The sequence below is a fragment of the Protomyctophum bolini genome, assembly GCF_963924005.1.
Source record: "Protomyctophum bolini genome assembly, chromosome: 18".
Taxonomy (NCBI): Eukaryota; Metazoa; Chordata; class Actinopteri; order Myctophiformes; family Myctophidae; genus Protomyctophum; species Protomyctophum bolini.
Genome location: NC_137879.1, coordinates 1122501 through 1187500, shown reverse-complemented (window position 1 = coordinate 1187500; position 65000 = coordinate 1122501). Strand labels below are relative to the sequence as shown.

General features: G+C 45.3%; 3 protein-coding genes across 6 annotated transcripts in view; 2 read left to right on the top strand and 1 right to left on the bottom strand.

Moving 5' to 3' along the window:
- LOC308333047 (D(5)-like dopamine receptor) overlaps positions 1-7132 on the bottom strand; it is a gene marked incomplete at its 3' end in the record, with an annotated part of 40108 nt that extends 32976 nt beyond the window's left edge. Inside the window, exons 1-9 of the mRNA XM_080789244.1 lie at positions 7013-7132; positions 6476-6559; positions 5689-5938; positions 5068-5273; positions 4727-4762; positions 3450-3733; positions 2213-2337; positions 1624-1874; positions 1346-1448 (exon numbers count right to left, since the gene is read on the bottom strand). Of these exons, the coding sequence (XP_080645370.1) occupies positions 1346-1448; positions 1624-1874; positions 2213-2337; positions 3450-3733; positions 4727-4762; positions 5068-5273; positions 5689-5938; positions 6476-6499 (1279 nt within the window). The 5' untranslated portion in view covers positions 6500-6559; positions 7013-7132. The remainder of the gene's footprint in view (positions 1-1345; positions 1449-1623; positions 1875-2212; positions 2338-3449; positions 3734-4726; positions 4763-5067; positions 5274-5688; positions 5939-6475; positions 6560-7012) is intronic.
- A 17697-nt stretch (positions 7133-24829) lies between these two features.
- On the top strand, positions 24830-48836 carry LOC308332588 (uncharacterized protein; the record flags this gene model as incomplete). The annotated part of the gene is made up of 16 exons (XM_080788554.1): positions 24830-24835; positions 24904-25643; positions 30825-31197; positions 32755-32887; positions 35073-35129; positions 35653-35690; positions 37921-38029; positions 39880-40199; positions 41822-42140; positions 42909-43063; positions 43877-44162; positions 45303-45403; positions 45621-45789; positions 46879-47077; positions 47790-47933; positions 48189-48836. The coding sequence occupies 16 exons, from the start codon at positions 24830-24832 to the stop codon at positions 48253-48255; spliced, it is 3216 nt and encodes a 1071-aa protein (XP_080644680.1). The 3' UTR covers positions 48256-48836.
- A 3153-nt stretch (positions 48837-51989) lies between these two features.
- The window catches only part of LOC308332580 (uncharacterized protein), a 16267-nt gene continuing 3256 nt past the window's right edge, over positions 51990-65000 (top strand). Inside the window, exons 1-9 of one of the 4 annotated variants that reach the window (XM_080788541.1) lie at positions 51990-52260; positions 52293-52390; positions 55411-55614; positions 56169-56331; positions 56801-56868; positions 58082-58187; positions 60254-60399; positions 64041-64265; positions 64611-64923. In XM_080788541.1, the coding sequence (XP_080644667.1) occupies positions 55411-55614; positions 56169-56331; positions 56801-56868; positions 58082-58187; positions 60254-60399; positions 64041-64265; positions 64611-64923 (1225 nt within the window). In that variant the 5' untranslated portion in view covers positions 51990-52260; positions 52293-52390. Of the gene's footprint in view, positions 52391-55410; positions 55615-56168; positions 56332-56800; positions 56869-58081; positions 58188-60253; positions 60400-64040; positions 64266-64610; positions 64924-65000 lie in introns of all 4 variants that reach the window. The other 3 variants (XM_080788542.1, XM_080788543.1, XM_080788540.1) reach the window with 3 other exon arrangements.

The window sequence follows — 65000 nt, the reverse complement described above, 5'->3', positions numbered from 1 at the left end:
CACTTGAGCTGCATTCGGGTAAAGTGGTGATAATATAATGACACATGCAGGTATCTGATAAATATACAAAGTCACAATACCAACTTTGATCAAAAATACAAGGTTCTCTTCAATTTCTGAAAAAAATGTTACATTTGTTTTTCCATGAAAAATGAAGATTTTGGAGTTAAGAGGTTTCCTCCTGACAGCAAATATATATATATATTTATATAAATATATATATATATATATATATATATATATATATATATATATATATAGTCCCATGCACCCATAGTGCAGTTGTCCCCAGCTAAATGATAGTTTAGAACTAGTTACAAAAGGTTACAAAAAATAAGTGACATTTGAATGAAGTGAAATCACTGAATATACCTTTAATAATAGTAATACACCATTTTGTCCAACAGGGGGAGGTCAGTGTGTTAATATTAGGGGTGTAACGATAAAGTAACTGCATCGAAAAAAAACAGATTTTAATTTCAAGAATCAAAGTATATCGAGATGAAAACGGCAACATTGAATATGTACAGTATGTATGTATCGTTTTGCAATGCAAATAATCTTAGAGTCGCAGAGATGGAAATGCCATTAACCCATTCTGACCTGGGATCAGATTGTAATAAATCTGATCTGTTTCTATGTCAGTCGTCAGCTGATGAGCTTGTAGATCTGCTATTTTTCAATAGCTAAAGAAAAATGCATTAAACGGGGTCTCTGGATCTCTTGTCGTCAAACTAGTCCTAACATTTCAGTCTAGTTTTTATTTGTCGACGAAATTGTCAGTGTATTTAGAGCCTATAGTTTTAGTCACAATAGCTTAAAGTTCTTCATTCAGTTTCCATTTCGTTTTCCTCAGTGAAAAAAAGGTAGTCTTGGTTTTAGTCGACGAAAACGACACTGTGTCCTAGTGCCCACCTCCCTGTTCCTACCCCCCCCCCCCCCCCCCCCACGTGGGAGATGAAAGCTGTGTGGACTGTCTGGTGACCCCGTGACCCCGCGCTGACCCCGGACTGACCCCCCCTGATGTTCCACCTGCCTCCGCAGAGCACAACAATGGCTTCAAACAGCTCTCTCTCTCTCTGTGTGTGTGCGTGTGCGTGTGCGTGCGTGTGCGTGCGTGCGTGCGTGCGTGCGTGCGTGCGTGCGTGCGTGCGTGCGTGCGTGTGTGTGTGTGTGTGTGTGGGTTTGTAAACATGATTGACAGGTTGTAATTCAGTATACAGTGTTTACAGTATACACTAAATCTTTTCTGTTTTAAATCTATTTTCAATCAATCAATCAATCAATCAATCTCTCTCCGTCCGTCCGTCCGTCTGGTGGAAAAAGTACAATTGTTTTCCTTAACGACGGTCAGACTGTGAGCTGCTCCCGCGGCGTGCGGTTAGCTTAGGGTTGTTGGGTGAAAGGTCGTCGGTTCTAATGACCAATAGCACGTCGGAACCCAAAGCCTGTAAGCACACGGATGACACGACGTCAAAAAGATCGCCCACTAGCCCCGGCCGGCATGGCGGCATTCATGATGTCACAGGTCGCCCACTTGCCCCGGCATAGCGGCATTCATGATGTCACAGGTCGCCCACTTGCCCCGGCATAGCGGCATTCATGATGTCACAGGTCGCCCACTTGCCCCGGGATGGCGGGGTATGCGTGGCGCGCGGCCGAGGCGGCGGCGCCAGACGAGTTGAAGGGCATCATGTCCAGGGAGATCTCGGCCTCGCACTCGAAGCGCAGCAGCTGTGCCATCCCGAGCCCCTCCTCCTCCTCCTCCTCCTCCTCCTCCTCCTGCTCTCCCCCCGCGGCGGTCGCGGTGGCGTGTTGGCCGCGAGGCCCGAGGCAGGCCCCTGCCCCTCCTCCTCCTCCTCCTCCTGGTGTCACTATAGAGGGACGGGACGGTATGGACATTTACACGTTACGATAATTAACGCCATTAACAAAGGTCTGTGAAACACATCATTAACCATTTATTGCAAAGCTATTGCATGTTGGTGTAGCTCTGCTCATGTGTATCACATTTGATATCTCAGATTATCTGTGGACCGAGACACAGCTGTGATATCAACAACGAACCCCCAGAGCAGAACATAACATAACATAACCCCCTGTGGGTTGACCTACCTCCTGCCCCCCCCCCCCACCCCGCGGCCCCTCCCCCTGTGGGTTGACCTACCTCCTGCCCCCACCCCGCGGCCCCTCCCCCTGTGGGTGTACCTACCTCCTGCCCCCCCCGCGGCCCCTCCCCCCGCGGTGCCGGCGGGCACGGTGGTCTCCTTCTGCATCGTGGTGTCGTGTTGGTATGACACCAGCTCGTTGCTGAAGTCCACGGCCTCCACGGCAGAGCTGCGTGAGAGAGCACATTATTATCATTATTATTATTATTATTATTAACCTGGAGTCTGAATGCTAAGCTAACATGCTAACCTGGAGCAGACCACGTGGTGGAGAATGCTAAGCTAACGTGCTAACCTGGAGCACAACTTGTCGCATCCCAGGATGGTGGAGAATGCTAAGCTAACGTGCTAACCTGGAGCACAGCTTGTTGCATCCCAGGATGGTGGAGAATGCTAAGCTAACGTGCTAACCTGGAGCACAGCTTGTCGCATCCCAGGATGGTGGAGAATGCTAAGCTAACGGGCTAACCTGGAGCACAGCTTGTCGCATCCCAGGATGGTGGAGAATGCTAAGCTAACGGGCTAACCTGGAGCACAGCTTGTCGCATCCCAGGATGTTGGAGAATGCTAAGCTAACGTGCTAACCTTGAGCACAGCTTGTCGCATGCCAGGATGTTGGAGAATGCTAAGCTAACGTGCTAACCTTGAGCACAGCTTGTCGCATCCCAGGATGGTGGAGAATGCTAAGCTAACGTGCTAACCTTGAGCACAGCTTGTTGCATCCCAGGATGTTGGAGAATGCTAAGCTAACGTGCTAACCTTGAGCACAGCTTGTCGCATCCCAGGATGGTGGAGAATGCTAAGCTAACGTGCTAACCTTGAGCACAGCTTGTTGCATCCCAGGATGGTGGAGAATGCTAAGCTAACGTGCTAACCTGGAGCACAGCTTGTTGCATCCCAGGATGGTGGAGAATGCTAAGCTAACGGGCTAACCTGGAGCACAGCTTGTTGCATCCCAGGATGTTGGAGAATGCTAAGCTAACGTGCTAACCTGGAGCACAGCTTGTTGCATCCCAGGATGGTGGAGAATGCTAAGCTAACGTGCTAACCTTGAGCACAGCTTGTTGCATCCCAGGATGGTGGAGAATGCTAAGCTAACGTGCTAACCTTGAGCACAGCTTGTCGCATCCCAGGATGTTGGAGAATGCTAAGCTAACGTGCTAACCTTGAGCACAGCTTGTTGCATCCCAGGATGTTGGAGAATGCTAAGCTAACGTGCTAACCTTGAGCACAGCTTGTTGCATCCCAGGATGTTGGAGAATGCTAAGCTAACGTGCTAACCTGGAGCACAGCTTGTTGCATCCCAGGATGGTGGAGAAAGCCCTCCTGAAGTCTGCGTTGAAGGCGTAGATGACGGGGTTGAGGGAGGAGTTGGCCCAGCCGAACCACACGAAGATGCTGAAGGTGGTGTCGCTGACGCAGGGCGGCCCGGCGCCACCCGGCCCGGCGCCGTCCGGCCCGGCGCCGTCCGGACCGCCACAGAACGGAACCACGCAGTTCAGCACGAAGAACGGCAGCCAGCAGAACACGAACACGCCCATGATGATGGACAGGGTCTTCAGCACCTGCACACAACCAACCAACCAACCAACCAACCAACCAACCAACCAACCAACCAATCAATGAGGGCTTTACTAACGAGGACAGTCTTGGTTCCATTGGGTTACCCTCTCAGAGTCACAGTACCATAAGGGTCCATTGTGTTACCCTCTCAGAGTCACAGTAGCATAAGGGTCCATTGGGTTACCCTCTGAGAGTCTCAGTACCATAAGGGTCCATTGGGTTACCCTCTCAGAGTCACAGTAGCATAAGGGTCCATTGGGTTACCCTCTCAGAGTCACAGTAGCATAAGGGTCCATTGGGTTACCCTCTCAGAGTCACAGTACCATAAGGGTCCATTGGGTTACCCTCTCAGAGTCACAGTAGCATAAGGGTCCATAGGGTTACCCTCTCAGAGTCACAGTAGCATAAGGGTCCATTGTGTTACCCTCTCAGAGTCACAGTAGCATAAGGGTCCATTGGGTTACCCTCTCAGAGTCTCAGTACCATAAGGGTCCATAGGGTTACCCTCTCAGAGTCACAGTAGCATAAGGGTCCATTGTGTTACCCTCTCAGAGTCTCAGTACCATAAGGGTCCATTGGGTTACCCTCTCAGAGTCTCAGTACCATAAGGGTCCATTGGGTTACCCTCTCAGAGTCTCAGTACCATAAGGGTCCATTGGGTTACCCTCTCAGAGTCACAGTAGCATAAGGGTCCATTGGGTTACCCTCTCAGAGTCACAGTAGCATAAGGGTCCATTGTGTTACCCTCTCAGAGTCACAGTAGCATAAGGGTCCATTGTGTTACCCTCTGAGAGTCACAGTACCATAAGGGTCCATTGGGTTACCCTCTGAGAGTCTCAGTACCATAAGGGTCCATTGGGTTACCCTCTCAGAGTCACAGTAGCATAAGGGTCCATTGGGTTACCCTCTCAGAGTCACAGTAGCATAAGGGTCCATAGGGTTACCCTCTCAGAGTCACAGTACCATAAGGGTCCATTTATAACCGTAAGGGTCACCTTGGTCTCCTTCTTGAAGGAGGTCTTCAGAGCGCTCTCCTCGTGGTGGTGGTTGGCGGTGGAGTTGGACGCTCCGCGGTGGGTGTGGCTCTGGTGGGGGGCGTGGCCATGGTGAGGGGCGTGGCCCTGGCTCTGGTGGGTGTGGTTCTGGGGTGGGGGGGGGGGAGGACACGTACAGAGAATGTTTATTGTTTAGCCTGGGTAAGCATTCCTTTCCTATTCATATACTCTAAGGTGTGCGCGCATTCACGTGCCTGCTGGTGCCTGTGGCTCCGGTGGTGTTGGAGGTGCTGGAGGGCGTGGTTCTGGTTCAAGGCCCGCTGCTGCTGCCCCACCCCCACCCCCACCGCGGCGGCGGCCCGCTGCCGCGCGGCCCGCTCCAGCGAGGAGATCCGTCGGATCTGCGTCTGGGCGATGCGGAAGATGCGAGTGTACGTCCCCACCATGATGACCACGGGGATGTAGAAGGAGATCAGGGAGGAGGAGATGGCGTAGGTCCGGTTCAGGCTGGGGTTGCAGTCCTGGTCGTCGTGCAGCGTCTCATTGGCTAGGAGGCCTGTGTGGGGGGGGAAGGGGGGGGGGGGGGGGGAACCTTGTCGATCAGGCTTATCATTATTGCGAACACAGTGAGCACTTACTATGAGACCTAGCAGATCATGTCTGTCTGTCTGTGTGTCTGTCTGTGTGTCTGTGTGTCTGTCTGTGTGTCTGTGTCTGTCTGTCCCGCTTTTGTGCCCATATATGGAGCTGAGTGATTTGTGTCACCATGACTCAGCCATAACCATATAAGGAGTCCCCAAAGCAGCTATACGTCCAAAACCCAAATATGTACGAGCTGCGTTCGCTTCCCGCGTTTGCGCGTCTTACTGGTGTTATCGATAAGCCCAAAGCTTATTGATACCAGGTACTCAAGCTCCAGCCCTGGTCTGTCTGTCTGTCTGTCTGTCTGTCTGTCTGTTTACCTGTCTGTCTGTGCCAGTTGAGTCTAACGGGTATGAATGAGATCATGACGCTGAGCGTCCAGGCCAGCCCTATCATGGTGGTGGCGACGCGGCGCGTCATCTTCCTCTCGTATCTGAAGGGGGCGCTGATGGCCCAGTAGCGGTCCACGCTGATCACACACAGGTTGAGGATGGAGGCCGTGGAGCACATGATGTCACACGCCACCCAGGTGTCACAGAACGCTGCGCCGAACAGCCAGCGCCCCGCTACCTGGGGAGGGGAGAGAGAGACAGGTAGAGAGACAGACAGGCACATGATGTCACAGGGAGAGAGAGAGAGACAGGTAGAGAGACAGACAGGCACATGATGTCACAGGGAGAGAGAGAGAGAGAGGTAGAGAGACAGACAGGCACATAATGTCACCTGGGGAGAGATAGACAGGTAGAGAGACAGACAGATAGGCACATGATGTCACAGGGAGAGAGAGAGAGACAGGTAGAGAGACAGACAGGCACATGATGTCACCTGGGGAGAGAGAGAGAGAGAGAGAGAGAGAGAGAGAGAGAGAGAGAGAGAGAGAGAGAGAGAGAGAGACAGACAGACAGGCACATGATGTCACAGGGAGAGAGAGAGACAGGTAGAGAGACAGACAGGCACATGATGTCACCTGGGGAGAGAGAGAGAGAGAGAGAGAGAGAGAGAGAGAGAGAGACAGACAGACAGACAGACAGACAGACAGACAGGCAGGCAGGCAGGCAGGCAGGCAGGCAGACAGACAGACAGACAGACAGACAGACAGACAGGTACCTGGGAGGCGGCCCTCCAGGGCATCACCAACACCGCTACGAACAGGTCACTGACGGCCAGGGATATGACGAAGGAGTTGGTGACCTTATATGGAGAGACAACGCTCACATCGTCACAGTTTGATGACCTTATATGGAGAGACAACGCTCACATCGTCACAGTTTGATGACCTTATATGGAGAGACAACGCTCACATCGTCACAGTTTGATGACCTTATATGGAGAGACAACGCTCAGTCGAGGGAAACATTTCTCGTCACAGTTTTAGTCGACGAAATCATTTCTCTACACAGTTTTAGTCGACAAAATCACAGTTTTAGTCGAGGAAATAATTTCTCTACACAGTTTTAGTCGACAAAATCACAGTTTTAGTCGAGGAAATCATTTCTCTACACAGTTTTAGTCGAGGAAATCATTTCTCGTCAGAGTTTTAGTCGACAAAATCACAGTTTTAGTCGAGGAAAAAAAAAATCGTCACAGTTTTAGTCGAGGAAAACATTTCTCGCCGTAGTTTTAGTCTATAGGTAAATCACTGACCTTTGACCTCAGGTGTCTGAACTTCACCACGGCGGCGCACACCAGAGTGTTGCCCAGCAACGTGGAGACGATGAGCACGCTCAGCACGCAGCCGGTGAGCGCTCGCACCCCGTCCCCCCCAGCACCGGGAGGCTCCGCCGTGGCCCCTCCCCCTCCTGCTGCTGCTACCGCCGTCCTATAGGGGAGGGGGGGGGGGGGGGGGGGGGGGAATTAACCCATTCTGACCTGAGATCAGATTCTTATAAATGTTCTTCTACATCCTGACAGTTTTCTGAAAAAGCCTATGTTTCTATGTCAGTCGTTCTTCGATTTTTCAAAAATAGCAGACCTACAAGCTCGTAGCGCGCCACTCGGTGGCGCGCTACGAGCTTGTAGATCTGCTATTTTTCAATAGCTAAAGCATAACGTGATGCTATAACACCAAAAGGGGTTCCCGCTCAGAATGGGTTAATATCGTCTCGAGACGATACAAATTGTCTCCAGGGATAATTATGAAATATGCCTTTTCAGAGAAATATCCTATAGATTATTACGTTGCTCGGTTAAAATATGCTGGATTCTGATTGGTCAATCGCTCAATTCAGCGGTGAGTTATTTCCGGATAACAGACCGCTGCCTAATCAAACCCTCTGAGTCGATTCAGTCGCCCAGATTTAGTCGACTGAATCAACCACTCCAGTTTTGGCATCACTGCACTGGCTTCCGGTTGTTTTTAGGATTGATTTTAAAATTATTTTACTTGTCTATAAAGCTCTCAATGGTCTCGCACCTTCCTACCTACATGACTGCCTGCCTAAATATGTCCCAAACCGCCCCCTAAGGTCTTCCACTGCTGGCCTGCTCGCTTTTCCTAAAAAAAAAGGCAACTAAAAAATACGGGGAAGCAGCTTTTTGCTTCTACGGGCCGTCGGCATGGAACAAACTCCCACTGTACCTTCGTCAGGCAGCCTCTGTAGACATTTTTAAAGCTCAGCTCAAGACCCACTTCTACAACATTGCTTTTAATTGATCTTTTATTTTTTTGTTATTCATGTCCTCATCACTGTATTGCATTACTGCTTGTTTTTTTAATGTCGTTGCCTTGCTTTTCTTTTTTATTCTCCATTGCTCTGTAAAGCACTCTGAGCTGCATTTCATGTCATGAAAGGTGCTATACTAATAAAGTTTTATTATTGTTATGACTACCTGTCTCCCACAGAGCTGTAGAGTCCTGCGGCGCTGCCTTGCTCACCGGCCTCGGACTCGAACCCTCGGCCTCCCGGTGGGGGCGTGGCTGTGACAGCGCGCTGCAGCAACACCGCCCCCTGGTGGAACATCTCCGCTCCTACGCGGAGCGTTGATTATTAGTATTCGCGTGGTCTAGAGGCAGTGGTGGAAAGTACTTTTTACTTAAGCACAAAGTTGAGGTATTTGTACTTTACTTGGGTATTTCCAATTTCCAGTACTTTGACTTCTACTCCACTACATCTCAGAGAAAATAATTGTACTTTTACTTCACTACAATTATTTGAAAACTTTAGTTACTTAGTTACTTTTTAATTTTGATTAGAAAACATGCATTAACCACTTCAACCCTAAACATTTCGTCCATTTGAAAGACGGCCTGTAGATCTGCTATTTTCAATAGGTTTTTCTACACGTGTTGACCTTGTGAAACGGGACATTCTGCAATATGCGTACTTTTACTTTTAGTACTTTGAGTACATTTTGATGCCAATACTTTTGTACTTTTACTCAAGTAAGTAATATATTCCGAATATAAAGTAGTGCACCCAACGCTGGTACAGTTTTCACGTTTATCAAACTCGCTCTTAATCCATTTATTAATCCATTTATCAGACGCTCTTAATCCAGAGCGACTTACATTATAGGCAATAACAAACAGCATGTCAATACATCACATACATAAAAAGTAGTTATCATGAAACATGCGTAAGCTAAGAACGTAACAGTGGAATATCTATATAATGATTAATGAAACGTTATACTTTAAAGTGCTATTGTCTACATTAAATGCTAAAATTATAGTCTGAAGAGGTGGGTTTTCAGACTACGGCGGGAGATTGGGAGTGAGTCTGTAGTTCTGACTGCAATGGGAAGTTCATTCCATAGTTTAGATTGGGAGTGAGTCTGTAGTTCTGACTGCAATGGGAGGTTCATTCCATAGTTTAGATTCCTTTCCAGGCGAAGGAGCAGCGGTTCCACTCCGAGTCTCTCTCGTGTGACTGAACTTCTCACCCTAATCTCTAAGGGAGACGCCAGCCACCCGTCGAATAAAACTAATTTCGGCCACTTGTATTCGCAACCTTATTCTTTCGGTCATGAACCACACTTCATGACCATAGGCGAGAGTAGGAACACTTCATGACCATAGGTGAGAGTAGGAACACTTCATGACCATAGGTGAGAGTAGGAACACTTCATGACCATAGGTGAGAGTAGGAACACTTCATGACCATAGGTGAGAGTAGGAACACTTCATGACCATAGGTGAGAGTAGGAACACTTCATGACCATATAAGGTGAGAGTAGGAACACTTCATGACCATAGGTGAGAGTAGGAACACTTCATGACCATATATAGAGTAGGAACATTTCATGACCATATAAGGTGAGAGTAGGAACACTTCATGACCATATATAGAGTAGGAACATTTCATGACCATAGGTGAGAGTAGGAACACTTCATGACCATATATAGAGTAGGAACACTTCATGACCATAGAGTAGGAACACTTCATGACCATATATAGAGTAGGAACACTTCATGACCATATATAGAGTAGGAACACTTCATGACCATAGGTGAGAGTAGGAACACTTCATGACCATAGGTGAGAGAAGGAACACTTCATGACCGAGTAGGAACACTTCATGACCATAGGTGAGAGTATCCCATCCCATATGGGATTATATGACACATTTAACAGAGTACGTTGAAAACAACTGACATTACAGTGCTTCCTGTTCATATTCCATGATGCATTATTATATACATGAATAGGCCTACATATTTGTACAAAATTAAAACAAGTAAAACAAGGTAGTTACTGGTAGTAAGTAAAGTAAGAGTTGAGTAAATGTACTCACGCTGGACTGTGGGTGGTTTTCAGCTCTGACCCTCCAGGTAACGGTCCATCCATGTCAGGTCCATGAAGGGGTTAATTCTCATTTTAGTCTTTTGAATAACAGCTGTAGTCTACAGTCTAAGTCTTGGACTAAACGTCACATTATTTAGTCTTTTGAATAACAGCTGTAGTCTACAGTCTAAGTCTTGGACTAAACGTCACATTATTTAGTCTTTTGGTCTTTTAGCCCAGAAGATAAATTAAAAATGTATATATTTTTTTAAATAAAATCTAAATCTATTAAATCTCTCAAATCTAAATCTAAGTCTCTGAATTCGGACAGTAAATTCTGATACATTCTTAATTCTTCATCCGTTGGCCCTGTTTTAGTCTTGTGAAATGAGAGATTCAATGTATTGTCAATGTACAGTACAAGTACAGTACAGCATATATCTAAACATTTTAAAGTCGACTAAAGTCGAAAAATAAAATAAAATAAAATAAAATAAAATATTATTAATAATAATTGATTAATTCCATTAATTAATAATAATTACAATCCATATACTTCTTACCATCTGATACATTCCATTCATGCTAATCAATAATGCTATTAATCCGTGACCAGGTCCATAATGGTATCGATGTAAAGAAGTCCTTCTCAGAAACAGAGACATTTATTGGTCCTTTTTGGAGAGGAAAAAAAAAACAACCCTTTTTTTTAATTAATGTTAAAATAAATGAAATAGTGTCTATATTCTATAGTATATTTAAAAAATGAAATAGTGTCTATATGCTATAGTATATTTAAAAAATGAAATAGTGTCTATATGCTATAGTCTAAATAAAAATTGAAATAATCTCTATATTTCCGAGAAAGAGAATCGTGTCAAATGCTTTTCTTCTTCTTGGCTGATGGCTCTCCGAGCCCCTGCACTGTGTGTGTGTGTGTGTGTGTGTGTGTGTGTGTGTGTGTGTGTGTGTGTGTGTGTGTGTGTGTGAGAGAGAGAGATAAATTGATGTGTGTGTGTGTGTGTGTGTGTGCGTGCGCACGCGTGGTTGCCATGTTGTCAGTTGAGTAGCAATTTCACTTCGTTGAGTATTGGGGGGGGGCTGGTGTCTGTGTGTGTGTGGGTGTGTGTGTGTGTGCGTGTGTGTGTGTGTGTGTGTGTGTGCGTGTGTGTGTGTGTGTGTGTGTGTGTGTGTGTGTGTGTGTGTGTGTGAATGAGAGAAATGGATAGGCGAAAACAGACACTTGGAAAATATAGTATATATGATATTTATTGATTGATTGAATACGTTATTGACAGGCTTTGGGCCAATCAGCACGTCGCAGCCCCGCCCCCTCGAGAGACCCGGAAAATAAATCCCGTTCATTTTCAGAAAGTATTTACTTTAAAGACGTTTATACGCCGCGGACAAAGACAACTCTTGTCGTGACAAATCATGTAAAACACAATGTTTTGGTTTCCAAACAAATAATTAGAAAGTATAGAAAAAAAAAACGTAATTGTAATTAATTGTTTGGTCCAAAATATTGTAGATCTGCTATTTTTCAATAGCTAAAGCTATAACATGGTGCTAACACCAAAAGGGGTTCCCGTTCAGAATGGGATAATATTGGAATCGCTCAGAATGGGTATCGGCAGAATTTATGACCCTGCAAATAATCGGAGGTCGGAATTCGGATAATATCGATATCGGTCATAGTGTCATATGGAAGTTGGCGTACCAGATTAGTGCAGTGTGCTGTTGTGACATCACGGCCTCATGGTGGCGCTGTAACAGGTCCAAACACAGCCCTGCAGGGTATAGGCTTGCCTATATCGGCTATTTTTGTCCATACACCCATTGCCAATGAATGGATGGTGTACGATGATAAGAGCACCACTCACTTCACACAGGTGTGATTTTATGTGGACGGGTTTCTGAAGTGACCACAGCCCTCCTATGAGACACAGACTGGTTTCTAAACTGTCCACAGCCCTCCTATGAGACACAGACTGGTTTCTAAACTGTCCACAGCCCTCCTATGAGACACAGACTGGTTTCTGAACCGCCCACAGCCCTCCTATGAGACACAGACTGGTTTCTGAACTGCCCACAGCCCTCCTATGAGACACAGACTGGTTTCTGAACTGCCCACAGCCCTCCTATGAGACACAGACTGGTTTCTGAACTGCCCACAGCCCTCCTATGAGACACAGACTGGTTTCTGAACTGCCCACAGCCCTCCTATGAGACACAGACTGGTTTCTGAACCGCCCACAGCCCTCCTATGAGAAATTGGCATGGTATTGTATCATGAACATTAGTGAGGACCAATTATATGAAGACAATAGGTTGAAAAAGTGGTGAAGTGGTCCTTTAAATTGACACTTCATAAGTCACACACTACCACATGTCATTCATGACTTTGCCTCTGGCGCCTCCTCCTGGTAAAGACGTGCAATAGCTTGCTTCCCGTCATGACATGAAGCGTGTTATGGTCAAATATTACCTCGACAAAAATGATCTCAGAGCTGAATGTAAATATGAAATAAATGCTTAAACATGTAGCTAGCTATAATGTTAGAGACCACAGCAGACATGTGAATATGAAATAAATGCTTAAACATGTGTAATGTTAGAGACCACAGAATACATGTGAATATGAAATAAATGCTTAAACATGTGTAATGTTAGAGTCCACAGACGTGAACCTTAACTATAACTATAACTAAATATTCCTCATCCTTGTTATGAACCATTTGATCTAAGGGTAATGGACACATAACGGACACCCGGGTATAAATGCAATAATTTATTAACAAGAAAATAATGAATATTTACAGATATGTGGCATCATGCATAAATTACAATCAACATGAAACATATTACTTTTATTACAATTTTTTTTTACTATGGCGTCTTCTCTCGTGTATCATCAGATGTCCGGCTCCATGCTCGCCTCTCCTTGGAGGCCAGTTGGGTCAAAACAAAGTATACCACATTGTGACAGCTGTAGTGAGTCTACAGTCCACCTGCCTGCTGGCAATATAGCCTGGTTGTGATATGTAGATGTGATTGATATTTTTTGTTTGTTTTTTTAAGTCATTCTATAACACAAAGTAATTTAATTTATTTTATGTATTAATTGTATTTTATATATTACTAATTTTATGTATAACTATATTACTAATTGTATTTATTTGATGTATTACTATGTTATTACTAATTTTACTTCATGCATTACAAATTGTATTTGTTTTATGTATTACTGTTATTACTAATTTTATTTTTTATGCATTTATTTATTTTATGTATTACTGTTATTACTAATTTTATGCATTACTATATTGATAATTTAATTTATTTTATGTATTATTGTCTATATTACTAATTATATTTATTTTATCCATTACTATGCTATTACTAATTTTATTTTATGTATTACTAATTTTAATTTACTTTTATTTTACAATTTTAATTTACTTTTATTTTACTATAATCTATTTTTTATCGTTCGTTTTATCCATTTATTTATATTATTATCTAGTTATTTATATTGGTTTATTATTTTATTTTAAACCATTTTATTGATTGATCACATCTACATATCACCACTACCAGTCAGGATCTGAGTGACTCAGAACCCTGGTGACCTCCAGATGGAGCCACACAGGAGACCATCAACGTCCTAAAGAAAAGAAAGAAATGCTCATTACTACTTTGTTCATAAAACAATATTGATTGAAATATTTATTAACAGTTTGCAAAATTACAGTTACATGTCAAGCACAAACTCAATACAAAGACTGTTAACTGTAAGTGGACGACCCAATTAAGCATTACACTTGTTTACAAGAGGGTCCACCATGTTCAATTCATCAAAACATTTAGAGACGTACAAATAAGACACTTCTATATAGTCAAAGAACAGAACAGGAATTCATCATAAAGGAGGTAAAAAGGGAAAATAAACTTTACAGTGAGGGGGAAAAGGGAGTCAAGGGATTCACATGTCTTAATGACTGTTGGTAGGGCGTTCCACATTTTGGTGGCATAGGAGTGAAAATAATTTAGTCCCTTGTTTGTGCCGAATCTGGGTTGTACATGGTTCGTTGCACTCCCTCTTGTGTTGTGGGTGTGGACTTCGTTAACATAAAGGAAGTATCTAGACAGGTACATGGGTATCTTGGTGGTGTATCGAATCTTGTGGACCAGACCCATTGCAAGATGCTGTACTCTGTCGTCGACCCTAAGCCATCCCAGCCTGTCAAAGTGGGCAGGAGTGAGGTAGGTTCGGGGGGTGAGGCCAAGTAGGAGCCTGACCAGTTGTTTTGGGAGGTCTGGAGCCTAGTTTTAAGGGCCTTTGAGGTGCTGTGGTACCAGGAGGTGCATGCATAGTCAAAGAAACCTTGTACGAGGGCTCCTGTTAAGGTCTTCAAGGTGTTTTTGTTGACCAGTGAGGAGATCCTGTAAAGGAATCTTGTTCTTTGGTTGACTTTTTTGATTACGTTGGTGGCCATTTTATCACCGGAAAGATTAGCCTCCAGGATGGAACCTAGGTAGGTAATTTCATCTTTACGTGTGATAACATTGTCACCAACTCTAACCAAGAAGCCATTTGCCTTGCTGAGATTACTATTAGATCCAAAGAGAATGGATTCAGTTTTTCCCAGGTGTAAAGATAGTTTGTTATCAGCGAGCCAGGTGCAGATTCTACCGAGTTCAGAGCTGAGGGCCTTTTCAACCTGCAGTTTGTTCCTGTCCGAGACTAGCAGTGCCGAGTCATCTGCGAACAGGAACAAGTTGCAGTCACAAGCTGATGTCATGTCATGATCATAGTATGTGTGCGTGTGTTGTATAGTTACCTTGCTGTGATGTAACTCCAAAGGTGATCAGAAATAGTTGCTCCATCGGCTAGAAACGTGCTCTTCACCGGCATGATGATCTTGTTCCTAAAAAAAGTCTATAGTCAACCCTAACTGATTACAGAACATGATATAAAAAAACACAACTAGAAGGATTTAGGCCTGTCACAATTACCTAATCGCCAAGTATTTGAGATACTTTTTTAGAGATTAGTCATAATCGTCTCCATGTTGAAAATGTTCATATATTGTCAAACATTTTAAAGAAATAATGCAAGCAACCGATCTACAAGCTCTAAATGTGTCACTTTGTAATTTACTTCTCTTTTTTTAGTGTATAAAGTTATTGAATTATGCCATGTGCATCTTTTTGTTTACAAAGCCTACAAAAGCAAAAGTTTTATTTAGAATGTTAGTATGACGCAATTAAATTGTTACTTGTAATTTATTTGAGCGATTTAAAATCGGCCATTATAAAACCTTAAATTCTGACAGGCCTAAACAGGTTCCAGTGGCGTCTACCGAACCTTCTAGCTCCGTCCGAGCCTTCCAGCGACCCAGAAGTCCTCAGCGGAAACACCCAGGGAAAGCTTCGGATCTCGGGCATTGGCTGAGATCTCCATTCTAACAAAGAACGAAAGACACACAGCCCAAATTAGCTTTGCTGTGTGTGTGCGTGTCCTGTCACAACATACACATACACTTACAGTAACGTTTAAGAATAGGGATCGACCAATTATCGGCAACGGACGATTATTGGCTTTTTACAAAGCCTAAAAAAGCCCTAACCCTAAAGCGGTTCGTACCGTTGAGTTCCTCACTGAGAAGGCCCAGGTCCGAAGTCCTCCAGCGTCTACCCAGATCTCCGTCCTCCGTCCTCCCATCCATGGACAGACCTGCAGATCTCCATCTCTAGAGGCTCCAGCCTCCAGCTGTGTCTATGATCTCCATCCTGAGAGGGAAAGAAACCATTAGCTCTACAAGCTCACAACACGTTGCAGTGCGAGCTTGTAGATCTGCTATTTTTGCTGAACGGAATAGGGATTTGGGGTTGAAGTGGTTAACAAAAGACTTTGATTAGCTTGGAAAGCTGACAGACATTCAACCAGAGTGCCACTAGGAGGCATCAACACATGTACAGTCCTCAACATCTTTTGTAATTTGTATTCAAGTTGTTACAAAGACCAAGAGGCACGCTCATGATATGAGATATTGACTCTCAAACTATTGTGCAGAGTCATTTAGATTTATCCTAAAATATTTAAAACATTTGGATTGCTGTAAATGATGCCATTCTTCGTACCATAACAGTACAAAAGCAGTTATCCATCCTCAGAAACAAGCAAGAACTATTCCTACTTACAGCTCATCAGAGTCCTCTGAGGAAGCCCCCGGGGGGGGGGGGGGGGGGGGGCTTTGGAACGGATCTCTGTCCAGGGAACATCAGATCGTCTATCGATATCTCCATTCTAACAAAGAAAAAAAAACACACACACCAAATTAGCCTTTCTGTGTATGTGTGTGTGTGTGTGTGTGTGTGTGTCTGTGCACTCCCTGTCCAGCAGCCGCGTTCCAGCGACGTCTACCGCGATCTTCATCCTAACAAAGAAAGATTGATTAGAGTGACCAAGAGCCAGATATATATTCTATCCTGTCACAACATATATACATAAAACTTTTATTTATAGAGAACATTTAAACAGAAGCTAAACATATCACTTACAGTAATAAACGTTTCAGTTAGGGTTCTTTTTGACAGGCCTAACAGGGTCTTACTTTGAGTCGTCTTCAGAGGAATGCAGATTCCTGGAGAGACCTGCAGTACATCTGGAAGAAAGACATGGCCGTTATAGTCTATGAATGGCTTCATAGAAAAGAGCTTCGCACATCACTCCCTTGTTGTTGCCGCCAATAGTCTGGATAGTCTATACTTCTTATTCTTGATGACAATTGTTTATGAATTTGATGCATTACTATGTGTTGTTGCTTACTGTAAGTCACTCTGGATGTGAGAACTGCCTAAATTGTTGAAATTCCTAGACGTGATCAATTAGGGTCATAGGGTGTGCTCTTCGGTGATAGCAGTGGTGTCATTTGTATATTTTTACAGTCCCACTCCTCCCCATCATATCTTGCGGTGAAGCTGGACAGAACACTGTCCTTTAAACAACACCTGACAGCGTCAAGAGAAAGACCACCGCCTGTGCCGCACCGATACGGCGTCCAACCGGTACCGAGGCTCTGGTGTTCCCCACCGCTGAGTACTGTGCCCCAGTCTGGAGCCGTAGCCCTCATGTTGGTTTTGGGGCTTTTCATGCCTTTACTGATAGTGAACAGTATATAGACAGGAAAGGGGGAAGAGATGGGGAGTGACACGCGGCAAAGGCCGTCGGGAGTCGAACCGCAGCACGCCGTCCGGCTGGCTTGGCAGCATAGGTGCCTAGACAGTTGAGCTAACCATCCGGGCCACACTTAAATATTTAATTGCAATTTATTTGAGCGACAATAATCGTCCAGTAAAAAGAAACTTCATAATCGTGAAAGGCCTAGAGCGGTTCTTACTGTGCGGTTCCTCACCGGGCAGGCCCAGGTCCGAAGTCCTCCGGCATCTACACAGATCTCCGTCCTAAGAAAGAAAGAAATAAGGACTAAATTAGCTTTTGTTGAGCTGCATATTCAGAACCACTTAAACCCTCTATAGATTTGATAAAACAGACCTTTAAAGAGAGCATTTGGTATATGCTCCGATTTCACTCTACACAAATTGATTTGCCAAAAAGATCTACAAGCTCACAACACGTTGCAATGCGGTGTGAGCTTGTAGATCTGCTAATTTGGCTGAACGCTCCCCCCAGAATAGAGATGCTGGGGTTGAAGTGGTTAAAAAAAGTGTCATTAAGACTTTGATTAGCTTGGAGAGCTGACAGACATTCAACCAGTGCCACTAGGAGGAATCATACTGCCATGCTATACTTCGTACCATAACAGTACAACAGATATCCATCCTAACAAGAAATATTCCTACTCACAGCTCATCAGAAGTCCTCAGAGGAAACCCCCGGGAACGGATCTCTGTCCTTCCACGACGTCTACCTCGACCCATCCACCCTAAGAAAGAAAGAACGAAAGATTAATTTAAGTGACCAAGAGCCAGATATACGTACATTGTGTCCTTTCACATCATACACAAAATGTATAGAGAACATTTAAAACAGAAGCCGACCATACCACTCACAGTAATAGAAAAGTCTAAGTGATTTCTTACTTTGAGCCGCCTTCAGAGCCCCCCATGCAGATTCATCCAAGGACAGCGAGAACTGCAGATGTCCACCTGTAGGGGCTCCGGTTGAGCCTCGCAGCATCTGGAATGAAGACATGGTTATAGTCTATGAATAGCTTTGCACATCACTCACTTGCTGCTGCCAATAGGAATTTGTGATGTCTGTGTGGCGACAATTGCCGTTTGTCTGTTTTTTTATAATACATACAATTTATATAGCACTTTTCAAGGTACCCACAGTTGCTTCACAAAACAGTAAAAACAAATTTATTTGAAAATAAACTAGATTAAAAAGGTTCAAAACTAGAATTTTTTGGCAAGTTTGTGAAGCTTTTCGGTTCCACACCAGTAACTGCTGTTCAACACTAACAGCTACATCCACGACCTCCCTGCAACAACATCAATGAAGTATGGCTATGCAGACAACCCGAGTACTGTGTCCCAGTCTGGAGCCGTAGCTCTCATGTCAAGAAGCTGGATGCTGCCCTCAACACCGGATGGGCCACCCCAAACAAACTGCCTGCCTGTTCTCGCTGGAATCACTCCAACAGAGGTCAGACGAGAAGCAGCCACGCTGGCCCTCACTGAGAAGGCACAGCTGAGTGAATCCCAGCCATCTCCTCCACAAGGTCGTCAGAGACACCACAGCACACGTGCCTCAAGTCACTGTGCCCCTTTGCCACACAGGCCCAGGAACTGCTCCACACAACACCAGCTGACACCTCCAAGGCATCCTGGGTGAAGGCAAGACAGAGGGACCAGTGGACACACACACACACACACACACACACACACCAAGTCACGGCGACCTTTGACACAGCACACGTGCCTCAAGTCACTGTGCCCCTTTGCCACACAGGCCCAGGAACTGCTCCACACAACACTAGCTGACACCTCCAAGGCATCCTGGGTGAAGGCAAGACAGAGGGACCAGTGGAATACATTGAGGACCCCAAATATGTTCTTTGCCAGCACCTCCCCTGCAAGGAGTGGACAACCCTCAAAGCAGAAGTGGGACATCTCGGACAGTGCCCACTGTGAATGCGAGGATCCACTACAGACTGTGGAACACGTAATGACCATTTGCCCCAAATACCGGCCACCGAATGGTGATCGTGGCTTAGGTGACCTAGACAATGACGCATTGTACTGGCTTGCTGCAACAGAGCTGAAGTTCTATGGACATACGGCAGAAGATGTTTAAGAAACGTATTTTTTGTAATTTCTTCATTTTTTCGGCAAACCTTTGTGGCATTTAATTTATGGAACATGTGGATGTTTCTTTATTTATTGGTGAAGTTTTAGTGCCACTTGTGGCATTCTTTGAAATGTATTGACACGTTTGATATATGTTTTTGTTAGGGATGTCCGATATTATCAGCCGATAAAGGCATTAAAAATGAATAACCCTAACCCTTAATTTTACTTTATTTATTATTTTACATTAAAAACATCTACAAGCTCACAATACAATAAGACACATGTGAGCTTGTAGATCTGCTATTTTTATACATTTGAAAACTTGAGATGAGAGATTAGATCATTTTAGATGAGACATTTTGCATAATGAGTAATTATTAATAATTACTTTTGGTATTTTAAGTACATTTTATATCAAAACCTTTATACCTTTACCCGAGTACATGTTGAATTGTAACGGAGTATTTCTATAATGCAGTATTGCCTACTTTTCTTTAAGTAAAAAGTTTGAGTTATGTTTCCACCACTGGAAAAAGCCTGCATATAATATATATATATCGGTATCTGTTGATATCGGCAATTAGGAGTTGGACAATATCCAACACTGACTGTCGGACATCCCTTGATTTGTGTGATTTTTGTGCAGCTTTGTGAGTTTGTGGCATTTTGTTTGTTTGTTTTGTGAACACCCAGTATGTATCACAAGGCTATTCCACCAGTCAGCGGCCATGAACTAAACACTACAGATATCACAATTTGACTTTGGCAGCAGCAAGAAACGACTGATATGCAAAGCTCTTCAGACATGCTTCTCTCTATACAAACACTCATGTCCACATGGACATCTTAGCAGCCATGATGGGGTGGTTCACACAGGAGACCAGGTTCAGTGTTCCAGCAGCATCTACGGTCATCTACATCTAGAAAGAAAGAAAGAAAGAAAGACATCAGAAGCTGCAGACCATATCACTCACAGCAATTTACATTTTAAAAGGATCTCTGGATAATAAGACAAATATTCCTTAACATTATACTTGCCATCTATAACTAAAATTGTAAAATATAAACCAGTTAAATATTTTATTTCTTTCATATAATCTTTTACTACATAGGAACTGTTCCCGTCGCAGGTTTATGTCCATGTGTGGTCCAGCGCTTGGAATGGAATGCACTTGCTAATAAAAAGTACATAAAATATTGCTTTGATGCTTATATCAATTAAGCTGTTTTTGTATTAGCAAACACACGGACAGGCCTCTTTCATACTGGAGTAATTCATCCGCTTCATTTACAGACATCAGTAAAACGTGACGTGACGTCCGTATTTAGAATACAACAGCAGCGCTTATTTTCCAGATCCAAACTTAGTGTTGCACAAAGCTTGCTTAATAGCGACATCAATTCATTCCAATCCACATTAAATGTCGCGCTCTGCGCGTTCATTCATCCGTATGGTATAGCTCATTTCATTAGCTTCATTCAATAGCGTGACACATCCATTATGGTTAGATCCTTCCAATCGATCCCATTTCAATACTTGTGTCCGTATTGTGGCCTTTCTTTCTTTTATCACCAGAGAAATACGGTTTAACAACGTGCTCACACTTTTGGACTTGGGCGTCTTGTTTACTCACTTGTAGTTGTTTGTTTGTCGATGGTGATTGATGATGACTGCAACAGCTAGTTGATATTATGGTAGGAGTTTGTGTCGTGTGAGTGTAATGGTTTCAAAATAAACGGGGCAAACAAAACAAGAACAGGCTCCAGACATAAACTAAATAAAGGTCTCAAAACAGACGAGCGCAGAGTTCAATAAACAAATAATAAAGTACTTTTCTTCGGGGCTGAGGATCATCAGAACTCTTCGGCTCTGCAGTGCATGTAACGTGACCGCTCCTTCTTCAACGTACTCCCGGGTGTTGCCATGTCCGCTTGTTATAAGCTACTTTTTGGGGAAATAAAACTCAAAATTAATATATTATATTTTTCTCCAGACTCCAATTTTAAAATGTTTAAACGCCACAGGGATTTGTGTTGTTAACTGGCCCCCGTAAAATCTGAATCCCCCCCCACCACCCACCCCTTTTCCCCTCACTGTATGTTTCTTTAATCTTTTCCCTTTTTACCTCCTTTATGATAAATTCCTGTTCTGTTAAAGTGTCTATTTGTACGTCTCTAAATGTTTTGATGAATTGAACAAGGTGGACCCTCTTGTAAACAAGTGTAATGCTAGTTTATTGGGTCGTCCACTCACAGTTAACAGTCTTTGTATTGAGTTGTGCTTGAAATGTACTGTAATTCTGCAAACTGTTAATCAATATTTCAATCAATCAATCAATAAACATTTACTTTTAAAAAATATATTATTTTCAAATTGCGTAGGCTATATGTTTGTGCATCGTGCCAATAATAATAATAATAATAGAGTTTACAAATAATAATAAAGCTCAGAAAAAAGCTCGCTTGTTTTCATAGAGCCTGTTTGCTTGTTTCTCTCTCAGAAGCCGGACCTGGCAACCCGTCCCATGCGGAAGTAGCAGTAACATCATGGAGGTTGTTTTCGTAGTTCTGGTTTAACTTTAAATTACATTTATAACGACATATAGTAACGATAATATCCAGTGCTCATTGTTTTATCAACGTCATGAAGTAACCTTAATAACCAGGGTTTATGTTTTATCTGTATTGACGTCATTTTAAATTAAAGTGAGGCTTCCTGACAACAGATGAGTTGAACGTGACTTCACTGAGGAGGACGTTTCTAACGGTGAGAACACACACGCACGCACGCACACGCACGCACTCACTCATTCACTCACACGCATACATTTCAATGTCTTTATTTGAGTCCACGTTTATATGGGATGTGAATCCCTTGACTCCTTCAAAACCGCTCTCAAAGGGCACCTATATACGGACGGCTGCAATTCGTAAAATCTGAATCCCCTCACTTCCTTTATGATGAATTCCTGTTCTGTTCTTTGACTATATAGAAGTGTCTATTTGTACGCCTCTAAATGTTTTGATGAATTGAACAAGGTGGACCCTCTTGTAAACAAGTGTAATGTTTTGTTGGGTCGTCCACTCACAGTTAACAGTCTTTGCATTGAGTTTGTGCTTGAAATGTACTGTAATTCTGCCAAATTGTAACTTAATACATATTTCAATCGAAAACCTTTGTGTTGGAAATCATGTAATGGGTATTGTAATTTAATTTTGCTGTAAATATTATTAGAATGTATAATTTGTTGTATTTGATTGGGTGTTTTTTAAACTATGGTGCATTTCTTAGAAAAGTCTCTTGTGGACTAGCCGCAATTTGCAACTCTCCATTGACTCCCCACTCATCTTTTTTGGTTTGCGATCTGCTTGTCTTAAACGACGTTAAACTCACCAACATTGCAGCTGTAGTCCAAGCTTGAATTATCCTCTTTCAATCTGCCGAGCTTGTTTTTCATAAAAATCCACCGTAGACATGTTATGAGCTACTTTCTGTCAAGACATCCTCTGCAAGTGATTCTTTTTCTAAGTGTTGCAGTTTGGAAGCACTCGTTTTTGTTAACGGGTCGCGCTGCTGCCTCCTCATTATGTGCAAATTCGAAACGGGTGGAACGCAGGGCCGTTCAGTGACGTACGACGAGTGCTTCCAAACTCCAGCACTTAGAAAAAGAATCACTTGCAGAGGATGTCTTGACAGAAAGTAGCTCATAACAACATGTCTACGGTGGATTTTTATGAAAAACAAGCTCGGCAGATTGAAAGAGGATAATTCAAGCTTGGACTACAGCTGCAATGTTGGTGAGTTTAACGTCGTTTAAGACAAGCAGATCGCAAACCAAAAAAGATCTAGAGTTGCAAATTGCGGCTACCTGTGGACAAGTGGTGAAAACTAGTGTGCTAACACACTGTAAACGTTGCATCTACAATTTGTACAACTGTGCAATGAGCAATGTGATTGTTATGTCCATATCAAATACATAAACATGTTGCTTTGCTTTACGCTTCGACAACCCCAAAATCCTCAAGCCTCTGACCACTAGCCTGTGGACGTAATGTCTCTAGTGACCACCAGCTCTCCAGATGCTCGCCAGTCTAACGTAACACTGTTTCAGATGGCCAGTCTAACGTAGCGCCCTGTGTTTCAGATGACCAGTCTAACGTAACACTGTGTTTCAGATGGCCAGTCTAACGTAGCGCCCTGTGTTTCAGATGTCCAGTTTCCCAGCCCTCCAGACCCAGATGGCCAGTCTAACGTAACACTGTGTTTCAGATGTCCAGTCTAACGTAACCCTGTGTTTCAGATGACCAGTCTAACATAACACTGTGTTTCAGATGTCCAGTTTCCCAGCCCTCCAGACCCAGATGGCCAGTCTAACGTAGCGCCCTGTGTTTCAGATGTCCAGTTTCCCAGCCCTCCAGACCCAGATGGCCAGTCTAACGTAACACTGTGTTTCAGATGTCCAGTCTAACATAACCCTGTGTTTCAGATGACCAGTCTAACATAACACTGTGTTTCAGATGTCCAGTTTCCCAGCCCTCCAGACCCAGATGTCCAGTCTTACGTAGCGCCCTGTGTTTCAGATGTCCAGTCTAACGTAACCCTGTGTTTCAGATGACCAGTCTAACATAACACTGTGTTTCAGATGTCCAGTTTCCCAGCCCTCCAGACCCAGATGGCCAGTCTAACGTAGCGCCCTGTGTTTCAGATGTCCAGTTTCCCAGCCCTCCAGACCCAGATGACCAGTCTAACGTAACACTGTGTTTCAGATGTCCAGTCTAACGTAGCGCCCTGTGTTTCAGATGTCCAGTCTAACATAACACTGTGTTTCAGATGTCCAGTTTCCCAGCCCTCCAGACCCAGATGGCCAGTCTAACGTAACACTGTGTTTCAGATGTCCAGTCTAACGTAGCGCCCTGTGTTTCAGATGTCCAGTCTAACGTAACCCTGTGTTTCAGATGACCAGTCTAACATAACACTGTGTTTCAGATGTCCAGTTTCCCAGCCCTCCAGACCCAGATGGCCAGTCTAACGTAGCGCCCTGTGTTTCAGATGTCCAGTTTCCCAGCCCTCCAGACCCAGATGGCCAGTCTAACGTAACACTGTGTTTCAGATGTCCAGTCTAACGTAACACTGTGTTTCAGATGTCCAGTTTCCCAGCCCTCCAGACCCAGATGGCCAGTGTGATGGAGACTCTGGTCCACGCGGCCGTGGCTGAACTGGGGAAGCTGGTGGAGGACAGCACCGTCTTCGTCTTCCAACTCCACCTGGCCGGAGAGGGCGGGGCTAACACCGCAGAGGGTGGAGCTAATGCTGGAGAGGGTGGAGCTAATGCCGGAGAGGGAGGGGCAAAGGCAGGAGAAGGAGGGGCCAAGGCAGGAGAAGGAGGGGCCAAGGCAGGAGAAGGCGGGGCCAATGCCGGTGAGGGAGGGGCCAATGTAGGAGAAGGAGGGGCCAATGTAGGAGAAGGAGGGGCCAAGGCCGGTGAGGGAGGGGCCAATGTAGGAGAAGGAGGGGCCAAGGCCGGTGAGGGAGGGTCCAATGTAGGAGAAGGAGGGGCCAATGCTGGAGAAGGAGGGGCCAAGGCCGGTGAGGGAGGGGCCAATGTAGGAGAAGGAGGGGCCAATGTAGGAGAAGGAGGGGCCAATGTAGGAGAAGCAGGGGCCAATGTAGGAGAAGGAGTGGCCAATGCTGGAGAAGGAGGGGCCAAGGCCGGTGAGGGAGGGGCCAAGGCCGGAGAAGGAGGGGCCAATGCTGGAGAAGGAGGGGCCAAGGCCGGTGAGGGAGGGGCCAATGTAGGAGAAGGAGGGGCCAAGGCCAGAGATGGTGTGGCTCAGGTCAGAGTGGGAGGGGTCAATGTCAGAGAGGGCGTGGTTAATGCCAGAGGGGGAGGGGCCAAGGCCAGAGAGGGAGGGGCCAAATCCATAGTGGGCGTGGTTAAGGCCAGAGAGGGAGGGGCCAATGTCAGAGAGGGAGGGGCCAATGCCAGAGAGGGAGGGGCCAAGGCCAGAGAGGGATGGGCCAATGCCAGAGAGGGCGTGGTTAAGGCCAGAGAGGGAGGGGCCAACTCCATAGTGGGCGTGGTTAAGGCCATAGAGGGAGGGGCCAAATCCATAGTGGGCGTGGTTAAGGCCATAGAGGGAGGGGCCAATGCCAGAGAGGGAGGGGCCAATGCCAGAGAGGGAGGGGCCAATGCCAGAGAGGGCAGAACCCAGTGGTGGAACGCAAGGTACTCAAGGTAATGAAGTTTTTTTCTTTTTAACAAAAGTAAAAAGTTTTAATACTGCAGTATAATAAATACTCTGTTTTAAGTAAAAGTCGTCCAGAGTTCAAAGTGCACTTGAGTAAAAGTAAATACAAGTATTGGCTTCCAAATTACTACTTAATTAACACTAGCATGTTATCTGAGAGGTCATTTTGACCGTTTTTTATTATTATTATTTTGAAGTTGATTTTCTTTGAGCCCAGAAAGCTTTCAGAAGGTTCCTCTTCCATGACCATCATCATCTCAGACAGTGGCGTGCACAGATCGACACTAGTGGGTGCTAGAGCACCCCCTGCCCTTTTGGCAATCTGCTCAAAAAATAAAGTAAAAAAAGTAGTGTCTGTGCACGCCACTGTCCTGCCCCTCTAAATGTCTTTGCACGCTCCTGTCCTGCCCCTCTAAATGTCTGTGCACGCCACTGTCCTGCCCCTCTAAATGTCTTTGCACGCTCCTGTCCTGCCCCTCTAAATGTCTGTGCACGCCACTGTCCTGCCCCTCTAAATGTCTTTGCACGCTCCTGTCCTGCCCCTCTAAATGTCTGTGCACGCTCCTGTCCTGCCCCTCTAAATGTCTGTGCACGCCACTGTCCTGCCCCTCTAAATGTCTTTGCACGCTCCTGTCCTGCCCCTCTAAATGTCTGTGCATGCCACTGTCCTGCCCCTCTAAATGTCTGTGCACGCCACTGTCCTGCCCCTCTAAATGTCTGTGCACGCCACTGTCCTGCCCCTCTAAATGTCTGTGCACGCCACTGTCCTGCCCCCTCTAAATGTCTGTGCACGCCACTGTCCTGCCCCTCTAAATGTCTGTGCACGCCACTGTCCTGCCCCTCTAAATGTCTGTGCACGCCACTGTCCTGCCCCTCTAAATGTCTGTGCACGCCACTGTCCTGCCCCTCTAAATGTCTGTGCACGCCACTGTCCTGCCCCCTCTAAATGTCTGTGCACGCCACTGTCCTGCCCCTCTAAATGTCTGTGCACGCCACTGTCCTGCCCCTCTAAATGTCTGTGCACGCCACTGTCCTGCCCCTCTAAATGTCTGTGCACGCCACTGTCCTGCCCCTCTGAATGTCTGTGCACGCCACTGTCCTGCCCCTCTGAATGTCTGTGCACGCCACTGTCCTGCCCCTCTAAATGTCTGTGCACGCCACTGTCCTGCCCCTCTGAATGTCTGTGCACGCCACTGTCCTGCCCCTCTAAATGTCTGTGCACGCCACTGTCCTGCCCCTCTAAATGTCTGTGCACGCCACTGTCCTGCCCCTCTAAATGTCTGTGCACGCCACTGTCCTGCCCCTCTAAATGTCTGTGCACGCCACTGTCCTGCCCCTCTAAATGTCTGTGCACGCCACTGTCCTGCCCCTCTAAATGTCTGTGCACGCCACTGTCCTGTCCCTCTAAATGTCTGTGCACGCCACTGTCCTGCCCCTCTAAATGTCTGTGCACGCCACTGTCCTGCCCCTCTAAATGTCTGTGCACGCCACTGTCCTGCCCCTCTAAATGTCTGTGCACGCCACTGTCCTGCCCCTCTAAATGTCTGTGCACGCCACTGTCCTGCCCCCTCGAAATGTCTGTGCACGCCACTGTCCTGCCCCCTCGAAATGTCTGTGCACGCCAGTGTCCTGCCCCCTCGGAATGTCTGTGCACGCCACTGTCCTGCCCCCTCGAAATGTCTGTGCACGCCACTGTCCTGCCCCCTCTGAATGTCTGTGCACGCCACTGTCCTGCCCCTCGAAATGTCTGTGCACGCCACTGTCCTGCCCCTCTAAATGTCTGTGCACGCCACTGTCCTGCCCCTCTAAATGTCTGTGCACGCCACTGTCCTGCCCCTCTAAATGTCTGTGCACGCCACTGTCCTGCCCCTCTAAATGTCTGTGCACGCCACTGTCCTGCCCCTCTGAATGTCTGTGCACGCCACTGTCCTGCCCCTCTAAATGTCTGTGCACGCCACTGTCCTGCCCCTCTAAATGTCTGTGCACGCCACTGTCCTGCCCCTCTAAATGTCTGTGCACGCCACTGTCCTGCCCCTCTAAATGTCTGTGCACGCCACTGTCCTGCCCCTCTAAATGTCTGTGCACGCCACTGTCCTGCCCCTCTGAATGTCTGTGCACGCCACTGTCCTGCCCCTCTAAATGTCTGTGCACGCCACTGTCCTGCCCCTCTGAATGTCTGTGCACGCCACTGTCCTGCCCCCTCTAAATGTCTGTGCACGCCACTGTCCTGCCCCTCTGAATGTCTGTGCACGCCACTGTCCTGCCCCTCTAAATGTCTGTGCACGCCACTGTCCTGCCCCTCTAAATGTCTGTGCACGCCACTGTCCTGCTCCCTCTAAATGTCTGTGCACGCCACTGTCCTGCCCCCTCTAAATGTCTGTGCACGCCACTGTCCTGCCCCCTCTAAATGTCTGTGCACGCCACTGTCCTGCCCCCTCTAAATGTCTGTGCACGCCACTGTCCTGCCCCTCTAAATGTCTGTGCACGCCACTGTCCTGCCCCTCTAAATGTCTGTGCACGCCACTGTCCTGCCCCTCTGAATGTCTGTGCACGCCACTGTCCTGCCCCTCTAAATGTCTGTGCACGCCACTGTCCTGCCCCTCTGAATGTCTGCACGCCACTGTCCTGCCCCTCTAAATGTCTGTGCACGCCACTGTCCTGCCCCTCTGAATGTCTGTGCACGCCACTGTCCTGCCCCTCTAAATGTCTGTGCACGCCACTGTCCTGCCCCTCTAAATGTCTGTGCACGCCACTGTCCTGCCCCCTCTAAATGTCTGTGCACGCCACTGTCCTGCCCCTCTGAATGTCTGTGCACGCCACTGTCCTGCCCCTCTAAATGTCTGTGCACGCCACTGTCCTGCCCCTCTAAATGTCTGTGCACGCCACTGTCCTGCCCCCTCTAAATGTCTGTGCACGCCACTGTCCTGCCCCCTCTAAATGTCTGTGCACGCCACTGTCCTGCCCCTCTAAATGTCTGTGCACGCCACTGTCCTGCCCCTCTAAATGTCTGTGCACGCCACTGTCCTGCCCCCTCTAAATGTCTGTGCACGCCACTGTCCTGCCCCTCTAAATGTCTGTGCACGCCACTGTCCTGCCCCTCTAAATGTCTGTGCACGCCACTGTCCTGCCCCTCTAAATGTCTGTGCACGCCACTGTCCTGCCCCTCTAAATGTCTGTGCACGCCACTGTCCTGCCCCTCGAAATGTCTGTGCACGCCACTGTCCTGCCCCTCTAAATGTCTGTGCACGCCACTGTCCTGCCCCTCTAAATGTCTGTGCACGCCACTGTCCTGCCCCTCGAAATGTCTGTGCACGCCACTGTCCTGCCCCTCTAAATGTCTGTGCACGCCACTGTCCTGCCCCCTCGAAATGTCTGTGCACGCCACTGTCCTGCCCCCTCGAAATGTCTGTGCACGCCACTGTCCTGCCCCTCTAAATGTCTGTGCACGCCACTGTCCTGCCCCTCTAAATGTCTGTGCACGCCACTGTCCTGCCCCTCTAAATGTCTGTGCACGCCACTGTCCTGCCCCTCTAAATGTCTGTGCACGCCACTGTCCTGCCCCTCTGAATGTCTGTGCACGCCACTGTCCTGCCCCTCTAAATGTCTGTGCACGCCACTGTCCTGCCCCTCTAAATGTCTGTGCACGCCACTGTCCTGCCCCCTCTAAATGTCTGTGCACGCCACTGTCCTGCCCCTCTAAATGTCTGTGCACGCCACTGTCCTGCCCCTCTAAATGTCTGTGCACGCCACTGTCCTGCCCCTCTAAATGTCTGTGCACGCCACTGTCCTGCCCCTCTAAATGTCTGTGCACGCCACTGTCCTGCCCCTCTAAATGTCTGTGCACGCCACTGTCCTGCCCCTCTAAATGTCTGTGCACGCCACTGTCCTGCCCCTCTAAATGTCTGTGCACGCCACTGTCCTGCCCCTCTGAATGTCTGTGCACGCCACTGTCCTGCCCCTCTAAATGTCTGTGCACGCCACTGTCCTGCCCCTCTAAATGTCTGTGCACGCCACTGTCCTGCCCCCTCTAAATGTCTGTGCACGCCACTGTCCTGCCCCTCTGAATGTCTGTGCACGCCACTGTCCTGCCCCTCTAAATGTCTGTGCACGCCACTGTCCTGCCCCTCTAAATGTCTGTGCACGCCACTGTCCTGCTCCCTCTAAATGTCTGTGCACGCCACTGTCCTGCCCCCTCTAAATGTCTGTGCACGCCACTGTCCTGCCCCCTCTAAATGTCTGTGCACGCCACTGTCCTGCCCCCTCTAAATGTCTGTGCACGCCACTGTCCTGCCCCTCTAAATGTCTGTGCACGCCACTGTCCTGCCCCTCTAAATGTCTGTGCACGCCACTGTCCTGCCCCTCTGAATGTCTGTGCACGCCACTGTCCTGCCCCTCTAAATGTCTGTGCACGCCACTGTCCTGCCCCTCTGAATGTCTGTGCACTCCACTGTCCTGCCCCTCTAAATGTCTGCACGCCACTGTCCTGCCCCCTCTAAATGTCTGTGCACGCCACTGTCCTGCCCCTCTAAATGTCTGTGCACGCCACTGTCCTGCCCCTCTGAATGTCTGTGTACGCCACTGTCCTGCCCCTCTAAATGTCTGTGCACGCCACTGTCCTGCCCCTCTAAATGTCTGTGCACGCCACTGTCCTGCCCCTCTGAATGTCTGTGTACGCCACTGGTCTCGGAATGTTTTGACATCTGAAGAAAACTCTAAATGTGAATTTAAGCACATGCTAATTTAGCAGATTTTACTTCAGACACGCTAGTACCAAAAGGAAAAGTACCTCAAAATGCGTCGCGTCGCATTGCGGCGTCAAATTGAGAGCTTGTCGACCGAGTGCCGCGCTACGAGCTTGTAGATCTGCTTTTTTTTATTTTTTTATTTTTTTATCGTGACAATGTGGTGCAAATCTTTGAATATATGTGTTCTTTCAGAGCGAACGTTTTTAACTCATATCTTTCTGGCGGAGGAGGGGGGGGGGGGGGGGGGGGGGGGGTCCCTGGAACAACATATGTTTACAGATAATAAATAACAAATACAGATAATCCTGGGGGTTCTTGACGTGAATTAGTTTGAGAACGACTGACATAGAAATGGGGTTATTTCATAAAACTGTCATGATTTCAAAAGACATTTTGTTCTTTACTTCACACCAGATGTGCCACCAACACCAGAGCGCGCGTGGCCACGATCGGAGGGGGAGGAGCCAACACCAGAGGGGGAGGAGCCAACACCAGAGGGGGAGGGGCCAACACCACCAGAGGGGGAGGGGCCAACACCAGAGGGGGAGGAGCCAACACCAGAGGGGGAGGAGCCAACACCAGAGGGGGAGGAGCCAACACCACCAGAGGGGGAGGGGCCAACACCAGAGGGGGAGGGGCCAACACCAGAGGGGGAGGAGCCAACACCAGAGGGGGAGGAGCCAACACCAGAAGGGGAGGCACCAACACCAGGGAGGGCGTGGCTAACACCAGAGGGGGAGGAGCCAACGGTGAGCGAGAGCAGGACGCCGCCACGAAGAAGGCTCTGGTAGGTCACATGACTTATACTTTACGTTTAACATGTCTCTTTTTTGCAAGGAGGTTCCTGGACTACAATTCCCATAATGCTTTGGGTGCACTGCTCCTCCTTGTGGATATAGGGGGGAGGGGCTGTCTTACTGAGACAACATGTAGTCCAGGAAGTAAGTGAGACCAGGGTCGATGACATCAGAGATGTTTAAATCTAAAATATCTAAAACCACACATAAAGACCTTCAGGAAAGTGTTCTAAACCTTCTAAACGTCATTAACATATATTTGTTTGCAAAAAGGGTGACGTTTCCCTTTAATGTTCTGTGTGTCCTCACAGAGGTGTTTCCAGGCAGAGTTCGCCTCCACCATGGGGACCATGGGTTAATGTTGTGTATCGTCCTCACAGAGCTCCACCGTGGGGACCATGGGTTAATGTTGTGTATCGTCCTCACAGAGCTCCACCGTGGGGACCATGGGTTAATGTTGTGTATCGTCCTCACAGAGCTCCACCGTGGGGACCATGGGTTAATGTTGTGTATCGTCCTCACAGAGCTCCACCGTGGGGACCATGGGTTAATGTTGTTTGTCCCCCTCACAGAGCTCCACCGTGGGGACCATGGGTTAATGTTCTGTGTCCTCCTCACAGAGCTCCACCGTGGGGACAATGGGTTAATGTTGTTTGTCCTCCTCACAGAGGTCCACTGTGGGGACAATGGGTTAATGTTCTGTGTCCTCCTCACAGAGCTCCACCGTGGGGACCATGGGTTAATGTTCTGTGTCCTCCTCACAGAGCTCCACCGTGGGGACAATGGGGTTAGGGTTAATGTTGTGTGTCCTCCTCACAGAGATCCACCGTGGGGACCATGGGTTAATGTTGTGTATCGTCCTCACAGAGCTCCACCGTGGGGACCATGGGTTAATGTTCTGTGTCCTCCTCACAGAGCTCCACCGTGGGGACAATGGGGTTAGGGTTAATGTTGTGTGTCCTCCTCACAGAGCTCCACTGTGGGGACCATGGGGTTAGGGTTAATGTTGTGTGTCCTCCTCACAGAGATCCACCGTGGGGACAATGGGTTAATGTTGTTTGTCCTCCTCACAGAGGTCCACCGTGGGGACAATGGGTTAATGTTCTGTGTCCTCCTCACAGAGCTCCACCTTGGGGACCATGAGTTAATGTTGTGTATCGTCCTCACAGAGCTCCACCGTGGGGACCATGGGTTAATGTTCTGTGTCCTCCTCACAGAGCTCCACCGTGGGGACAATGGGGTTAGGGTTAATGTTGTGTGTCCTCCTCACAGAGCTCCACCGTGGGGACAATGGGGTTAGGGTTAATGTTGTGTGTCCTCCTCACAGAGCTCCACTGTGGGGACCATGTGGTTAGGGTTAATGTTGTGTGTCCTCCTCACAGAGCTCCACTGTGGGGACCATGGGGTTAGGGTTAATGTTGTGTGTCCTCCTCACAGAGCTCCACTGTGGGGACCATGGGGTTAGGGTTAATGTTGTGTGTCCTCCTCACAGAGCTCCACTGTGGGGACCATGGGGTTAGGGTTAATGTTGTGTGTCCTCCTCACAGAGGTGTTTCCAGGCAGAGTTTGCCTCCACCATGGAGACCATAGGGAACGAGGCTCTGGGGAAGCTGGTGAAGATGCTAGAGGACGTCAAGCTGCTCATGGACTTTGAGGAGAAGCTCTTCACAGAGTCTATAGGCAAGAATCTGACCTCAGACCAGCTTTATGACTGTTATATTAACTCTATAGGCAAGAATCTGACCTGAGACCAGCGTTATGACCTGTTATATTAACTCTATAGGCAAGAATCTGACCTCAGACCAGCGTTATGACCTGTTATATTAACTCTATAGGCAAGAATCTGACCTCAGACCAGCTTTATGACTGTTATATTAACTCTATAGGCAAGAATCTGACCTCAAACCAGCTTTATGACTGTTATATTAACTCTATAGGCAAGAATCTGACCTCAGACCAGCTTTATGACTGTTATATTAACTCTATAGGCAAGAATCTGACCTCAGACCAGCTTTATGACTGTTATATTAACTCTATAGGCAAGAATCTGACCTCAGACCAGCTTTATGACTGTTATATTAACTCTATAGGCAAGAATCTGACCTCAGACCAGCGTTATGACTGTTATATTAACTCTATAGGCAAGAATCTGACCTCAGACCAGCGTTATGACCTGTTATATTAACTCTATAGGCAAGAATCTGACGTCAGACCAGCGTTATGACTGTTATATTAACTCTATAGGCAAGAATCTGACCTCAGACCAGCTTTATGACTGTTATATTAACTCTATAGGCAAGAATCTGACCTCAAACCAGCTTTATGACTGTTATATTAACTCTATAGGCAAGAATCTGACCTCAGACCAGCTTTATGACTGTTATATTAACTCTATAGGCAAGAATCTGACCTCAGACCAGCTTTATGACTGTTATATTAACTCTATAGGCAAGAATCTGACCTGAGACCAGCGTTATGACCTGTTATATTAACTCTATAGGCAAGAATCTGACCTCAGACCAGCGTTATGACCTGTTATATTAACTCTATAGGCAAGAATCTGACCTCAGACCAGCTTTATGACTGTTATATTAACTCTATAGGCAAGAATCTGACCTCAAACCAGCTTTATGACTGTTATATTAACTCTATAGGCAAGAATCTGACCTCAGACCAGCTTTATGACTGTTATATTAACTCTATAGGCAAGAATCTGACCTCAGACCAGCTTTATGACTGTTATATTAACTCTATAGGCAAGAATCTGACCTCAGACCAGCTTTATGACTGTTATATTAACTCTATAGGCAAGAATCTGACCTCAGACCAGCGTTATGACTGTTATATTAACTCTATAGGCAAGAATCTGACCTCAGACCAGCGTTATGACCTGTTATATTAACTCTATAGGCAAGAATCTGACGTCAGACCAGCGTTATGACTGTTATATTAACTCTATAGGCAAGAATCTGACCTCAGACCAGCTTTATGACTGTTATATTAACTCTATAGGCAAGAATCTGACCTCAAACCAGCTTTATGACTGTTATATTAACTCTATAGGCAAGAATCTGACCTCAGACCAGCTTTATGACTGTTATATTAACTCTATAGGCAAGAATCTGACCTCAGACCAGCTTTATGACTGTTATATTAACTCTATAGGCAAGAATCTGACCTCAGACCAGCTTTATGACTGTTATATTAACTCTATAGGCAAGAATCTGACCTCAGACCAGCTTTATGACTGTTATATTAACTCTATAGGCAAGAATCTTGCCTGTTTCTGTCAGTCGTTCTCAACCTTTTTCATGTCAAAGACCCCCAGAATTATCTGTATTTGTCCGCCGACCCCCATCTGAAAATATGTTGTTCCAGGGACCCCCCCCCCCCAGAGGCAAATATTTGAAAGAATATATATTCAAAGATTTGCGCCATATTTTCACAAAAAATAATAATAATCACACCCGTTTGAACTGAGTGGTGCAACTCCCCTCTCTCTCCTCCCCCCCGCCCTCCTCTCCTCTCTCTCTCTCATTAGCAACAGGCAGCACTAATACTATCTCTCTCTCTCACTGTTTCTGGCAAACAGCTCCCCTACTGGTACTAATAGTCATATTCTCATGGCCACATAAGTACGCACAGACATTGCTGGTTGTAGGAGTGGTTGCACCACTCAAAAAAATAGCAAACCTACAAGCTCCGAGCACCGAGTGCCTCACTACGAGCTTGTGGGTCTGCTGTTTTTCAATAGCTAAAGTTCAACACAATGCTATGGGTTCCCCTAACCCTGAATGGGTTAATAGCTGTTTATGTTGTATTATTAATAACTTCCTGTTTGATGTCATTCTGTTGACCATGTTAGGCAAGAGGAAGAGGCCTCAGATCAGCCTGCTCAACATCCTGTCTGGAGGCAGCGTGGGTGAGTACCTCCACACCTCATTGGCCACTGCACTTCACTGGCCACTGCACTTCACTGGAGCCACCTCAATGTTCCACACATTGGAACTATCCCATTGAGACAAAGCGGGGTGCTATGGGCTATAGTTCCACACATTGGAACTATCCCATTGAGACAAAGCGGGGTGCTATGGGCTATAGTTCCACACATTGGAACTATCCCATTGAGACAAAGCGGGGTGCTATGGGCTATAGTTCCAAACATTGGAACTATCCCATTGAGACAAAGCGGGGTGCCTATGGGCCATAGTTCCACACATTGGAACTATCCCATTGAGACAAAGCGGGGTGCTATGGGCTATAGTTCCACGCATTGGAACTATCCCATTGAGACAAAGTGGGGTGCTGTAGTTCCAAACTAGGGGGGGGCAGATATGATGTAATGTAATGATGATGTATTTGTTCTAATGATGATGTAATGATGATGTATTTGTTCTAATGATGATGTAATGATGATGTAATTAATGCTGATGTATTTGCGACAGAGGACGAACACTGCTATGGACTCAGTCCCACACGAGAGGTGAGTTATTATAATAATATTAATATAGTTATTAATTAATGAGTTCAGAGATATTATAACAATATGAATATAGTTATTAATTAATGAGTTCAGAGCTATTATAACAATATGAATAGTTATTAATTAATGAGTTCAGAGCTATTATAATAATATTAATATAGTTATTAATTAATGAGTTCAGAGCTATTATAACAATATGAATAGTTATTAATTAATGAGTTCAGAGCTATTATAATAATATTAATATAGTTATTAATTAATGAGTTCAGAGCTATTATAACAATATTAATAGTTATTAATTAATTAGTTCAGAGCTATTATAACAATATTAATATAGTTATTAATTAATGAGTTCAGAGCTATTATAACAATATTAATAGTTATTAATTAATTAGTTCAGAGCTATTATAACAATATTAATAGTTATTAATTAATTAGTTCAGAGCTATTATAACAATATTAATATAGTTATTAATTAATGAGTTCAGAGCTATTATAATAATATTAATATAGTTATTAATTAATGAGTTCAGAGCTATTATAACAATATTAATAGTTATTAATTAATGAGTTCAGAGCTATTATAATAATATTAATATAGTTATTAATTAATGAGTTCAGAGCTATTATAACAATATTAATAGTTATTAATTAATTAGTTCAGAGCTATTATAACAATATTAATATAGTTATTAATTAATGAGTTCAGAGCTATTATAACAATATTAATAGTTATTAATTAATTAGTTCAGAGCTATTATAACAATATTAATAGTTATTAATTAATTAGTTCAGAGCTATTATAACAATATTAATATAGTTATTAATTAATGAGTTCAGAGCTATTATAATAATATTAATATAGTTATTAATTAATGAGTTAGGAGCTATTATAACAATATTAATAGTTATTAATTAATGAGTTCAGAGCTATTATAATAATATTAATATAGTTATTAATTAATGAGTTCAGAGCTATTATAACAATATTAATAGTTATTAATTAATTAGTTCATAGCTATTATAACAATATTAATATAGTTATTAATTAATGAGTTCAGAGCTATTATAACAATATTAATAGTTATTAATTAATTAGTTCAGAGCTATTATAACAATATTAATAGTTATTAATTAATTAGTTCAGAGCTATTATAACAATATTAATAGTTATTAATTAATTAGTTCAGAGCTATTATAACAATATTAATAGTTATTAATTAATTAGTTCAGAGCTATTATAACAATATTAATAGTTATTAATGAATGAGTTCAGAGCTATTATAACAATATTAATAGTTATTAATTAATTAGTTCAGAGCTATTATAACAATATTAATAGTTATTAATTAATTAGTTCAGAGCTATTATAATAATATTAATAGTTATTAATTAATGAGTTCAGAGCTATTATAACAATATTAATAGTTATTAATTAATTAGTTCAGAGCTATTATAACAATATTAATAGTTATTAATTAATGAGTTCAGAGCTATTATAACAATATTAATAGTTATTAATTAATTAGTTCAGAGCTATTATAACAATATTAATAGTTATTAATTAATTAGTTCAGAGCTATTATAACAATATTAATAGTTATTAATGAATGAGTTCAGAGCTATTATAACAATATTAATAGTTATCAATTAATTAGTTCAGAGCTATTATAACAATATTAATAGTTATTAATTAATTAGTTCAGAGCTATTATAACAATATTAATAGTTATTAATTAATTAGTTCAGAGCTATTATAACAATATTCATAGAGTTATTAATTAATTAGTTCAGAGCTATTATAATATAATATTAATAGAAACAGACACAACATTCCACTGCACATGAATTAAAGCCATATTAACCCATTTAGGCCTGACCTCAAAATTTTATAAAATAATCTTCTAAAATCCTCCAGTTTTCTGGAAATAAATATTTTCAAGATTCTTTAAAAAACAGCAGACCTACAAGCTCGTAGCGCGCCACTCGGTGGCGCGCTACGAGCTTGTAGATCTGCTATTTTTCAATAGCTAAATTATAACATAATGTTTGAAACACCAAAATGGGTTAAGGTCCTGTAAGTAGAACTAAATAAATTAAAGCGATATTAACGTCCCGTCAGTGGAACTAATTTAATTAAATCAGTGTCGTTGACCAATCGTTACAAGCGGCTCTTATTGTGAAGAAGAGGAAGTCAGATTATTGATTTGCCCTGTCTATATCGATTCAGATTATCGACCAGGAGGGGGGCGTGGCCGAGGAGATGGACGCTGGCTTCGTATTGGCCGTCAGCCTGCGGGACGACCACGGAGACATCGACCTGGAAGCTATCGCCACCAGTGAGTAGAAACGCTCCAGAGGTCTCCGAGTTCTGCTCTGGTTCTGGTTCACCAGTGAGTAGAAACGCTCCAGAGGTATCTGAGTTCTGCTCTGGTTCTGGTTCACCAGTGAGTAGAAACGCTCCAGAGGTCTCTGAGTTCTGCTCTGGTTCTGGTTCACCAGTGAGTAGAAACGCTCCAGAGGTCTCTGAGTTCTGCTCTGGTTCTGGTGAAATATTAAGTAGTTCACCAGTGAGTAGAAACGCTCCAGAGGTCTCCGAGTTCTGCTCTGGCATTAAAAGTTAATTAATTCACAAAACTAACGTCATTTGTGTTGTTGACGTATTTCTAAAATATTAATAATAATGAATTGCATTTTTATAGCGCTTTTCCAAGTGCTCAAAGCGCTTTACAACGGTTCATTCATTCATACATTGGGAGGTGAAGCGGCGAACAGTCGACGCCAGCGTCCTCACTTCCCAACCCCCCAATCCAACCCTTTGATGCTGAGTGTCAAGCAGGGAGGCACTGGGTCCCATTATTTAGAGTCTTTGGTATGACCCGGCCGGGGATCGAACCCCCGACCTCCCAGTCTCAGGGCGGACACTCTAACCACAAGGCCACTGAGCTGGTGTTTGGTGTTTTAAGCATTATGTTTTACTTTAGCTGTAGAGGGTACTGTGTGTGCATGCTTAAAGTGAATGGCACATTGAGCGGGAAATCGAGTGGGAAAGTGAGTTTAGCGTTGTTTAATGTTGTTTAATTAACAGTTTGACGGCTAAACGCTAATTGTTTAATCCGGTGTTCCACCGCACGCAAAACGCTATACCCGACATTTGTTTAATTCGCCGTTTTAAAAGAATTAAAAAGAAACGGCGGATTTATCCTCCGGGACCTGATGACGAGGCCGTCGCGTTATGACGACGAAACCAGGAAATCAGGTCATCATCTGGGCTGCTGGTAATATTAGTGCAACTTTCGTTCAACTTTGACCCCTCCATCACACGGAACTATTTTTTGGACACAAACAACATAGTTCCGTGTGCTGGAGGGGTCAAAGTTGAACGAAAGTTGCACTAATATTTTAGAAATAGGTCAACAACACAAATGACGTTAGTTTTGTGAATCTATTTACTTTTACTGCGTGCCCCCCACAAAATGACCGGAACTACTTAATATTGACCAAAACTAATACAGTTGCAACCACTATATTAATGGCAAGTATTTCACAACTTAAGTTAAAACGATCTGAACTATCCCTTTGAAAGGTCCACTTCACCACTTTTCAACCTATCTTCATATAATAGGTCCTCACTAATAATCATGATAAAATGGCGCAATTCTTTTCTACTCGGTCTGTGGGCAGTTCAGAAACCGTCTTCCAGTGACATCATCGATGGGGAATACAAGCTAATAGAAACTGCAGGCTTTCTAGTCCTGAAAAGTTGCAATGCGGAAATGGAAGCCATCGTTCTCACGATAATGAAAATCTAAACATTTTTGTAAAGACAAAATCTGCCTAATGATGATGTCACTGGAAGACGGTTTCTAAACTGCCCACAGCCCTCCTATGAGACACAGACTACTATGATTATTAGTGAGGACCTATTATATGAAGATAGGTTGAAAAGTGGTGAAGTGGTCCTTTAACCCATTCTGCGTGGGAACCCCTTTTGGTGTTAGCATTATGTTATGCTTTAGCTATTGAAAAATAGCAGATCTACAAGCTTGTAGGTCCGCTATTTTTTAAACGACTGACATAGAAACATAGCTTTTTCAGAAAACTGTCAGGATGTAGAAGACGTTTTTTTAGAATCTGATCTGAGGTCAGAATGGGATAAGCTATTCGACCAATCAATCATTCTCTCCAGGAGCCGCGGCTGAGGCGGAGGCCTCGTTTGTCCCCGCCCCTTCCTCCCAGAGGGGCGTGGCCTCGCTGGACTCCGCCTCTTCCTCCCAGAGGGGCGTGGCCTCGCTGGACTCCGCCCCTTCCTCCCAGAGGGGCGTGGCCTCGCTGGACTCCGCCTCTTCCTCCCAGAGGAGCGTGGCCTCGCTGGACTCCGCCCCTTCCTCCCAGAGGGGTGTGGCCTCGCTGGACTCCGCCCCTTCCTCCCAGAGGGGCGTGGCCTCGCTGGACTCCGCCTCTTCCTCCCAGGGCGGTGCGGCCAGAGCCAACCGTCATCAGAACAAGGTGATTAAAACAGTGTTGTTCAGCCTTCTAGCCTCACAGCTAGAAGGTCCTGGGTTCGATTCCCGCTCGGGACGCTGTGGGCGCTGGCGGCGTGTTTCCTCCTCCGCGTCATCAGTGCCCATACCCGATGGCGGGGTTGGCGAAAGGGCCTTTCTGTGTGGAGTTTGCATGTTCTCGTGTCCCCTAGGGTAGGTCCCCTCACATGTTCTCCCCGTGTCCCCCTAGGGTAGGTCCCCTCACATGTTCTCCCCGTGTCCCCCTAGGGTAGGGTACCCTCACATGTTCTCCCTGTGTCCCCTAGGGTAGGTCCCCTCACATGTTCTCCCCGTGTCCCCCTAGGGTAGGGTACCCTCACATGTTCTCCCCGTGTCCCCTAGGGTAGGTCCCCTCACATGTTCTCCCCGTGTCCCCTAGGGTAGGTACCCTCACATGCTGATGGAGTTCTCCCCGTGTCCCCTAGGGTATAGTACCCTCACATGTTCTCCCCGTGTCCCCTAGGGTAGGTACCCTCACATGTTCTTCCCGTGTCCCCTAGGGTAGGTACCCTCACATGTTCTCCCTGTGTCCCCTAGGGTAGGTACCCTCACATGTTCTCCCCGTGTCCCCTAGGGTAGGTACCCTCACATGTTCTCCCCGTGTCCCCTAGGGTAGATACCCTCACAAAAAACATGCAGTAATCCTGGTCTCTAAACTGCCTCCCCCTGGCCAGCCGGGGCGCCTGATGGAGGGGAAAGGAACTGGTTGGAATAACGTGTTCCTTCCACACGCTACGTCCAACCAGGGAAACTCCCCCCTGTCAGGTGTAAAGGAGCAACTTGGACACTCAGGCATGAAGGAAGCATGAGTTCAAGTCCGTTGCTCTCCCCTTGTCCCCCATATATGGGGACTAGGTTGGTCTCCCCTTGTCCCCCATATATGGGGACTAGGTTGGTGGAGGGTTTGTAGAGCCCAGGATCACAGTAGATGATTGACACAGGGGTGAAAAATGGGTTACAAAATCGTGGAATAAAAAAAACAAAAACAGTGTTGTTTCCGTCGACTAAAACTAAGACGAAAAAATGTCCGTCGACTACCTTCGTCCACTGACGAAAACTAAACGTAAACTAAATGTAAACTAAGCTATGACGACTAAAACTAAGACTAAATGTGTTGACTAAGTATGCACCCCTTTCAACAGCTAAAGTATAACATAAGGCTTTTAAGCACCAAAAGGGGTTCCCATCCAGAATGTGTTTAACCCATTTTGGGTCGGGAACCCCTTTTGGTGTTTTAAACATTATGTTATAATTTAGCTATTTTTGAAGAATCATGAACATGTGGTGCAAAGCTTTGAATATAATACTCTTTCAGAGCGAACGTTTTTAACTCAAATCTTTGCTTCTGGGAGGAGGGGGGGGTCCCTGAAACAACACATTTTCAGATGGGGGGTCAGCGGCCAATTTCATATATTTTTGGGGGTCCTTGACATGAAATATTGAGAACCACTGATACAGAAACATGAGGTTTGTCAGACAAAAAAGACATTTAAAAAATAATAATAATAAACTCGATGTCAGGCCTAAATGTGTTTAAACAGTGTTTATTTGGACTCCCTGAAGACGCGGTGTTTCTCCCGCTGTTAGGCCACCCGTCCCGCCGGAGAGGAGGAGTTGCATCAGATCGTCTCTCCGCTGCAGGCCACCCGCCCCGCCGGCGAGGAGGAGGAGGCGCTGCATCAGATCGTGCGCCAGAAGCACTTCGTCTGCCCTCACTGCGCCAAGGTCCTGACCACGGCCGAGGGCCTGCGCATGCACCTGCGCATGCACCCGGGCGACAAGGCCTTCGCCTGCGGCGTCTGCGAGCAGCGCTTCAAGCACCGCAAGGGCCTGCGCAGGCACGAGCTGGTGGCGCACGAGTGGCGCGCGACGCAGACGCAGGAGGGCAGCAGGCGCAAGGACGCAGGTTAGGGGGCGCTGTGTTCTCTTTGGCAGCACGTCTAGATTTTTAGTGTTTGGTCATTATCCCATTCTGACCGGGAACCCATTTTGGTGTTAGCACTATGTTATGCTTTACCTATTGAAAAAATAGCAGATCTACAAGCTCATAGCGCGCCACCGAGTGGCGCGCTACGAGCTTGTAGGTCTGCTATTTTTGAAAAATCGAAGAACGACTGACATTTTTTTAGAATCTGATCTCAGGTCAGAATGGGTTAATCAGACCAGTGTGTGTCCACAGTGGAAACCTCGTATGAATCTCATCTCAGGTCAGAATGGGTTTCTCAGACCAGTGTGTGTCCCAGTGGAAACCTCGTATGAATCTGATCTCAGGTCAGAATGGGTTAAAGTCTCTTGAATAGTCTTTCATTTAGTTTTAGTCACATTTTAAGTCACCTGGAATGTTCTAGTGTTCAGTCTAGTTTCAGTCGACTAAATGTCATGAGATTTTAGTCGACTAAAATGTATTTTGGCGGTGCCTTGATGCCGTCGTTAATGACTGTAAATATCCGATCTACAAGCCCACAACGTGAGTGTAAAAACTTGTACTGGATCTCTTGTCCACTATCGTCCCTTCCTAACAGTTTAGCCTAGTTTTTATTTGTTGACGGAATTATCCGTATCAGTGTTTAGTCATCGTGTCTTAGTTTTTACGTAGGTTTTGTCAGTGAAAAAAGGCAGTCGAGGCCGATGTGTCGTTGTGGTGACCGATCATGGCCCGTCCAATCACACGCAGGGGGCGTGGCCGTGGAGGAGACGCCGATGCACGCGTGCGACCGCTGCCCCGCCCGCTTCCCCAGCCAGGACCAGCTGCGCAGACACGGCAAGGCTGCGCACGGCCCCGCCAAGACACACGTCTGCAGCGTCTGCAGCAAGGCCTTCCTCAGGAAGGTCTGGTTATTATTATAGTTATCATTATTAGTATTATTATTAATATCATTATTATTATTAATACTACTATTATTATCATTATCATTAGTATTATTATTAATATCATTATTATTAATAATACTATTATTATTATAGTTATTATTATTAGTATTATTATTATTAATATCATTATTATTATTAATTATATTATTATCATTATCATTAGTATTATTATTAATATCATTATTATTATTAATACTATTATTATTATCATTATCATTATTATTATTATTAATATCATTATTATTATTAATAATATTATTATTATCATTATTATTATTATTATTAATATCATTATTATTATTAATACTATTATTATCATTATCATTAGTATTAGTATTATTATTAATATCATTATTATTATTATTATTAATACTATTATTATCATTATCATTAGTAGTATTATTAATATTAATATCATTATTATTATTATTAATACTATTATTATCATTATCATTAGTAGTATTATTAATATTAATATCATTATTATTAGTATCATTATTAGTATTAGTAGTAGTATTATTGTTGTTGTTGTTTATTGATGCATCTTCTCTGTCTCTGTCTCTGTCTCTCTCTCTGTCTCTCTCTCTCTCTCTCTCTCCCCCTGTCTCTCTCTGTCTCTCTCTCTCTCTGTCTCTCTCTCTCTCTGTCTCCCTGTCTCTCTCTCTCTCTCTCTCTCCCTGTCTCTCTCTCTCTCTCTCCCTGTCTCTCTCTCTCTCTCTCTCTCTCTCTCTGTCTCTCTCTCTCTCTCTCTCCGCCTCCCCACCCCCCCAGGAGTCTGTGCGTCTGCACATGCGCGTGCACACGGGCGAGAAGCCCTATGCGTGTGCCGTGTGCGCCATGCGCTTCTCCCGCGGCGGCGGTCTGCGCAGACACGCGCGCACGCACACGGGCGAGAAGCCCTACGCCTGCGACCACTGCCCCGCGCGCTTCACGGACGCGGCCAGCCTGCGCGCGCACGGCCCCGTGCACACGCGCCTCAAGCCGCACGCCTGTACGCACTGTGGCAAGACCTTCAGCGCAGCCAAGAACCTGAGGAGGCACGTCAACACACACACTGGTACGGCACACACACACGCACGCACGCACGCACGCACACACACACACACACACTGGTACGGCACGCACGCACGCGCACACACACACACACTGGTACGACACACACACTGGTACGGGACACGCACACACACACACACACACTGGTACGACACACACACACACACACTGGTACAGCACGCACGCACACACACTTACTGGTATGGGACGCACACACGCACGCACACACACAAAGACTAGAGGCATGTCAACACGCACGCTAGTACGGGACGCACGCACGCACAGGCGGCACGGACATATAGGTGTCATTATGAAAACAATCAGACATATAGGTGTAATTATGACAACCAGCTGACATATAGGTCAGCTGACATATTGGTCAGTGGCTGTAGACAGGCAGAGCGCATGTGTGGTTTGTTATTGTGATGGTGATGACGTAGTACGTCCACAGGGGCAGTGCGTTGGGGTGTCCAGAGTGAAGCGATGGAGTGGTGGTCAGATCGGGAGTAATTGAACTTTCTGCAGGTACTTCGGTGGATGTATCGTGGCCGTCGTAATAATCTAAGCTTTTTAATCGCTGTGATGCAAGGCGGAGTTGTGTTGTTGTTGTTGAGTTGGAGAAGTTGTGATGCGGAATATTTTGACAACCAGCTGACATATAGGTGTAATTATGACAACCAGCTGACATATAGGTGTAATTATGACAACCAGCTGACATATAGGTGTAATTATGACAACCAGCTGACATATAGGTGTAATTATGAAAACCAGCTGACATATAGGTGTAATTATGCCTAATATCATATTCAGAAAACGTTTCAGATGGAGAAAATAAATCACAATATTTAGGAAAAGTCATGAAAGGGGAACTTTCTCAGAACTTCATGGGCAACGAAAATCCACTTCAAAATGTGAAAATGGGTCAGATAATTGACTGCTTAGACAACGCTAGTGTTTATTTATTTTATTTATGTATTTAATTTGACAGGGACAAAGCTCAGTAATCGACAGTTTTCACCTCAATGTAAATAAGCCAGAGTTAGCCAAAGCTACATTTCATCTGTAAGTCTGCCTCGTCACCACTGTGTTGAAGCAGTGGTTTAGGGTTAGGGTCAGTGGGTTTAAATTGTGTTCTTCTTCTCAGGAGAGAAGTCGTACAGCTGTGACGTCTGTAAGAAAATCTTCACCAACGCATACGCTCTGAAACACCACACCATGAAACACCTGGGCATCAGGCCTCACAAGGTAACTACACCATGAAACACCTGGCCATCAGGCCTCACAAGGTAACTGCAACGTTACCGATGTGTCCTCTGTCTCCTCTGTGTCCTCCTCTGTCTCCTCCTCCTCTGTCTCCTCTGTGTCCTAACGATGTGTCCTAACGTTGTCCCCTCAGTGTCCTAACGATGTCTCCTCAGTGTCCTAACGATGTCTCCTCAGTGTCCTAACGATGTCTCCTCAGTGTCCCCAGTGTCCTAAGGCCTACACCAGTGCAATGATCCTGCGCCACCACCAGAGGTCTCACCAGGCCTTCGTCCCTCTGCCCTGCCAGGTCTGCTCCAAGACGTTCCGCAACGCCCAGACGCTGCAGCAACACGTCAACGGACACACGCTGCCCTTCAGATGCACCAGTAAACTATAGATCTACTATTACACACGTCAACGGACACACCCTGTAAACTATAGATCTACTATTACACACGTCAACGGACACACCCTGTAAACTATAGATCTACTATTACACACGTCAACGGACACACCCTGTAAACTATAGATCTACTATTACACACGTCAACGGACACACCCTGTAAACTATAGATCTACTATTACACACGTCAACGGACACACCCTGTAAACTATAGATCTACTATTACACACGTCAACGGACACACACTGTAAACTATAGATCTGTTATTAACCAGTAAACTACAGGAGGTCTGAAAACTACATGGTTGACTCTGATGAAGACAGTAGATCTTCATCAGAGTCAACCATGACTCTGATGAAGACAGTAGATCTTCATCAGAGTCAACCATGACTCTGATGAAGACAGTAGGTCTTCATCAGTAACTAGACGTCGAAATAAATAAGTCTTCTGAAAGAATATAATTATATTAGAAGATTTGTGCCACATTTTCACGATAAAAATAAATAAATAGCAGACCTACAAGCTAAATACAATTACATATAATTTTTGGTCGACAAACTCTGGTAAACTCCCGAGTTGTACCGTCACACCTGCATATTACCGTAATATTAACTGTATATGTACCATCACACCTGTATATTACCGTAATATTAACTGTATATGTACCATCACACCTGCATATTACCGTAATATTAACTGTATATGTACCATCACACCTGCATATTACCGTAATATTAACTGTATATGCTGCTGAACTTGAGGTTTACGGGCAAAAATACAGTGCCCAGAATTACCTGTCAACTCCTCTTTTCACGCAGTGCTATAGTTAACCCGTTCTGACCTGAGATCAGATTCTAAAAATGTCTTCTCTACATCCTGACAGTTTTCTGAAAAAGCTTGTAGATCTGCTATTTTTCAATAGCTAAAGCATAACATAATGCTGACACCAAAAGGGGTTCCCGCCCCAAAATGGGCTAACCCACAAGCTTGTAGATCTGCTATTTTCCAACAGCTAAAGCATAGCATAATGCTAATGCCAAAAGGGGTTCCCACCCTCTCCTCTCTGTCCCAGAGTGCGAGCAGGGCTTCAGGTCTGCTGAGCTGCTGAAGGCCCACTCCTGGGCACACAGCGGGAAGACCAAGGCCTGCAAGACCTGCCAGAAGGTCTTCGACAACCCCCTGAAACTCCGTCACCACCTGAAGAGCCACCTGCCGGCCAAGAGGCCCTTCAGCTGCAACTACTGCCTGGAGACCTTCGTGAGCACGCACATGTGAGTGTCCTTTAACCACCGACCGCCGCCAGGGGGCGCTAGGGGGATCACGCACATGTGAGTGTCCTTTAACCACCGACCGCCGCCAGGGGGCGCTAGGGGGATCACGCACGTGTAAGGTGCCGATTCATACTCCTATTTTAGAGCCGAATAAAAGTGGGTTCGGCTCTGTAGAGACTACAATGTGACGTCATTGGTCTCTGTAGAGCCTACAATGTGACGTCATTTGGCTCTGTAGAGCCTACAATGTGACGTCATTTGGCTCTGTAGAGCCTTCAATGTGACGTCATTTGGCTCTGTAGAGCCTTCAATGTGACGTCATTTGGCTCTGTAGAGCCTTCAATGTGACGTCATTTGAGGTTCGGGGGGGGGGGGGGGGGGGGGGGTACCGTCCTAAAGTCGTCTCTTCGGTGCTACTGATGTTTTCTGACGAGCCGAAATCATTTGGACACTACAGCGCCGAAACATAGGAGTATGAATCGGCCCTAAGTGTCCTTAACCCATTTTGGGCGGAAAACCTCTTTTGGTGTTTTAAACAATTATGTTATGCTTTAGCTATTGAAAAATAGCAGATCTACAAGCTCATAGCGCACCACTCGGTGGTGCGCTATAAACTTATAGGTCTGCTTATAGGTAAATCGCTCTGGATGAAGAGCGTCTGATGAATGCCTGACGTGTGAGTGGTTGTTTGTGGCGCCCTCTACCTGTCCAGGCTGGTGAAGCACGTGACGGCCAGGCACACGGAACCCGACCTGCAGTGTAAGGAGTGCGGGGTCGTGTTGGGGTCGCGGTACCTCCTCAACAAACACAGGAAGCTGACGCACCCCAAGGAGACCAAACGCTACGACTGCCGCAGGTACAGAGCAAGCCCCGCCCCCAGTAAGGCTGTATGCATTCAATCCACCAGGGGGCAGTAATTCCTGACGTTGTGCGTTTTGCCCCTACAGCTGTGGGCGGAGGTGTAATTTCAGTATAAATTCATCCACCAGGGGGCAGTAATTCATGACGTTGTGCGTTTTGCCCCTACAGCTGTGGGCGGAGGTGTAATTTCAGTATAAATTCATCCACCAGGGGGCAGTAATTCATGACGTTGTGCGTTTTGCCCCTACAGGTGTGGGCGGAGGTATCCCAGCCAGCGCAGCCTCAACCTGCACCAGTGTGTGAAAGCATCTTCCTGAACACTGCCCCCCGCTGGCCAGGAGGGGAACTACAGCCCCCCCCCCGCTGGCCAGGAGGGGAGCTACAGCACCAACTTTGATGAGGCAGTGTTGCTTAGTTTTCTGCGGAAATATTTATATTTAGAATTTTCTGAAAGGTGAACTTATTGGAGTTACGAGGTTTCCTCGCGAAGGCAGAGATATATTTATTGATTCCGAACGGTGTCGCTGATTAGCGTCCCCGTCGCTACCCATAGCGCTAACGTCAACCTTTATTTTTGTTTGTTTCTTGTTTTTCTTATTATCCTTTTCTAAAATAGAAGTATGTATCGGCCCTAGTGGTCTGTAGGGCCTAGCGGTATCGGCCATAGCGGTATCGGCCTAGCGGCAGAACGATAACTGTTGAATTTGATGATGTCGAGACGATAAAAATAAAAAGACGGGTTAATGTCTCTGTGTCGTCGTCTCGTGTTCTGTCGGTGTTTATTCTGGATCTTCTTCCTTCTTCAAATAAGTTTAAGAATTAGACGAGTTTTCATGCGTTTATTTATTTTTCATGAATGCAATAAATTGCAATAAATAAATAATGGACCTTGATGTGAACCCTGTTCACATCAAGGTCCATTATTTATTGCGTCTGAGCCACGGAACCACCGTCTGATGACCTTTAGCCTCTCAGTGCCCATACCCGAGGCGGGGGTCGGCGAAAGGGCCTTTCTGTGTGGAGTTTGCATGTTCTCCCCGTGTCCCCTAGGGTAGGTACCCTCACATGTTCTCCCCGTGTCCCCTAGGGTAGATACCCTCACATGTTCTTCCCGTGTCCCCTAGGGTAGGTACCCTCACATGTTCTCCCTGTGTCCCCTAGGGTAGGTACCCTCACATGTTCTCCCCGTGTCCCCTAGGGTAGGTACCCTCACATGTTCTCCCCGTGTCCCCTAGGGTAGGTACCCTCACATGTTCTCCCCGTGTCCCCTAGGGTAGGTACCCTCACATGTTCTCCCCGTGTCCCCTAGGGTAGGTACCCTCACATGTTCTCCCCGTGTCCCCTAGGGTAGGTACCCTCACATGTTCTCCCCGTGTCCCCTAGGGTAGGTACCCTCACATGTTCTCCCCGTGTCCCCTAGGGTAGGTACCCTCACATGTTCTCCCCGTGTCCCCTAGGGTAGGTACCCTCACATGTTCTCCCCGTGTCCCCTAGGGTAGGTACCCTCACATGTTCTCCCCGTGTCCCCTAGGGTAGATAGTAGATACCCTCACAAAAACATGCCGTAATCCTGGTCTCTAAAACTGCCTCCCCCTGGCCAGCCGGGGCGCCTGATGGAGGGGAAAGGAACTGGTTGGAATAACGTGTTCCTTCCACGCACTACGTCCGGCCGGGGGAAATGCCCCTCTGTCAGGTGAAAAGAAGCAGCTTTTTTTCATTTATTTTTTATTTCACACAATAAAAACAGTACAAAAAGGTAACATCAGTGTGTGCAGGTGAGAAAAGAAACCCAGGGAGGGCTTATATGTGGTTCTCACCAAAGTTAATATACAATTTAACAAATATTATATATAATAATATACAAATATTAAGACAAAGTAATCAAACATAGGTATGGAAAATAACAAAAACAAGAAATACATTATTTACACTTGTGAAGTGTGTGTGCCTGTGTGTGCGTGCGTGTGTGCGTGCGTGTGCGCTACATTACATTAGAATAAATTGGAGAGGGTAACTTCAAGAAGCTGGCCCTCAATCTATGTTTAAAGTTACAGAGTGAAGATGCGGAGTTGGCAATAAGTATGTGTGAATTCCAGAGTAAAGAACCTCTGACTTTTATGGAGAACTGGCTAAGAGTGGTACGGCTGCGGGAGCGTATAAAATGAAACCAAATGGACCCGTACATTTGGTTTCATTTTACGCTCTCAACAGTACAAAGATCTAATGATTAAGGGTCCATTTGGTTAGCAACCACCTGGAACCCCCTCAAGGACCATTTGGTTTCATTTTACACTCACAACCCTCCTATGAGACAGACCGAGTAGACAATAATGTTATTTTATCATGATTATTTATTAGTGAGGACCAACTATGTGAATTGAAAAGTGGTGAAGTGGTCCTTTGATAGCTGACCTTGTATTGTATTGAACTGTACATTACTGTATACTGTCAATAATGTATCCAATCAACCACTTAATCAATCAATCAAATACATTATTGGCAGTACAGCACAGCACAGTAGAGTAGAGCACACATGGGTGTGGCCACTTGAGGTCAGTGTTGCACCTCTAACGAGCCTCCTGGCTCCAGTGAACTGATTTGGCTTGTTGAGTCATTTTAATTCATAAATGTGATGTAAATGTTAATAAACAACACAATGAACAATATTTCATTAAAACGTGGTTTTATTAACAAGTGACTGCGTAACGTTACCGTAACAAAGCCATATATTACAGAGTAGGCTACTAAGGCTAGTATGTTATTTTATGCATAATAAATCAATGCACCCAGATTGATCCTGACCAATAAAAGCTACTCAGAGATAGTCATCTATTTTGTATTTATGAAAAAATATTTGATTTTCTGAATTAATTCATGAAACTGTAAAATGTTAAATTATTATTCATGAAAAGTTCTGATTTTTTTTTTTCATTTGTTAGAAGTTTGAACACATTCAAATATTTTGAAATTAATTAAGTTTAATTGTATATGTTCGGGTTTCGACCGAACGAGATTGCCATGGTTCACATGATGTGATGGTGGAACCTCAAGCCGTTTCTTTGCACTGTGAACATTTCCATCCCTCACATCCACATAAACCTTCACATATCAGATGAAGCTCTCTACTCAGAGCTACGGATGTTAGGATCCTCGCCGGGAGGGTAGACGAACCTCTATCTTCACTATTGCTACATAAAAAAAACACATTTTAATCACAACGGTGGACATTATTTTTTTGTCTCATAGAGTTATAATGTAATGAGAGATGCAATACACCTCCCCACCGATAGGGGCGCGTAGTAAGCATATGGGGGGGGAAAGTGAGAACGTGTCCACGGATGAGATTAAAGTGCTGTTTTTACGTAACAATAGTGAAGATAATGGTTCTTCTACCCACCCGGCGAGGATATAACATCTGTAGCTCTGAGGCGAGACCTTTAGATCGGAGGTTTGAAAGCGGAAGACGTCAGTGAATCAGGCTGAATTAAGTTCCAACTAGACATGATGATATTATAACTATCACACTAATGTCATTATCGTCATTGAGCTACAGCGGGGTTGCCACGTCGTGTGAGAGATATGATCAACCACGTCTATGAAAACAAGCCCCCGATATTAAAAATTAATTAAGAATACAAGAAAATGAGTATACAAATAAACAGACAAATCAATCTTGGAAACAAAGTGAGGAATGTGGAATAGCTTGAGATTTTCTTTTTAAACGGATCCCTGGCTAATAAGACAAATATGCCTTAAAACGTTAAACTTGCCTCTGTGACTGAGATTTAAAAATAAAAACACCATAAATGTTTTATTTCTGGTTAATCACAGGTTTAAACAACATTAAGAAAACAACAAGACAAAACAAACAACGTGCATAGTCTGAAACAAGACCCAAAAAAAATACACAAACTAAAAACTATACCAATAACGTTCCAAAATAAGTGCTTATAACTTCATAAAAAAGCAGACATGGCAACACCGTGGCAGACAGGGCGACCCGGAAGTGAAAGACCACAGACGAGAAACGGTGCTTCCGCTTTCTGTCGCTCAGGCTTTAAGTTGATCTTCATTTTTCTCTGATCTTGACATAAAATAATAATAAAAATAAAACAATATAAAACATCCGCAGGGCTTTTATCATAGAGTCCATAGAGACTTCTCGTTACCGCGAGACTACCAGACCGGGACGGGGACGTTACTGTTGTAACGGAGAGAGAGAGAGGAGAAAAAATAAAAACACAACAAAAGGCCTTAAGATCTGCGATCCGATCTGCAAAACCACAGGCCTGAAACAGACAGACCGACAGACAGACAGACAGGTAGAGAGTGAGACAGACAGACAGACCGACAGGCAGGTAGAGAGTGAGACAGACAGACCGACAGGCAGGTAGAGAGTGAGACAGACAGGCAGAACATCTTAACGGTCGGAGCAGTGAGACAGTTTTAACGGTAAGACACTCAAACTAACCCCCCCCCCCTCGCTGCTACTGTACAACATGTTTACGTTTCATTAATATATTTCCATGTGGTATGTACTGTATAATATTACTGTTATATTAGTAGTATTGCCTTAGTATACTACTTACTGTTGTGTCTGTGTGTGTGTGTGTGTGTGTGTGTGTGACTGACTGTGTCATTAAATGTTATGATGGGTTGAGTATGAAGGATTTATTGATTGAATGGTGGATTGATTGATTGGTGCGTTGACTTATTGACTGACTGACTGACTCGTGGGTTGATTGTGTAAATGCTGTATTCGTCAGAAATGTAAGACGCATTTTGTCCCAGTCCAGTGGACAGACAGACAGACCCCAGTCCCAGTCTAGTGGACAGACAGACAGACCCCAGTCCCAGTCTAATGGACTGGACAGACAGACCCCTGTCCCAGTCTAGTGGACTGGACAGACAGACCCCAGTCCCAGTCTAGTGGACAGACAGACAGACCCCAGTCTAGTGGACAGACAGACAGACCCCAGTCCAGTGGACAGACAGACAGACCCCTATCCCAGTCTAGTGGACAGACCCCAGTCTAGTGGACAGACAGACAGACCCCAGTCTAGTGGACAGACCCCAGTCCCAGTCTAGTGGACAGACAGACAGACCCCAGTCTAGTGGACAGACAGACAGACCCCTATCCCAGTCTAGTGGACAGACCCCAGTCCCAGTCTAGTGGACAGACAGACAGACCCCAGTCTAGTGGACAGACAGACAGAAGGCCCCAGATCGTCGTTGGCACCATTTATTTTGTATTTTGCGTGTTATTCGTGTTATTTCGCTAAATGCAGTTATTTGTGTTTTTATAAAAAAATATATATTTAAGGCCTAATATTTCTACAGTTGCTATCGCAAGACCTGCGGACACATAGACGTGTGAATCTGGAGTTCCCCCCACGAGAATTTACATTTCCCCCCATTTTTTCCCCCCATGTAAATATGTAGGCCTATTTATTGTCTGTAGTCTGTAGTTGTAGCCTGGCCCAGCCAGCGTGCTTTCTGGTCTAGAGGGGCGGGTAGCCTGGCCCAGCCGGCGTGCTTTCTGGTCTAGAGGGGCGGGTAGCCTGGCCCAGCCAGCGTGCTTTCTGGTCTAGAGGGGCGGGTAGCCTGGCCCAGCCAGCCTGCTTTCTGGTCTAGAGGGGCGGGTAGCCTGGCCCAGACGGCGTGCTTTCTGGTCTAGAGGGGCGGGTAGCCTGGCCCAGCCAGCGTGCTTTCTGGTCTAGAGGGGCGGGTAGCCTGGCCCAGCCAGCCTGCTTTCTGGTCTAGAGGGGCGGGTAGCCTGGCCCAGCCAGCCTGCTTTCTGGTCTAGAGGGGCGGGTAGCCTGGCCCAGCCGGCGTGCTTTCTGGTCTGGAGGGGCGGGTGGTAGCCTGGCCCAGACAGCGTGCTTTCTTTTTATTTTATTTTAATTATTATCTTTTATTTGCTTTTGACATTTCATTTACATACAGTTGTAAAATGCAAGTTATAATAAATATATAAATACATTTCCTAACTGAACAATTACTAACCCTTCCCCGACCCTTCCTAGTACAAGAAAACTATCAAATGCATGATTTACTTCATGACCATGATTGTCTGTTCTGCAACGTGAATAAAATAATAAACATGACAACAAAAAGAAAAGAAAAGAAAAGAAAGACAGGCAGACAAATATAAAAAAGACAACATCCACAATCTCTGTTATGCTTCAATTAGCTCTCTCTCCAGTTCTTGACCCATATTTGGTACGTAATCCATTGCCCGACCCCGGATCTTCTGAAAGTGTAATATTTTTTCCTTTCACATTATACATGATTTCTTTCAGGTGTGCAAATAGGATAGAAGTTCTGCCCACCATTGTTTAGTCGGGGGAGGGGGTTCAGATTTCCAATGACAAAGAATACGTTGTTACACAAAATATATGCAAAAGTCAGAGATCTTTTTGTGCACAGCTGCATTCTGGGACCTTACCATTAGCTTTAGAAACGGGTAGATTCATTGGTACTCCTGAGGAGGACAGAGTCTGTCTAGTGTGTGATTTAAAAGAAATTGAAAATGAAATTCATCTTTTGTTTTACTGCCCATTATATGAAGAATTAAGACATGTATTATTTTGTAAAATGACAACCATCTGTGCTGACTTTTTCTGGTTGGAGGACTATGAAAAACTGGAATTTTGTTTTAGGAAAGGTATTTTTGCTTTGGCAGACTTTTTATGCAGGGCGTGGGAAATGAGGCAGAAAAAAAATGGAATATCAACAAAACAAATCTGTTTATTGTACACAATGCAATATTGAAGCAATGTTATGGTGTGTCCTGTAAGTCCATGTGGGCTGGCCGCCTTTGGTGCATGACACAAAAATAAAGAAATCTATCTATCTATCTAATACATCTTTTTGCAGCAGACATTGCCAACAGGGTAAATTTCTTCTCAAAGATGTCAAGGTTACTCAGCATAGACACATCACCCAAAATAGCTATTCGTGCGTCCGGAGTCATCGTTTTTCCAATAATTTTTTAAAGTTGTTCAAATATAAATTTCCAATAATAATTTAACTTCCGGCAGTTCCAGAACGTGTGGATTTTAGGTCCCCTTTAACATGTTGACATCGAAGACAATTGGGTGATGACTCGTGGCTAAATTGATATAATCTGTGAGGTGTATAATAAATTCTCTGTAATATATTAAATTGAGTTAACCTATGGTTGGTATTTGTTAAAGTTGTTTGGGAGTTCTGGTGCTTTCTGGTCTAGAGGGGCGGGTAGACTGGCCCAGCCAGCGTGTGTTCTGGTTTAGGGCGTCCTTGATATGAAAATGTTTGAGAACGACTGACATAGAAACATGAGGTTTTCAGAAAACTGTCAGGATTTAGAATCATTGTAGAATCGTTCCCATGTTTCAGATGTCCAGTTTCCCAGCCCTCCAGACCCAGATGTCCAGTCTAACGTAACACTGTGTTTCAGATGACCAGTCTAACGTAACACTGTGTTTCAGATGGCCAGTTTCCCAGCCCTCCAGACCCAGATGGCCAGTGTGATGGAGACTCTGGTGCACGCGGCCGTGGCTGAACTGGGGAAGCTGGTGGAGGACAGCACCGTGTTCGTCTTCCACCTCCACCTATCACGCGAGGAGGGCGGGGCCAACCAGGACCAGGAGGAGCTACGAGACAAGCTGCAGACGGAGAGCCGCATGAAGATGGTAGGACGTCGCCGGGCGTCGCCCTGCTGTAAATGCGTCGCGTCTCCGCGTGCGGTCGTAATGCACGTAACTGGAGAACCGTTCGCTCTGCCGAGTTCACAGTCGACACACGCGTCCCACACCCCCACAGGGAGGGCACTGCCCGGCCTCGAGTCGGTCGGACCCACGGTTCTCCAGAACCACCACCACAAAAGGCTCTGGCCAGGCTCTGCCGGTTCCGGGCCTGATGAGGTCCAACTCCTCTCAACCTGTGCAATTTCCAGCCTCTGCCTTCAGCCAATTGGCAACCTACACACACCTGACAATCGATCACTTAACTTCTTTACTTCCATCTAGTGTTCAAAAACATTGATTAATGCGCTGGCCTAGTAATTAATTTGCAACGACAGCTGCGTGGAACTCTGTCATAAAAATGACAGAAAATGTCCCCCGAAAAGTTTTAATTTAACGGAAAAAAAAATGACGAAAAACATCATGGAGACTCTGGGTAACTGTGTGTGTGTGTGTGTGTGTGTGTGTGTGTGTGTGTGTGTGTGTGTGTGTGTGTGTGTCAGACGCTGTTTGCCTCCATCATGGAGACGCTGGGTAACGAGGCTCTGGGGAAGATGATGAAGATCGTTGACGACGCTAAAGTTCTGATGGACTTCGAGGAGTCCAGAGGATCCAAGAAGAAGAAACCTCTGACCAGCGTGCTCAACATCCTGTCTGACGGCGTGGGTGAGTAGGACTACATCCTGTCTGTCAGTAGGACTACAAACACTACTACTTCCTGTCAGTAGGACTACAATCTCTCATGAGTAAAATATAAATGCTTCCGTCGTACAGTCTGGAGCAACGGAAGCTCTGATCACGAGTAAAATATAAATGCTTCCGTCGTACAGTCTGGAGCAACAGAAGCTCTGATCACGAGTAAAATATAAATGCTTCCGTCGTACAGTCTGGAGCAACGGAAGCTCTGATCATGAGTAAAATATAAATGCTTCCGTCATACAGTCTGGAGCAACAGAAGCTCTGATCATGAGTAAAATATAAATGCTTCCGTCGTACAGTCTGGAGCAACGGAAGCTCTGATCATGAGTAAAATATAAATGCTTCCGTCGTACAGTCTGGAGCAACGGAAGCTCTGATCATGAGTAAAATATAAATGCTTCATGTGAGGTGATCCTGTGTTTGACCTTTGCCCCAGAAGCTGAACATTGCTATGGAGGAAGCACGCCCACCTCCACACAGCTCGACGGTTCGCTGAGCGAAGAGGTTAGTGCACGCAAACACGCACGCACACACACACACACACCGTGTACGCATGCTCCTGGTGTGTGTGTATGAGTGAATGGGTGAATGATCTGTGTGAATGTGTGGCTTCAGTATGTTAATTAATCTCTACTCTCTAGGGCTGCCGTAATTGTCCAAAAATTGGATTCGGATATTCGTTTTAAAAACCCACGTGGATTCGAACAATTCGAGCCATTCGGATTTCGGATTTCAATTCGAGCCAATCGGATTTTTTAATAATTATATTTACACCAATACAACCTGAGACATAACATTTAAGATCGCATTGCTGGCGCAACTCTCTCTCTCCGCGCATTGGTGTTGCTGAAAACTGAGATGGAACGGAACGCATACATTCTCCCTTCTCCAGTAAAACATTTTTCTTAAATGAGCAATCCTACCACACAGCCTTATCAAAACGAGGCACGGTTAATTCTGCTGCATTATTATTATCTGTGGACTGTGGGTCTGCTGCCGAGTGCCGACGTTATGAAACTTTATGGCTGGCTAGCGCCTGCGCTCCGCTGTTATGCTCAAATTAGTGACCCTAAAGAATTCTGAGGCAACACGGCTGGAGACGAGGCAGCCAATCAGAACTGCGCTGCGCTGCGCTGTATAGTCTGTGTTTAGGAAATGATTTATTCTTCAATGTATGCCGTTGTCGGCGTGTCGCGTGGCAAATATAACTAATCTACAAGCTCACAAGTCACAACGCTTACCCATGGCACCGAAAACTAATAATAATAATAATAATAAAAAAAATATATATATATATATATATTTTTTAATTCGAACCTTAATTTTATATATTCGGTTATTAATTATTTTTTTTTGATTCGAATCTATATTCGGATATAGAATATTCGTTGGCAGCACTACTACTCTCTACCTGTCACTCAGATCGTTAACGAGGAAGGGGGTGTGGCTGAAGTATTTTAATGTTAAAACACGTTGGAGGCCGAGGGCGGAGTTCTCTGTTTAACATGTTAACATGTTAACATGTTGGAGGCCGAGGGCGGAGTTCTCTGTTTAACATGTTAACATGTTGGAGGCCGAGGGCGGAGTTTCCCGTTTGGGTACTTGGTACGGTCTGGTGTCCGAGACGGAGATTATTGATATGAAACGGATCGCATCGATCCACAGCCTATAGGCTGAAGTATTTAAATATGTTAATGAGCTCTCCCCCGTCACTCAGATCGTTAACGAGGACGGCGGTCTGGCGGAGATGGACGCTCCCTTCGTTCTGGCGGTGAGCATCAAAGACGAGCACGGGAACATCGACCTGGACGCCATCGCTGAGAGTGAGTATCATCCCGTTTGGTCGTGTGTTGAACGCTACAAATTAACTTCTTTCTCATTATGTGAAAGTAACTGTAACAATCAGTTAACTTATTAACGTTCTGACATTTAACAAGGAGTGAAGCAATGCGTGCCAAGTTGGCAAATTTTGTTTGTAATTATATAGGCCTACATATAACATGCGCTGTTTGTTTGAAGATCTGTCCGGGCAGAGACCCGCGCTGTCAAAATGAACTGCTCTACAAGCTCATCGCGGTTCACTGTTGTATAACTTGAGGAAATCAAGGAAATCGCTTGGGGAAAATGCGGAAAGGGTACGCCGGGCGATCCGCACGAATGAAGTGATTACACCAGGTTCCCTGAATAACACGGGAGCTAATCGTAGGTTGATGAATACGATATCATTACGCATCACCTTTACACTGTGGCGTATTTCTCCTTTGTGAATGAGGACCTATCTCTCTATAATTAGCAACTAAATCAACTGTAGATTCAGTCGACTAAATCAACTGTAGATTCAGTCGACTAAATCAACTGTAGATTCAGTCGACTAAATCAACTGTAGATTCAGTCGACTAAATCAACTGTAGATTCAGTCGACTAAATCAACTGTAGATTCAGTCGACTAAATCAACTGTAGATTCAGTCGACTAGTGTCTTTAAGTGGGAGAGGGCGGGGCTTTGCTTAACCCTGTAAAACCCGGATTATTTTCTACTTGCAAAAAAAGAGATTTCAACCTCACTACTACTTTTTACTACTAGGACTTATCAGCGGAAATTATGTAAAAATAAATACAAAATAAAAGTTTGATGCAAATTTCATGCACATTTATAATAATGATTAAAATAATAATAATACATTTTTAATTTACATTTGGGGGATAATCTTTCACAATAATAAACAAAACGTGTTCTAGACATTCTAATGATCACAAAAAATATATATATTACGGGCATTTTAATTACTTTTATCAGGGTTAAAGGCCAAAAGGATTAGTTGAGGGGCACGGAGGCACAGTTGGTAGTGCTGTCGCCTCACAGCTAGAAGGTCCTGGGTTTGATTCCCGCTCGGGGCACTGTGGGTGCTGGCGGCGTGTTTCCTCCTCCGCGTCATCAGTGCCCATACCCGAAAGCGGGGTTGGCGAAAGGGCCTTTCTGTGTGGAGTTTGCATGTTCTCCCCTGTGTCCCCTAGGGTAGGTACCCTCACAAAGACATGCAGTAATCCTGGTCTCTAAACTGCCTCCCCCTGGCCAGCCGGGGCGCCTGGTGGAGGGGAAAGGAACTGGTTGGAATAACGTGTTCCTTCCACGCGCTACGTCCAACCAGGGAAACTCCCCCCTGTCAGGTGTAAAGGAGCAACTTGGACACTCGGGCATGAAGGGAGCATGAGTTAAGTCCGTTGCTCTCCCCAGGTTGGCGGAGGGTGTGTAGAGCCCAGGATCACAGTAGATGATTGGCACAGCGGTGAAAAATGGGTTACAAAATCGTGGGATAAAAAATATAGGAAAAAAAAAAAAAGGATTAGTTGACAAAAATGAACGCCCCTCCCTCCCTCCCTCCCATCTTAGTGAGTTAGTTAGTTTATTTATCTCCGTCATTTACAGTACAGTACATTTCAGTATGAGGGTTTACAGAATTACAGTTTGACTGAAAAGGTTTGGGCTGAAACCGAAGCTGCTTATGCCTGATTCTCTGTAGAGCTGTGCTTCTTATACCAATGATGAACAGAAAATACATATTTAGCTTATATGCCGTATACTAGTTACGCCTACTTAGATTTAGCTTTTTTTTATTTTATGTATATATATATCTTCTCGTTTTTTTTTTATATCTTCTTCTTGGTGTTAGCATTATGTTATGCTTTAGCTATTTAAAAATAGCAGATCTACAAGCTCATAGCTCAAGAACGACTGACATAGAAACACAGGCTTTTCAGAAAAACTGTCAGGATGTAGAAGAACATTTTTAGAATCTGATCTCAGGTCAGAATGGGTTAAAGATAAAAAGGATTAGTTGACTAAAAATGAACGCCCCTCCCTCCCCCCCTCCCATCTTCTCGTCCAATAGGAGCGGCCGCGGAGGCGTCCGACTCGGAGGACGGCCACGCCGCGGGCATGTCCTCGGACGACCTGTGCCCGGTGACGGGGGGGCGCCACATGGTGGACCCGCGCGAGCGCGAGGACCCCACGTACAACCCCGTGCTGGGGGAGGAGGTAGGGAGGTCCACGGACCACGTGCAGCCCACCCTGGGCGGGACCGTACCTATGTTCCATCAGCCCTATGTTCCCTCGGGTCCGCGTCAATATGCCGACGGTCCGATCGACAACCTACCTCAAACCCTCACCCTAACCCTAACCTCCCCCGGGGCAGACACCTAAACCTAACCACCCACCCTCTCCCGACCCCCAGCGCACCTCGGACCAATGCTCCTTCTGAGGGAACATAGGGCTGAGGGAACATAGGTATGACCCCCCCTGGGCAAGACCTACGCTGAAAAGACTGTCAGCGGAAGTTGCAGGATTTGGGTCGGGAAAATTTCGTATCCTGGGGAAATACATTTGACGGCTGTTCCGGAGGATACAACCGCCGATAGCTTCTCTGCCTTAGGTTGTGACCAGGCTTTTCTTTTCGCAGATAAGTAAGCCTGGGACCGAGGCCATGTACAGCCCAGATTCGGCACAAACAAGGGACTACATTATTTTCGCCACCAAAATGTGGAACGCCCTACCAACAGTCATTAAGACATGTGAATCCTTTTGACTCCTTCAAAACGGCTGCAATTCGAAACTGGCCCCCGTAAAACTTTGTTCAATTCATCAAAACATTTAGAGACGTACAAATAGACACTTCTGTATAGTCAAAGAACAGAACAGGAACTCATCATAAAGGAAGCACAAAGGGAAAATAAACATATCCACACTTTTCCTGGGCTGTGTTGTGTGCTCCAGTTCCTGTTGATTTCATTGGATATCATTGGTCATCTGACCAGTTTCATTGGCTTTCATTGGATCAAATCGACAGGAACTGGGAGCACACAACACAGCCCAGGAAAAGTGTGGATATGTTTATTTTCCTTTTTTTACCTCCTTTATGATGAATTCCTGTTCTGTTCTTGGACTACACGGAAGTGTCTATTTGTACGTCTCTAAATGTTTTGATGAATTGAACATGGTGGACCCTGTTGTAAACAAGTGTAATGCTTCATTGGGTCGTCCACTCACATTTAAATGAGAATTCCATACTAGAAGGCTTTCTTACCTTTCTTTGTAGTCGTTACGTCCCCACCAAAGAGGACCAGGTGTTATTTTGTGCAAAAGCTCCTTATTGGCTGTTTCCCCTACCATAAGCCCTCAATGAATTGCATTGCATTGAATGGGAATTGAATGGGCCTATGGGGTGTTGTGCTAATTCGCTTATTTCCATCGCTCAACATTATAATTTCTTTGTACATATCCTCTCTTCATAATGTAAATAATATCCCAAGTGGCACACTTTACTACTTCTTTCGATGGAAATAAGCGAACTAGCATAACACCCCATAGCCCCATTCAATTCCCATTCAATGCAATGCAATTCATTGAGGGCTTATGGTAGGGAAAACAGCCAATAAGGAGTTTTTGCACAAAAAAACACCTGGACCTCTTTTGGTGGGGACGTAACGACTACAAAGAAAGGTAACAAAGCATTCTAGCATGGAATTCTCCTTTAAAGGTGTAGTGAAATGAAAAATACGTTTTTCACACTTTTAGACCATATCCGTGGTCATCATATGGGCATACCTAACAATGGATGCCAAAAAAATGGGAAAATTCTCATTTCTGTGTGTTTTTATATCAAAAGTCCATTAAAACGATTGTATTATTTATTTATTAAAACGAAAACGTGCTGCGTGATGACGTGTAGAGGTACACATCGATAAAAGCCAATAAAAATGAAGCTCACCCGTTTAATTCCCCATGTCTGCGCATCCATGCAACACAGCTGCTTCTGATTACAGATTACTTTTTATTTCCATTCAAGATAACATCCAGACAGTGTATTACTCGGTCTCAACTTAATCATCACGCTAAAAATATGTTTCTGAAAACATTATAGGGTAGAAATAAGCCACATAACAGTAAACTGGTTGTGCTGGCCGACCGTCTGATTTATAAACAAACACACACCACGCTGTTAGCTACCACAAGGAAGCATACTAGGGCCTTTACTGTTCCTAATATATGTAAACGACATGACATCAGCTTGTGACTGCAACTTGTTCCTGTTCGCAGATGACTCAGCACTGCTGGTCTCGGACAGGAACAAACTGCAGGTTGAAAAGACCCTCAGCTCTGAACTCGGTAGAATCTGCACCTGGCTCGCTGATAACAAACTATCCTTACACCTGGGAAAAACTGAATCCATTCTCTTCGGATCAAATAGTAATCTCAAAAAGGCAGATGGCTTCTTGGTTAGAGTTGGTGATGATATTATCACACGGAAGGATCAAATTACCTACCTAGGTTCCATCCTGGAGGCCAATCTTTCCGGTGATAAGATGGCCACCAACGTAATCAAAAAAGTCAATCAAAGAACAAGATTCCTCTACAGGATCTCCTCACTGGTCGACAAAAACACCTTGAAGACCTTAACAGGAGCCCTTGTACAAGGTTTCTTTGACTATGCATCCACCTCCTGGTACCACAGCACCTCAAAGGCCCTTAAAACAAGGCTCCAGACCTCCCAAAACAAACTGGTCAGGCTCCTACTTGGCCTCACCCCCCGAACCCACCTCACCCCTGCCCACTTTGACAGGCTGGGATGGCTTAGGGTCGACGACAGAGTACAGCATCTTGCAATGGGTCTGGTCCACAAGATTAGATACACCACCAAGATACCCATGTACCTGTCTAAATACTTCCTTAATGTAAACGAAGTCCACACCCACAACACCAGAGGGAGTGCAACAAACCATGTACAACCCAGATTCGGCACAAACAAGGGACTAAATTATTTTCGCTCCTATGCGACCAAAATGTGGAACGCCCTACCAACAGTCATTAAGACATGTGAATCCCTTGGCTCCTTCAAAACTGCTCTCAAAGGGCACCTACGGATGGCTGCAATTCGAAACTGGCCTCTGTAAAAGCTGAATTTTTATCTGGATTGTACTATGTTTTTGTATGGACGTGGTGTTGGGTGCCTGCACATATGCACACATGGCATAAACGCATGGTGATGTGTGCAGGCGCCCTACACTCTGTCTTTGTACTATGGATTGTACTATGTTTTTGTATGGACGTGGTGTTGGGTGCCTGCACATATGCACACATGGCATCAACGCATGGTGTTGTGTGCAGGCGCCCTACACTCTGTCTTTCGTTTTCTTTTCTTTTATCCCCCTGTTCCCCTCACTGTATATATTTTTTTTTCCCTTTTCGCTTCCTATATGATGAATTCCTGTTCTGTTCTTTAACTACATAGAAGTGTCTATTTGTTTGTCTCTAAATGTTTTGATGAATTGAACAATGTGGACCCTGTTGTAAACAAGTGTAAGGCTTAATTGGGTCGTCCACTCACAGTTAACAGTCTTTGTATTGAGTTTGTGCTTGAAATGTACTGTAATTCTGCAAACTGTTAATAAAGATTTCAATCAATCAATCAAAACCGTCCCATCGCCTGAAGGGATGCGACACTCTGATTGGTTCAGATACTTCAGACCGGTGTTTCATGTGGAAACACCATTTTCATGTTGTTCACCATTTCCGTTTCACTGCGCCTTTAACAGTATTTTGTATTGAGTTTGTGCTGGAAATGTACTGTAATTCTACACACTGTTAATAAATATTTCAATGAATGAATGAATGAATTGAAGGTTCAGGGCGGGACGGGCGGCCAGCGCTACTCCATCTGCTCGCAGTGCGGGAAGAGCTTCCGGAGACACGCCGGCGGGAACGCCGCGGCCGCGAAGGCCGCCGCCGCCGCCGTGGCGGCCATGATGCTACACCGCCAGCCGCCGTCTCCCATGATGCAACAGCACCAGCAGCAGCAGCGCCACCACCAGGCGGCCGAGAAGCCGGAGAAACCCTTCACCTGTGAGGTGGGTTGGCGTTTTTATTTATAACCCCATTCTGGGGCGGGAACCCCTTTTGGTGTTAGCATTAGGTTATGCTTTAAGCTATTGAAAAATAGCAGATCGGTGGCGCGCTACGAGCTTGTAGGTCTGCTATTTTTGAAAAATCGACTGACATTTTTTTAGAATCTGATCTCAGGTCAGAATGGGTTTAATCAGACCAGTGTGTGTGTCCACAGTGGAAACCTCGTATGAATCTGATCTCAGGTCAGAATGGGTTTAATCAGACCAGTGTGTGTCCACAGTGGAAACCTCGTATGAATCTGATCTCAGGTCAGAATGGGTTAAATGGGTCATATTCTTCTTCTTCAGGTGTGCCACAAGAAGTTCACCCACAAGCAGGGCCTGGTGGAGCACTCCCTGACGCACACCGGGGAGAAGCCCTTCGAGTGTCTCCAGTGCGGGAAGTGTTTCGCCAAACACGCCCACCTGAAGGCGCACAGCGCCGTGCACGCCGGGGACAAGCCCTACGGCTGCGACGTGTGTGGGCGGAGCTTCAACCTGGCGCAGAACCTGGCACGCCACACCGCCATCCACACCGGGGAGAAGATCTTCATCTGCGACGTCTGCGGGAAAGGCTTCACGCGGCAGATCACGCTGAAGGCGCACGAGCTCATACACACAGGTACGCTACGCGCACGAGCACATACACACAGGTACGCTACGCGCACGCGTACATACACACAGGTACGCTACGCGCAC